A 72,089-nucleotide genomic window follows, 5' to 3' on the forward strand; every position below is an offset into this window, starting at 1 on the left:
TCAATGGCATTGAGGGCGCCTTCAATGTTGAAGGCGCCCTCAATGTATCTTTTGGGACTGCAAAACCATATTTCATTATTAAAAGTATCTGAAAGTCAGTTTTAAAGAATACCTCCATTCGGCATTTCCATGTCGCGAAGTCTCTGTCGAACTTCGGGGGATGAATACGTGCACCGACCATCATCTCGATCTTTGTTGCTTCAGACGCCGGTTAGTCCTTCTGAGACTGTTAAGCTCTGATACCACTTGTTGGCGCAACGGACCGACAAGAGGGGAGGGGTGAATTGCCTGAAAAATAAGAAATACCCTCCTCATTCTTTCAACTCTAAAAAATGCAACTATAATAATGAAATAAACTAACATAAATGAAGAAAAGAATCGGCAGTTGACTTAGTTACAACCTAGATGATTGTTAGTCCAAGGCGGTTGAAAAGGCTCAGAAAAATCTCTTTCTCTAAAGGCGGACAAGTCTTTTACACACTTAGAAAGCTCAAACATTGCTAGGAATTGAATACAAGAGTTGATTGTTGTTCTATTTCCTAGCTCCAAGACCCTTTTTATAGCTCCTGGAAATCCTATCTCTAGTGTTGAGGGTGCCTCCAAAGGGATGGAGGGCGCCTCCAAGATGGATAAGCGGATAAAGCTTTATCCGCTTGCCAACGGTCACAAAGACTGGGTTGAGGGCACCCTCAATGACATTGAGGGCACCCTCAATGACATTGAGGGCACCCTCAATGCTGTTGAGGCCGCCCTCAATGCTGTTGAGGGCGCCCTCAATTCTGTTGAGGGCGCCTTCAACCTGCATGGTATAAATCTCTTTTTCTTCTTCTTCCGAAGCTCCGATCGCTTGGGTGATTTTGGCCAACCGAAATAGGGCTCACCCGAACCCAATTTCCGGCCTTCTCCTCGAGCAGGCTTCCGCCCCGTCTTCTCGTCCCTCGAACATCACGTACGTTCTTCTCGTCCACTGGTGTACTTTTCTGCAGCTCTTTCGTCTTTCAGACGCACCGAGCCCGTCAGCTCCCTTCCCGTGCCGTCCTTCTCGCTAGTTGCGTTTTCGCTTGATTTTCTGCACTCCTAAGCTCCTGTGCATTTAGACACAGGGATCAAAAACAAACAGGACTTAACCTAACTTGGTTGATCACATCAAAACAACCACAGGATCAACACAGGAACGTTTCGTCTGCGATTCTCGAGTGGGGAGCAATGATGACGAAGGTTTCTTCCCAAGGGTAGGAGCTTCCGACGGCAAGGAAGGCAAGTAGATTCTTCTAGTAGGTATGAATGGTTGTTGTTCTAGCATGGTTACGAGATGAATCGGGGGCTATTCCTATTAGGGCACCGAGGTTTATGTTTTCTATCTCGTTTCCTCATATTCCTGTTGCGGATTTGGGTGAGGTCGTTCGGTTTTGGTGATTGAATGGCTTTCTTGTAATAGGAGTTGTTTCCATTGAATCGGATTTGGGTTTTGTAGCCTGTGGTTGTTTGATTCTTGTGTTGCCATTATAAAGTTTCCCTTTCTTTGTTTGCTGATCGGCTTCAGTTGCTGGGTTGAACAAGATTTGATGCGTGGGTTGTGAGATGCTTTATTTTTGTATTGGCTTCAGCTGGCTGGGCAAGTTGGAGTAGTTGCTCTGGTTGAGCTATACTGTGCTCTAAAAATGAGCATTGAAGTCAGGAGGAGATGAATATGTGGCTTAGTGTGTGTTGTTTTGGTTCTGGTTCGTAGTAATGCTCTATGAAAGTTTTGGGTGTAGTTAACAGAAGTAGGTAATAATATGATTTAGTTCGTTTCATGCTTTGCTTGGGTTAATAATACCGTGTGCTATAGATTCCATGCTCAAACTTTTCTTTGATTTAGTTTGGAACAGGTTTAATAGAATCTGAACTAACTTAAGTTATTTGAATTGAATATGCATTGTTTGCAATTCTAACTAGATCACTTCATAAATGTCAGTATATGAACAATGCATAAATTTCTTGTGGGTTAAGATATGTTTAAATCATATTTTCTCTAAATGGTTAACTAGATGAATATCGGTAAGAGTGGTAACAGTACGAGATAAATGTCCTGGAATGAGCTCCGAAGAATGCTTTTCCAACAATAAAAGATAAGAAATGTCAATGGCTACAGATAGATGATTCATGTTCTCGTAGGAGGTACTTCTCAATGGGTCTTGAATAAGAACCAAAAGGATGTGCTCTAAATAAGATTGTCACAACTGGATCATGTTTATTCTTAGTAAGTATGCATCTATGCAAGACCATGATTATAGCTAATTTGTACTTCTAATTAGATATGTAAAACCATGCTTAAAGTTATCTGTACATACCTTCCATTTATATGTTAGGGCCAAGCATATGTTATCTGTTAAGTAACTTCCACTCATATTTGCTAGACAATGGTTAAAGTTAACTGTATGTAACATCTATTTAGCTATGCTTAAGCTTACTTTGGAGAGGGTTGACTCAAATTCAATAATTCCCGGTTGCGACTTCGCTATACTACACTTATTTTGTATTTATTCAAGGAATATACTTGCTGAGTTGTTCATGGACTCACAACATAAATATTGTATTCCTTGTTGAGCTCATGGACTCACAACATAAATATTGTAGGTGCAAATGAGGATACAAGGGAGGTGTTGGGGAACGAGGAGGCGGAGTAGTCGAGGAGATGAGATGAAATGCAAAGCACGTTGTCCGGGGGTCCCAGGAACATGTTAATAAATTTTGTTCCCTGATTCGTTATGTTAAAATGAGTTGGAGACTATGTGCTTGTTTTGTTGGGAGTCTTGTGAATTTCCGTTGAAATGTATATGTTAAGTTTGAGGTTTATATGTGATGCAAACTTTTGAGTCGATAGTGAATGCGGGTTTTATTGCTTTGGAGGTCGGATCAGGGGGTAAGGATCATTTCACCTTTGCCCCCGCTAACTACAGTGCCTAAATATCCTGCAGTTCACCTGAAGTAGCAGTGGACCTGACACACACTGTTGTAGGACAAGAAGTGTCGTCTCCGAAAGTAGCATGGTTCTTTTCGAGAGGACAGCTTTACCTTTCCCTGGTGTATTAAAGGTTAGAAAAAGTCACAGATTGAAAACAAGTGAATACTGATCAACACTTAAACCATGTGACGATCAATATATTCTTGAAACAGCCTGATATTGTTGCACCTGGTGTGAGCATCTTGGGAGCGCATAGGGATAGCTACAACGTATCAGGAGTTGTTGCTTTGCTCAAGGTACCTTTCCCTGTTGACGTTCGTTGCTGACGACAGGTGAGCGATCAAACTCCTTGAGAGATCATCAATTCCTAATTCGATCGGCAGCCACATTGACTTTGCTTTGTTCTTCGCACAGCTATGCCAATACAAGTAGAGTCACTTCCACAGAATATCGCTGACCCTTTTGACTTTGGCGGCGGCCAGATTGATCCCAACTAACGTTAGATGCATCAGATTGTTGGGATGGCTCTATCGAAATCGAAGTACCTTCGCAAATACTCTGAAATACTCTGTGCAAGACGCAAATTACTTGTCCCAAACTTGAGTGTTTAAGCATAGGAAGCAGTTGTAATCTGAAAGAGTTCCATAGCTACACGCCCTCTCTGGTCTCTGTTCATTTTGATCAAATTCGATGCTGCCATACATTAGTTTTGAGGCTATGCAATGTGACAGAGTTGAGCACATCTCTCCAAAGTCTGCCTGATTTCCTGGTATGTTATCATCTCTTTGTATTTTTAATTGTAGGTTATCAATTCTCGTCGATCTATTCCCATAAAATTAGAACAAAAGTAAGCTTGTTACATCTTTTTTGAGTTTCGAATAATTGAAAAATATAACCCTTTTTTAGTTGGAGTTGCAAGGAAAGAAAGGAAAAGTTGTTTGTAAATTGACAATGGTCATGAATCATATGCATTCAAGTAATAGTGGCTAGCAAGATATAACTATGTATTAGTGAATTTGTTTATTTTTTTTTCATGTCGAAAGATGTAACAATTTAACTAAGATATAACTATCTGACTACTTTATTTTTGTTTTATGAGACTATTTATGTGATAGAATGTTTTAGATTGCTTCCTAAATTAAAGAAGTTGAAGATCCATTTGCATCTTTTTTATAATTTTTCCATGCAATTGCTCTTTTACGTGCTTCGAATGATTCCAAATCTCTACTCACTCGAAGACGATCCAGAGGTTTGTTGTTGGACATTTTTATATATAATACCTTAAGCAATGACTCTCTTAATTTGATTTGAATAATCTCTTTTTTTTTATCTAAATTTCAGGTTCCATCTACTCTCCAATTTTTGAATGGGAGAAAGTCCTCAAAAGTTAAAATTATTATCCCTTTCAAGGGTTTTGATAATCCTAAAATAGTTTTAGTCGAAATTAAATCCACAAGGATTCGATCAACCATTTTGAAGATCTTATCAAAGAGAGTTCAGGCGTGGGACGAAGTAGTTGTAAAGTTCCTTATGGGGCTTTGAGTTATATATTTTTATTTGTTGGTTTGTAATTTTTTAGACGTGTTTCTTGTATATTATTGCCACAATATTCTTTATTTTTTTTAATGTTATTTAATGGAGATGCGTTAATTTGAAAACTCACGCCGTCAATTATTTATTATTGTTAATATCATAATTTTAGAGGGTTCTGTGACATTCCGAGGACTACTCATTTAGTTACAAACATGAACAGGTATTTTAACATGAGATAATTGTATAATGCATTATTATTATCTTTTTATACACATTTCCATATGACATTATTTATGTACATATATAACAAGTTATAAATTTTATTTATAAATATTAACTGAGTTAAACATATTGTTTTAATTAATTTATTTTTTTAATTAATTGATGTTGTTTCATCGAACACAAGTTTTTTTTATGAAAAATTTGATTCTCTGCTATGCTTTTGAAAATGAGCCTTTTATCTAATTTTTTATCTGATGCCATAGCCTTTTATGTTGGCTAAATAAGTGTTCAAATTTATTTATTGAAAATTTTATTGAACTTATTTTAAAAAAAAAAAAAATCAAGCGCAACTTATAATTAAAGTATGAACGTTATTATAATCTTCGGCAATTTACCATACGTACGTGATATATTGTATTTACTAAAAAGCGTATCATCGTTGGGTATTTATCAAAAGGCACAGGTAAGTGTTGTGTAATACACAATATAACCCTCCCGCCAATCTCCTCCGTGCAGTCGTCATTTCCCAAGCATCCTAACCATATTTTTGAATAATTTTGATTTTAAAAAAATAAGTTCGATCATTTGTGTACCTCCCTCCTTCGTAACATGCGAGTGCAGCTCCCTCTTTTGAAACCCTAGTTTAGTGACCTCGAGTGTTTCTCAAGCGACATCAAGCATTTCAGTTCAATTAAAAACCAGGACTGTTCGCGAGCCACCAGTGAAGGTTTTTAGGGTTTACGTCAATCATTTAGTATCATAATAGCGCAGAGACGTCGATCGGGTGTATCATCATCCTTTCCACATCAATTAGCTGTAAAGGTTATCATTTTCAAACTCTGTGATTTTGAGAAGTTGAACTAGTATGATTTAATTTTTTTTTTTTTATAAAGTATAGGGTTTAGTTGATGTTAGACAGAAACTGCATTGGAATAATATCTTAGGTCACTTTAAAAGTTTTTTTCAAGCATCCGCGAAAAAAGTAACGCATGAAGACTCTGTTATTTTACATGACCGACACATAGTGCTGATCAAAAAGTCACCCTTTCGTATTTTTTTGGACATAGATGATATGCAGCACATCCGTGAGATTTTGGTAAATATATTTCAAAATTGGGATTCAAGTAGTCAAACCTTTAGATTCTCAGGTACAATTTATAATTTCGTATTTTAATCACTAAGTAGTTATATGGTAAAATATAATCTTTTGGTAAACTTGGGCCTGATATGATGCTGTATCAAGCCCAACATGGGCCTAATAAGATGTCGTATCAGGCCCAACGTGGCCTTGATACGATGTAATAGCAGGCCTAACGTGTGCTTGATATGGCATCGTATCAGGTTCACGGTGTTCCTAATACTTTTGTATTTGTTGGTAGAAGTCTAATCATACTTTAACTTGGTCAGGTGTTCCGGTTGGCTTCACAAGAGGAGACATTTCATTGCTGCTTGGTATTGCAGACCGAGGAGCTTCAATTCCGATGAATTCAGCTAAAGCATCCAGTGACCTCTTTCTAACTTACTTCTCAAACAAAAAAGAAGCTACTAAATCAAGAATTGAGGAGTTGCTTAAATTTTATGGCAATCGCGTTGAAGGGGAAGATGATGTTTTATTATTTTGCAAATTCTATATTTTGTATATATTTGTTTGTGTGTTATTTTCTTCTAGTACATATAAGGTCCCTTTATGTCTTATAGATATAGTAGATGATTTTGAGAATCTTGATAGATTCAACTGGGTTGAAGCAATCCATGAATTTATGGCTCCACAATTACCTAAGATTGGGACATATTTTCATCAACTGAGATAAAACATTCTAACACCAACCCCCCTTACCTAAAGGGATTTGCTGGTCTTTTGACAGTAAGTGTATAATTTATGTTAAATTTATTAATATTTTGCGGATAATTATAAAAAGTTAACCCTTGTGATGGTGAATTAGGCATGGTTTTTGGAGCATGTTCCGATCCAAAAACCATACAAAAAAAGGAGCAAGAATAAATAAGTGGAGGTATATTCCTTCACATATTAGTAAGGTGAGGGAATTGATTGATCAAGTCTCATTTGAAGAGGAAAATTTTGTATACTTTGACTATAGTTTGGTTAAAAAGTCTTGTTTTAACATGCGATTTAATATTCTTACAGGTTGTGATTGACCTAGTCCCTAACCAAGATGAAAAATTATTGGTTGAGAACCTTGTTGGCTTTGATGACAGTCCACATGTAATGGAGGCATCACAAATTGAAGTCACGGAAGGAGGAAGGCAGATTAATAAAGAGTGTTGTAATTGCATTATTCAAGCAAACAGAATTAAAGAGCTAACAATGGAGAACATGCAATTGAAGGAGAGGGTGAAAGAATTACTTAAAATAGTTGAAAATAAAGACATGGAATCTCAATATACCGAGCCTGTAGACGATCCTCAAATTGAACCTGTAGGTGTTACAACAAGAAGTAGGAAAGGACATGACAGAAGTCGCTATGATTACAGGGATACTCCAATTGATAGTCCATTGTGGCTCAAAACTTTACCTAAGAGGCAGCGTAGAAATATACAAATAAGTGAGCCTACGGAGAAAGTTTCAAGTCTAGGAGAAATAAAAAAAAGTAGTCAAAGAATCTGATGTTGTGGGCAAGGGGAAAAGAAAAATTGATATGGATGAAATGGAAGAAGAAATTGATATTGTACAATTGATGGAAGACAAATCTGATGAAGATGCAGAGAAGGATGTAGATATGTTTGCCAAATATGATAAAATGAGGAAACAAGTCATTGCTGTAAGACGATATCTGCAAAATTCATTGTAATTTGTTAGATTTAATTGATTATCTAATTGCCTTTTTTGTTTATGTGCATAGTTTGTGAAGAAGCAATTTAAGTCTTCCAAGAAAAAAAAAACAAGACGAAGAGGTGACGTACTTGTTAAAAGCCTTGGAGCAAATAAAGTATGTAAATTACATAGTTGATTAGTTAAGACAATTATATGCTTCTATAATTACATAGTTGATCTAAGGTTATTAAAATTAAATTTCTAAAAATAATCTCTGATTCGTTTACTTTGTAGGTTTACAAATGATATAGTTTGGGAGGAACCATCCTTTTGTTTAAATTTGTATTCCCTTTTATCTGGTGTGAATGGAGCGATGTTGACAAGAGAGGATGTAATCGACACATATTGTAAAATTCAATTTAGGGGGGCATTTCCGTCTGGAAGCACATACAACAAGTTAATATATTGTTCAACATTCTTCATAGTAAGAAATTTATTTGAGAATAGTAAAAATTAGAATTCATTTTATTATTTGGTTATGTATGTATGACATTGCATATTTGTAGTCATTAATGAAATCGTCAAGTAAGTTTGCCTTCCAACACCTGTTAAAGACAGATAGAGGAGATGAAGAGGTAAGGTATATTTTTATACCTTTGTGCAGTGATAATGCATACTTCCACTTGCTGCTCATGGACACCAAATCAATGACGTTCAATCAGTACAATTCTCTAACAAGTGGAAGTAAATACAAACTCGAATTCGAAGCAGCGGTGAGTATCTAATAATAATGGGTATGGTTGTATTCTAATATAAATGCTAGTTGATGGAAAATGGAAATTCCTCTTCAATCTTCAGGTATCAGATTTTAAATTATACAGTCGTGAGCACGTTGCTGCTATTGATCCAAACTTGGAAAGGCATTATCCGTTTGATAAATGGGTCTCTCGCACAATAGAATGTCAACAACAACATGCAAGGTAAATCTAGCACAGAGTGTGAATAGAACTTATTGATAAAAACAATATTGACCATAAAAATGTTGTTGTTATTTACAGCGTTGACTGTGGCTTCTTTGTGATGCAATACATTCGATGTCGCCTATATGATATGAAGATGGACATCAAACAAGGAGACAGGAAAAAGATTAGAATTGATGTAATGGTATCAATTTTGAGGGATAAGTATTTTAAAACATTGGATTAAATATCCATAGTCTTGTAAGGTAAAAACTTGTATAGAATGTAAATGAACTTATTACGTAGTGTAGGTAGTGTAATATCTTTGTATGTAGTCTTTGTTGTTTAATACAGTGGATTGTAGTATATGAGAAGATTATAAACTGCCACTGGAATATTAATAATATTGCATAGTGATTAGTCAAATAAAAGTCACAATATACAAAATGCGATGCTAGTGCATATAGTGGAAAGAGAAATAATGTAAAGAAGTTATACTCCACACCATTTCTATCTTCTCAATACTAAAAACATGGTAACGGTTGGGATTGTTTAGAAACTCAAATTGGATCGGACCAACACTCGATTTCAAGAGCACAAGGTCGGCTTTGTTCCGTGCACTGTTCCGTGCCAACTGGCACGGAGCAATAACTTCTTGGACATGGTGTCTAAAAACATTTTGACACCAGATATACTTTTTCCCCAGTCAGACCTTCACAGGGGAGGTGATTTCAGGTAAATCCAAGTAAGGGAGGGCCATCAGTGGGTTTGGTCAAAAATCACTGATGGACCTAGGCACCTCTCATTGGACCCATTTTAGTTCTACTGGGAATCTGGAGTTGCAAGGACTCCAACTCTGCTGGAAAATCATTATTTAAAGGTATATTTGTGTTGGGAAAAAACAAAATATAATCAGCCCCCATTGGACCTGATATGCTCTCATATCAGGCCCAACATGGGCCTGATATGATTACATATAAGGCCCAACGTGGGCCTGGTATGGTATCGTTTCATGAAGCTTCATTCTATCTCCCCATAATATAAACTCCAAACATGCTAACAGGGGCCTGATAAAAAAAATAAAATAAGATCAATTTTAAAATGGTGCTTCCATAGGGTTGGAAAGGAAGGTTGTGCACTGTTCCGTGCCAACTGACACGGAGCAATAACTTCTTGGACATGGTGTCTAAAAATGTTCTGACACCAAATATACCTTCTCCCCAGTCAGACCTTCAAAAGGGAGGTGATTTCAGGTAATCTAAGTAGGGGAGGGCCATCAGTGGGTTTTGGTTAAAACCCACTGATGGACCTAGACACCTCTGATTCGTCCCATTTCAGGTCTACTAGGATTCTGGAGTTGCAAGGACTCCAATGCTACTGGCAAATCATTATTGAAAGCTCTTTAGGTGATAGGAAAAAATAAAAGATAATCAGCCCCCGTTGGGCCTGATATGAGAGCATATCAGGCCCAACGGGGGCTTGATATGATTGCATATCAGGCCCAACGTGGGCCTGGTATGGTATCGTTTCATGAAGCTTGATTCTATCTCCCCATAATATAAATTCAGATAATACAAGAGTACTAATGGTTAGATAGGATTGTAGGTTAGTTTTAGTTATGCTTATTTTACTATCTGTTATGCTTGTTTGTTATGCCTGTAGAAGGTGTAGCTTGTAGCGTAGAGTGACACTACGCTATAGGTTCATCTTTGCTGGTTAGTTAGGAGTTCAATTATTGCATTAGGTTTAGAGAACAAAACCCCCCAAACAGACCCTTAGTTTGATCTTGTCTGAAAATAAATGTCCTATCACTAGTTCCACATGAGAGACGACCCGGTCCTCTACTATACTACCTTAGTGTAGGTTAAGGGGTTCAGTAGATTAGAAATAAATTAATTTGATAATGAGCGAGTGACAGTCGTATCCATCACCAAATTTTAGCGTCGTTGTCGGAGAATCTAGTGGTGTTCGTTTGTTTTTAGACTTTACATAGTTTTATCCTTATCTTGTTTTTATTTTTTTGATTTGTTATTTTATTTTTATTTCGATGTCACTATTAGTATCTCTCTTTTTCTCTGGAACTTTACAGATTGAAGGAAAGGGGTAAGGGGAGAATACTAGTAGTTACACCGTGAATAAAGACCACTTTTGGTCAATTTCATCATTTAGACCACCATTTCAGGTTTTCTATATTTTGCATTTCATTTTTTTCAACTATATTCTCTCTTATTTCTATTTCTTTAGTGGTTGCGTAAAAATTCAAAAATATTGTTAGGGCTTCATTATTCATTGCTTGCATGTATGCATGCTATCTTGTATATTTTCTTGTGTCTTTTGATTATATTTGCATGAGTGTTTCAGGTTAGACCAGGGAATCTCTTTTGTGTCATCAGTTTTAGTGTGTTCAGGACTTCAGATCTGTTAAGTAATATGGAGAACAACACTGAAAAGACTCTAAGAGAGCTTTGGGCACCAGATTTGTCAGAGGATTCTTTTTGTATTTATCATTCTGATTTGGATGTAGACTTCGAGTTATGGAAAATTGCACATTTATTACCAAAGTTTCATGGACTATCTGGTGAAGATCCCAACAGACATCTGCACCAAACCGTTGTCTTTTTGCCTTTTAACAATGGTTTTAACAAAAACTGTTGTCTTTTAGTAATTTTTTTGGCCTATGACAACGGTTTTTAAAAACCGTTGTCTATTTATGTTTTTTTGGGGATACGACAACGGTTTTTAAAGGGTACGACAACAGTTTTTTAAAACTGTTGTCTATGTGCGCTTTTTTGGGATTACGACAACGGTTTTTAAAAATCGTTGTCTATTAAGTGTTGTTGAATGCGATTGTTTTTTCTTTCGCCACTTTTTCTCCTTCGTCATTTGTCTGTTTTACGCCTTGTTTTTTTATGTCTCTTTCCCAAAACCCTACTCTTCGCCGTCTCCTCCTCACCACCCTCTTCGCCGCCTCTCTCCTCACCACCCTCTTCACCGCCTTCTTCGCCGCCTCCCTCCTCACCGCCCTCTTCGCCGCCTCCCTCCTCACCGCCCTCTTCGTTGCCTCCTTCCTCGCTGCCCTCTTCGTCGCCTCAACTTTCGGCCTCGCCACCTCCTCCTCGCGGCCTCTACTTTCAGTCATCTTCACCGTCTCCTCCTCGTCGCCTCGACTTTCAGCCATCTTTGTTGCCTCCTTCTCACCAGCGCCTCCTCCTCGCCACCATAGGGCTCATCATTATGGTCATGTGCACGATTCAGCTGTAACTAGCGTCAGTATAGTTTCTGAGGGGACTTTGGATCTCGATGAGGTATCTTCCTATCTCTTGCTGTTCGATATGAAGCTCTAGTTTTTGTGCTAAGCCATTTCTGTTCTTTTGTTTTTGTGGCTTGAAGTTGATTGTAATGATTTCCTGATGACTTAGCAATGTACTCTTGCAATCCAACACCTACTTGTCAAAAATTGATTAGAATTTTGGTGCTGGCATCAGATATCGAGACCATTTCTCCATGATGAAATTACTTCTGGAGTCCCTAACATTTTGTTGCATTATATTCTCGCTAGATTAAAGACCGGCATGAACTACTCTACTAGATTTAGAATTATTTTACTTGGAGAAAATAAATTTGCCTACGGCATGCTATTTCACATCTTCACTTTTAAGTTAAATGCTTCCAAAAATGGGCAGAAGATGGAAAATGATTGTAGAACCGTTCGGCCTTACTATGGATTTAGTTGTAAACGCATTAGCGTTTTCCCTAAATTTACCAAGCTTAGGTGGTTTAAATTATGGACACATCTTGTCCTATTAAGGCCAAGTGTGCTTTTTCTCTTTGGAAACCAAGATAAATGTTATAAGATCTTGGGTGCTTTTACATTTCAAGTTCAATTTATCTGATATTTCTTTCGCAGTTCAATTTTCAGAAATCAATTAAACCGAATCATTCTTGAAACACCAAGATATAGAACCTTCATTTTTGTGATTGACACCTTTGTAGTACTGCCTAAGGATCTGAAATAACTCGCTCCTCTACCGAATGGACCTTATAATTGATCGCTATCCATCTTTTCACCTTGTTCCAAAGAGCACAAGTGTTGGGGCACTCAAAGAACAAGTGGTTGTTTAACTCATCATGTCGCCAACAACATACACAACCCTTGTTCGGTTCATATGACATTATGTCTGTTGTTCGTAGTTTCCCATGTGCAAATAGTCATACAATGCAACGATGTTTTGGCATGATCTCTGGCCTCCAGACCACCGGTGCCCAAGTCACCTCCGACCCTCTTAGTTTGAAGATCTCATAGGCATTTGCAATCCCCTTCTTCTCTACTGAGAACCACTTAATTATCATCATGTTCGCTACACCAATTTCATTTAAACCCCTTTGGATCTTGTTCCAAATGTCCACAAGCCTCTTAATAAGAGGTGAGTCCGAAGAATTGACTTCCTAATGCTAAAAATTAACACTCTTGATGTAGTGTTGGTGCACCCATTTCACCCATAGCGAGTCAATTTTGGATTAAATTTCCCATAGTGTTTTGTTTAGTAGAGCATCATTCCATGTATGAAGGTCCCGAAGTCCATATCCCCCATCAATTTTAGAAAGACAAATGGTGATCCACAATATTGGAGGATGCGCTAACAAGATTTCACATCTCACATGCGTTAACAAGATTGTTTCCATCTTACATGTTAATAACTTAATTTCTATTCTGATCTTTTTTTCTTTGGTTTTGACCCTTTTTGCAGGGTTTTAGTGATGTTCAAATTTCCACACTGAAGTAAAATGAAGCATTGACAAGAGAGAGGGAAAGGGAGATTATACAGGTAACATATTTTGAAACATTTGGATTACCTGGGTCAGTAAATCCATCTTATTCATTTGTGGGTTGGTGTTATGAGGTTCAATGGCTATGCATATTAGTATCATCTAAATGTTTCAGGACTTTATGGATAATTTTTGTTAAAGGTTGTAAAATCAGTGAAGGAACTTGTTCAAATCATAATAGATCTCTCAGTCCTTGTCATAGATCAAGTAAGTTTTTCTTTTGATACTTAGTGACTAGGAGTTTATGTGGATACCATGCATCATGTTATGATACATGTGATATTAACAGGGAACCATGTTTGATGGATTGATTACAATGTACATAATGTTGCAAGTTTAGTGGAAGATGGCTTTAAATAGTTAGAGAAGGTTCTTTCTCTTATTGCTTTTTTTTTTGTCTTATGCTTTGTCCTTTGTCATTCTTTAATTGCCTAGATATCTAAAAGATGTGAGTTGGTTATGTTAGTCATAGAAAATATTTAAAAATGACCTCTTTTTTGCTAGTTATTTGCGATTATGAAGTAAATTTTGGTTGATGCCATAAAAGGAATTTGTTTGATGCCCATGAGCCAAATGGAGAATGAATAGATAGTGACCCTTTCACTTAAAAAGGTTATGGAACATATACCTTGGTTGGTTCATGCTCTATGCTTTTTATCATGAGCAAATATTTGCTCGTGCATCTCTTTTTATTGTTCTACTCATTTTCACATTCTTGAATCTTGACTTTATATTACACGTTTATAAGTTTTATCAGTTGCCTAACTCTTATGAATTGTCATTTTATTAGTGTTCTTTTTCTCCAAACAATGATGTCTTTTTGGAAGTAATGGCATTATTGTGCATCAGTATTATCTTAGACTAGAGAAAACAATTTTTGATGTCACCAGTCAGAACAAAAACAAAGATTTCAGTGTATTGTTTTCTTTACTCACCAGCCTATTAGAAAATCGAGTGCTCTATTAACTGCTGCTATATCATCTGGTAATCTTGTAGCTGGCTCAAACCAGATCCCTAGTAAGGTAATTCCAATATATCCCCCTTGATTTGGCTTTTGCACAAGAACAACACTCTATTTTAGATAACACCCTGACTAACATTTAGATCATTCGATTAAAAGAGAAACTAATGCTGAAACCTGATATTTCTTTCTATATAGGGAGACTGTTGATGCATGGGAAAGCAAAAGGTTATGACCAGCTACATATGGTTCAACAGATGAATTCCCTTTGCTGCAATTGAGGCCAAGGTAAGAAGCCAAGGAGGAAGAGTAGTGATTTGGTGGAAATATTCCCAGATCATGGGCAAGGATGGGTTCAATGTTTGGCTGAATGACAGTGATCCAGTATTTCACTCTATCCCCAAACTCTCTAAAGCACACATCAGCATAAGCAGTGAAGTCCTCTCTGCATCACAATGGACACTATCTTAGACATTATTCGAGGAAATGCAAATGAAAGGGCTGTAGTAGAAATGTACACAATCTTTGGGCTCAAGAGTCCAAAATATTCATCTTCCAAAGATTGGGGGAGGTCAAAGTGAAGAAGAGTGACATGAGGTTCAATTCCTGCCGGCCAAACACAGTTTGGTAAAATTGTGACTGAAAATTGTTAAGGTATGACCACTATTCTAATTGTACCATATTTCTTGAGTTCATTGATCAAGTTATTATAATACTGCACCCCTTCTAGATTAACTGGCCCTCTACCATCTGCAACATGGCACCAATTAGAATCATGTAATGCTTAAACTATTTGGTCAGGAAAATAAATTATTGCAAGGTGAATGCCGACTAGGAATGACTCTGCTCCAGGAGATAGAGAATCTGTAGGCATCCAGGCCCATGTCATGCATCAACTTCACATCTTCCTGCCAACAAGAAAAACCAAAATTTTATATGCCTACAGTTCACACGATTGCATAATTGCCTAAAAAAAAGAGCAGAATTAGATACTTGTTTTCCACCAATGTGCATAGTCATTCATAAAAAAGAGCAGAATGAAATTGTTATCACTTGTCTTTAATGATCAACTAATGCTCTTCACTCTTCAGTCCTTACTAAAATGATTAAGATATTCTAAAGTTAGATTTCAGCCTGATGAAGAATGTTCTTTGTGACTGTACAATAGTGCAAGCCGAGCAATTAAATGTGCTAGTTGTTGTAAGATTTTTACTGAAAATGTGTGATAATACATATAGTTTGTCAGGAGTAGGTTTATTTATTGAAATCACTCATTTTACAATTTAACAACATTTAGGAAGTGCATTTCTCGGTGCTCTAGCATTATGTTTAGGCAAACTTATGGAATTAATTTCTATTTTTTATCTAACAGAAGTGTTAAGTAATTATCTTTACAACCTTTTATTCTTGGACTTTCGTTTACAAAAGTATTTATCCTCTGTTGATGGTAATTTTCTTAGCAGATGAACTATCCAATCTGGCTAACCGGTCATTGTGCGTACCTAGTCTTAGCGTTCATCTTTATTTTTAAATTAATAATAAAAGATTCAGTTTAAGTCTAGTCAATTAGTGTCAGTTCCAGGATTGTGGATACTATTTTTGTGCCATCATCAGACAATCTAATTCAAGTTTATGATTGCTTCCAGGGTCATTTTGATGACGTTGAAAGAGCACCTATCTTGCCATCTAAACCCCCTAAGGAGACCAAAGAGATGGTAATTTTCTTGTTCTGTCTAAATTTGGCAACATTAAGATATATAAATTGAACACTTCTAAGTGGGAACAATGTCATAATGGACTTTTTTACAAGATGAAAATAAGAGTAAGAAGGGTATTGCCGAGATATATGAGGTTCGCTGCTTCATTCATGCAAATCATTTTTATTAATCAGCTAATGCGTGATAGATAGACTATGCTCACTTGATTTTTCATGTCTAATTTAGCTAGATTCTATAACGCTTTTTTGATGCTCGATGATAGAACCAGAATCTGGTTGTTGCTCTAAGCCATTTCTGCAAGTAGATTTTCCTGAATTTGCTATTAATTAAGCAAATGCTATATGTAGATCTGCAAGTCTTCGATTTTTAGATTAATTTAAATAATTATGCTGATTTACTAAAGAAATTTTAGATTGAAAATGCGGACCTGTCTATTAAACTTTCACAAATCTCTCATAATTTTTGCATTACCTAAGTGAGTAGATGAAGAATGTGTGGTCTTGATAACCATTGTTAGCTTCAGCTCTCTAATTCCATAAATCAGAGACATCTGAGTGCGGTGTTTAGTGGGTTGTGTTTGATTCTCAAGATAGAATAACTTGTGGGTTGTGTTTAACAAGACAGGAAAAAGGAAAAGGGGGAAAGAAATTAATATTCTACATTAGAATTCTTATCTTATCTTGATTTTTGAACACTAAGTTGCTGGCGGATTATCTCGCTAACAAAGCAGTTGAACCCATAGTAGATGGAGTTTCGCTAGACTTCAAATTGGATAGAATTTTTTTTGGTATATGTAAAGTTGATAGGTTTGGTTTACCATACTTAAGAGTTACTTGTAAAGCCATATAGCTGGTCTTTTAAGACATACTACTCTTTGAGTTTTTGTAAAACTGTAATAAGGTCAGGTGTGAAATTTCCAAGAGATCCATTTTTTATGCCATTTACTCCTAGGAAATGAATTAACTTGCAATCATATGCTATTTACCTCAGGGAAAAGATAATGACCCGTTTCTGTGAAAGGAGAAGAAAAGAGAAGCTAGGAGGGAGGAGAAACCAGAAAAGGCTGCAGTTTAGAAGATGCACAGGCTGTTTAGAAGATGCACAGGTAGAGAAGACGTGCTCCAACAAAACATGATATTTTGGACTTTATATATATGTGTGATATATATAAACTTTTGGCTGTGTAAACTTTTGTGATGTTTAAATGTTGATGTTTGGTACTTTAATGATGCTTGGTACTTTAATGAAATTTGCATTGTAAATATTGATTATGTAGGTTTTTTATCAATGAAATTTGCACTGGATGAAATTTGCACTGGATGTTTTTTATAAACCGTTGAGTAGGAAAAGATTAATAAGTTTTTTATTTATTGTCAAAATGTTGTATATTGTACCCAAAGACATCAGTTTAAATATGTCAAACTGTTGTCAATGGCGTTAAAAGACAATAGTGACAAACTGATGTTATTTAACATTGTTCGCTAAAAAGACAACGGTTTTTAACCGTTGTCAAACCGATGTCATTGGCAAAAAAGACAACGCTTTTTAGCCGTTGTCGTAGACAGTTCAAAACTATTGTTGAAGAGCCTAGGCATACGCTCAAAGACAACGGTGAAAAACTGTTGTCTTTGAAGGAAAAGACAACAGTTTTTCACCGTTGTAAGAATGTTGTCTTTGCCTTCAAAGACAACGGTTAAAAACTGTTGTCTTTGACCACCCCTTTTAACAACACGGCCTTTAACAACAGTTCAAAATGGGTTACGACAACGGTGAAAAACCGTTGTTGTTTGCCTTTTTTCTTGTAGTGTGTATACTTATCGTTAAAGCGGATGGATGATACGAATGTGTTGGAGAACACACTCAATATGTGGAAAGTCAACAATAAAAACAAGGATTTCAAGTATATGTATATGTGGAGGTTTCTTAAAAAGTATGAGAAATATGCTCCACAATCGGTTCCTCTTTCCTCTAACAAGAAGGCAATGACATCTGAATCAAGGGGGAACACTTCAGTATCAAATCCAAATCCAAATACGAGTGTTGATGTGGATGATTCTGAAGCTCACATTCATCCGATAAGGTAACAAGCAGCACAAGAGGAAGGGCAAATCCAAAGTCAGAGAGTGCGACGTAATGGAACAAATCTTTGATAAAGAATAACAAGATATTAAAGAATATCAAATGGAAAAAATGATTTTGCGAAAAGTTGAGACCTTTTATAAGAATTATGAAATTTTTATGAAGGATATATACTAGTGAGATGACACCAGGACAATTTCGAATACGTGAGAAAATAGTTGAAAAAAATTAAATAAGGACATAACCTAGAGTAGATGTGTTTAAGTTTATTTTTAATATATATTATTATAATTTATGTCTTTTATTTTATGTATGTTAATATTTTTATATATTTTTAATTATTAATGTCATTATGAGGATTAGCAATTTATGGATTTAAATTTTATAAAAAATTAATTATATATAAGGTAAAACATTATATATAAAGAAATTGTTGGGAGATTTTTGTATAGTGAAAAGATATATAAGAGTTTTTATTTTTGATATGGTATTGATGTGGTATTGAAGAAGCTACTTGAGAGTGTCCATGAATATGGAGCTCTCACCGATCTAAGTACAATTATTTAATTGTACTCGGATACATTACGTTCATTAATATTTTTATTTTATTATAATAGTTATGAATGAATGATAAATGAATAGCAGTTATAAAATAATAATTATTATAATGTAAATATTTTTAACAAATTAAATATATATTATATTATATGGCATGATATACCAGTTGTCATTTTATAAAAAGGTAGATCCGCTACTTTAGCAGTCCCCTAGTGTCGGCCCCATGGATATGGAGGGAGGTTTATGCAGGTACACAGGCCATAGGCGCATGGCGGGGTAAACCCTAGGTCGTCAGTTCCTGAGAATCGACCTCTGACTATTACACCAGAGATACCGTGCGCTCACCGTCTGTGTTACGCCCTGGGGACACCAGTTGTCATTTTATAGTTTCTACGAGAAGAGAATTGGATAATTTGTAGATGAGTAGGATGTCTCTTTTAATAAAAAATAATAATAATAAAAATAGCAGTCTTTTGATGATTTAAAAAAATGGAAATATTTTCACTTTTGTCCTTTAAAAATTATATTATCATCAAATAATATATTTCTCTCCTTGTAAAATTCATCTTCACTGGATGGAAAAAAATAGTAAATCCAGTTAATCCTAAAGTGATCAATCTAATCCTATAAAATTTTTTTACTAATCATTAGGATAGATAAAAAAATACTTACGTTGGACGACTTAAAAATTCAACATTTTTTAATTACATATCCCATTTAGAGAAAAAAAATTTTATAAATTCATTATAACTGGGATCGAATCACACGGATATATAGTGTAATTTAATAAACTTGACAATCTCCACTTTTATATAATATACATAGTGTAACGTAAATACTTAATTTAATAAATATAGTTACTTGTTCTTAATTACTTTCTATTAATCACACAGTTATTCTGAATTTTGATATTGCATTTTCATATCAATTAAAACATAAAAATTTAGAAAATGACTTATTATTTTTCAAATAAATCATCCCATATTCACTCCTATATTTTTCTTTCATATTAAATTTTATGAGTACACTTGAAAAAATAATTTTAAATTTATTAGTCCAACATATACATATTTACATAAAAACCAAATTAAAACATTTTTTAATATTCTAATATATATCTAAACTATATTATATTTTTTGAAACTATTTTAGTAATTTTCAATGTTCAATTTATGACACATTGTAGCAACTATATTTAAAATTAATCTATTTTAATTAAAATATAGACATTCAAAATTTCTTAGATCAGTTCAATATTTAAAAACAAATAAAAAATCTAAAATTTAAAGTATATTACTCTGACTTTAATTTAAATTAAAATTAAAAATATTTTTCAAAATTTATGAACTTCATTATAATTTTAATTCAACTTGTTTATTAGAATTTAATCAAACGTGGTTAATGTTGATATTAGTGGCCGGGTTGGGACGGCGGCGGTGGCGGCGCCACAATAAATTGAGGATGGTCGATGTCTGTGGCGGCGGTATGCCTCCGTAATAGGAAAATGAAGCCCCTACGACCGTCGTGCATGTCCGCTCTCCGCCTCTGGAGGCATATTCATGTCCCCTCCGGCAGGTGCCTCCGCCGTCGCCTCTCCGACCTTGCTCACTCCTCGCCTCTCTGCCTGGCCTTCGACGACCGGCTTCAAGCCATGCCTCTATTGCACCTGGAGCAAAGCGTAGACCGCCGAACCAACTACACTATCACCTTGCTCAGTCGCCAGGGAAGGATGTTCGATGCTCGCCAACTGTTCGACAAAACACCCCACAAGGACGTCATCTCCTGGACCTCAATCATCTCCGGCTACATAAGGTGCGGGATGCTCCACGAGGCAAGGGCGCTCTTCGACCGTGCGGACGCACAGAAGAACGTAGTCACCTGGACCGCCATGCTATCCGGCTACGCTCGGTCGAAGCTTATCAGGGAAGCTGAGGAGCTCTTTGAACGCATGCCCGAGAAGAATTGTATTTCTTGGAACACCATGCTCGCCTGCTACGCTGAGAACGGCCAGCTCGATGAGGCCTTCCATCTGTTCACGAGAATGCCGGATCGGAATGTCGTGTCCTGGAACACGATCATGATTGCTATGACTCAATCTGGTCGCTTAGATGAAGCATATCGGCTGTTTGACGAAATGCCCGCGAGGGATGTGATATCGTGGACTTCAATGGTTGCAGCCTTATCGCACAATGGGAGGGTTGATGAAGCTCGAGTTCTGTTTGATAGAATGCCGGAGAGAAATGTGGTTTCCTGGAATGCGATGATATCAGGTTATGTCCAAAATCTAGGACTCGATCAAGCTCTGGAGCTGTTTGTAAAGATGCCTGAGAGGGACATAGTTTCTTGGAATACCATGATTACCGGATTTATAAAGAATAAAGATTTGAGCAGGGCACGAGGTTTATTCGAGGAGATGGAAGAGAAGAATGTGGTCACTTGGACTGCCATGATCACAGGATGCGTCGAAGATCAACAGAATGAGATGGCATTAAAGATGTTCTTAGAGATGCTAACGGCCGGTGTCAAGCCAAACCAAGCAACATTTGTCAATGTTTTGGCTGCAGCAAGCAATTTAGCAGCATTTGCCGAAGGACAGCAAATCCATCAGATTGTTAGCAAAACCATTTCCCAGTTTGATCCTTCTGTTAATTCTGCTCTCATGAGTGTGTACTCCAAGTGCGGTGAGATTGCTATTGCTAGAAAATTGTTTGAGCTGCTGGGTCAAAAGGATTTGGTATGTTGGAACGGAATGATTGCGGCATATGCCCATCATGGGAATGGCCAAGAAGCACTGAACCTTTTCAGAAATATGCACCTGCATGGATTCAAGCCTAACGATGTTACCTATGTGGGATTGCTCTCAGCATGTAGCCACTCTGGTTTGTTTGATGAGGGGCTTAATCTTTTCAAGTGCATGATGAATGATCCATCAATTGAGGTGCGAGAAGATCATTATGCTTCCTTAGTCGACCTATGTGGTCGAGCAGGGCGACTTAAGGAAGCTTCGAGTTTCATCAAAGGGTTAAATATTAGCCCTTCATCACCCTCTGTCTGGGGGGCGCTTCTTGGAGGTTGTAACGTCCATGGGGATGTTAAAATTGGGAATTTAGCAGCTAAGAAGCTCATGGAAGCAGAGCCCAACAATGCCGGATCTTACATGTTGTTGTCGAACATCTATGCTTCGAAGGGCAGATGGAATGAAGCAGCAAAAATTAGGTTAAGGATGAAGGATAAAGGACTTAAGAAGCAACCAGGTTGTAGTTGGATTGAGGTCGGAAACAGAGTTCATGTTTTCATGGTACGCGATAAGTCTCACAGCGAATCTAAGAAGATCAACGCATTGTTGCATGATCTTCATAATAAAATGCGGCAAAAAAAAGGATATGTTAATGCTCTGGATCTTATTTCAGTTGAAGATGAAGTAAGTTATTCTTCCTTTTAGAATAAATAGGTCTGAAGTTAACTGGTGTATGCAAATATGAACTACTTCTAGTTATTTCAGACAAATATATGTAGCAGTAGTCAGAAAGATAAGTGTGATTCAGAATAATGTGAGAACAAGAAAGCAGCGGTATTATCACAATGACAATCAAATCCTAGCAAAGATCGCGAGAGCCCAGAGGAGTAGAGCCAAACCCGAGAACACGTTACTCGCCGTGCATGCTCCACTCTGTACAATCGTATTAATTGTCAAAGTTTTGATTCAAAAATGGTGGCTAGCTGCGCGTCAATGTAGTATAAGCATCTATTGGGATGGGTTGTGGGTGTGAGAAGGTTTATTAATTAAAGGGAAGAGAAAGGAAGAGAAAGTAAAGTATTTGAATTTATCTTATTTGGGATGAAGGGATTGTTAATTAACAAACATGTGTATCTTGTTTGAGAGGAAAGGGAAGAGAACGAAAGTTCAATATATAAAGTTATATAATTATCGTCCATCTTAATCAATATATAAAGTTATATAATTGCCATCGATCGATTTAGGTTTAAGAAAGTTTAATTCAACTATTTATTTTAAGTTAGAATGATTTGAATTAATTCATTATTTAAAAAATTAAAATTATAGGTTTAACTGTATCGATCACTTATTCCTTGATTGACGAAGCTCTTGTTTCCTTACTAGCATACTCACCATTGCTGCTTTGCTATCATCGATTTGTGTGTCCCCTTCACAAGTCGTTAGCATTTGCGTCACCTCTTTTATTGTTTGCTGACCACCCATGATCAATGATGGACATCGTCCGTGGTTCCACTACTTCGTAGTCGTTGTCGCCGCCATTATGGTTCGTGCATCCCCTTTGCAAGCCGTTGGCATCAGTGTCGCCTTAGTCGTCGTCGCAACCATTGTGGGTTCGTGCATCCCCTTGCATCGGTGTCGCCTTAGTCGTCGTCGCAACCATTGCGGGTTCGTGCATCCCCTTTGCAAGCTGTTGGCATCAGCGTCGCCTCCTCCACTATAGTCGGTGTCAACGCCATCACCCTTGCGACCCACTAAAGCAAGGTCGGGGCTGATGTTGTTGAGATAGGGATAGAATTGGAATATTTTTTTTTGGATTTCCATTCCCCTTCCTTACACTCTGATTTGTGGTGTAAGAAATTCGACGTCTTTTCTTAGGTTAACACTGACCCTTCCTTTCCCATCAGCTCCTCAACACACTCCTTCCCAAACGAGGTTAAAAGCTCCCCTTCCCCTACTTTACCCCATTCCTCACCTCCTCCCAAACAAAGGGTAAATATATACATCGACGTACCATTTGATCAGCAGCGACACTCAGCCCAGGAGAGGCAGCCTTGGTCAGTGATGCGGCAAGCGAGGCTGGGGAACTAGGAACGGGAGCAACGACTCTCTTTTCCTCCTTCTTCTTCTTGCTCACCGTGGAGGTAGGTGTGTTTGACGACATTTATGACACTGTGGTTAGGATTGGAGTCGAGGGGATAACAAGGCAGCAACCGATGACACCAAAGTTGTTAGAGTAGGGTGGGGGGGGGGGGGGGGGGGGGGGGGGGGGGCGAATCCGCACGACGAGAGGCTGGATCTCAGTGGATCGTGGCAGAAACCATAGGTGTAGCGTCGATGGTGGCGGCGGAGGGAGCAGTCACCGGAATGGGTGAGGGATGAATGGGCAGATGAGCACGAGGGTGCAGCCATCGGAGATTGGGCATTGGCAGAGACAGCAACACATAGGAGGAGCAAGAGACATGTAGTGGCTCGATGATGATCCATCATCATACATAAGAACAAGTATAGGAGAAGTGGTCGAATGAAAGGGAGCGAGAGCTATGTATATATGCATTAATAGGAGCAACATGGTTGTTGTTGGAGCAATTTATATGACCCTAGGTTTTTCGATATTTGGGTAAAGGTTTAAGTTATGTTTATTGTTGTATTTGATATGCATTGTGAGTATGCAGGATACATGTACAACAAGGAAAATTCAAGTGTGATCTTGGCAAAGGTAAAAGTCCAAGTGGAATCTTAGCAAAAGGAAAAGTCCAAGGGCGAGTCTTGGCGGTGTAAGTCCAAGCATGTAGTCTTGGCAACGTAAGTCCAAGTGTGACTTGGCGAGGTTGAAGTCCCGAAGCATAGCTCTTGACAATGGAAGATCCGACAACAAGGATAAGGACGATAAAAGCTCCTGAATGCAAGACATGAAGGATGGAGAGGCATCTGAGGGACGCAAGGATGATGGAAGAGGCTAGAAGGCAAGGTTGAGAGTTGTGCGGGCGAGGACAAGTGTTGTGAGTGTATTCCGGGAAAAACTCTAGTTTAGGATTTACCAGTCGACTAGTGCATTTACCAGTCGACTGGTGGTTGAGAAATAGTGAGCTGAGAGGCTACTGTTTGCTCAACAGTCGACTAGTATAGTGATTAGTCGACTTGTAGCCAACCATTGGAGTGTAACGGTCATCTTCACTTAAAGGTCAATCGATTAATGCATACACCAATCGACTGATGGCAGAAAACATAGCTTATGTTTTCAGCCCATGACCTATATATCTAAGGCTTTGGAGTTTGGTTAAGGATGAAGAAATAGAGATGATTAACCTCTATTAGAGTTTCCAAAGCTCTCCTTGTAATCCAAGTGCTTGTGGTCAAGAGTTATGGTGAAATTTCTCCACTAACAAGAAGGTTGTGCTAGCCGAAGGTTTTTCGTGGAGTCATCCACCAACAGATCGGGATTGTCCACCTTATGAATACACCGTAGAGTAGGAGAATGTTATCTTCGAACCACGTAAACGAATGTGTCGTTTGATTTGTTGTTTTCTTGTCTTCTTGTTTTAGGGTTAACTTTCTTTTATACTTGTTGTTTTTGTATTCCGCTATGCTAACAAGTATAGGAAGCGATCAATTTGAGTGAGAAACTATTCACCCCTCCTCTAGGGCATTAAGGTCCCAACACGTGGTATCAGAGCAAGGCCGGTCTTCTTTAGACTAATCGACAAAAGAGAAAAACATTAGAGGCGATCAATTTGGGTGAGAAGCTATTCACCTCTCTCCTAGGGCGTCATGGTCCCAACAAGTAGTATTACTAGTCGACTGGTAATAGTGGTTTTCGACATAGAATATTTTTGTGCGTTGATTTCGATGAGGGCAGTCAACTGAGGCCTATGACAGTCAATTGATACAGGCTGAAATTGATTTTCTGCATTAGAAAATGACCAAAAGGATGAGATGCATATATATAATCTCGTGGAGGATTAATACATGCTAATTATGCTCATTAGAGGTTAAAGGGTTCAATAATTAAGATATTGTTAAAGCTCTTTTTGATGATTGGCAAAGGGAGAGACGTTTATGTTGGTGCAATTAACCTCTAGAGTTTTGATGTTTGACAATGCACCTAAGTCTGGTCAGTTTGACCAAGGGTTAATCTAAATAGGACTTGATGTTTGGAAGAAAGTAGTCTAGTTAGGACTAGATGACTAGCAAGGGTAAGTCCTAACTGAATGATAAGCAAATGAGAAGTCCTAACTAGAGGTTAGGCAAGTGGAAGTCCTAGTGAGTGAAGCCGAATAGTTAGGTGGTGGAAGTCCTGATGAGTGGAGCCGGACCCTAGTGAGTGAAGCTAGGTGGTGGAAGTCCTGGTGAGTGGAGTCGGACCCTAGTGAGTGAAGCTAGGTGGTGGAAGTCCTGGTGAGTGAAGTAAGACCTTAGTGAGTGAAGCTAGGCGGTGGAAGTCCTGGTGAGTGAAGCGAGCCCTAGTGAGTGAAGCTAGGTGGAGGAGATCCTGGTGAGTGAAGCCAGACAATAGAAGTTCTAGTGAGTGAAGCTAGGCAACCATAGGAAGGTAATTCTAGGTAATGTGTGACCGACTGTCGACCGAACCAGCGAATTCTGAAATATGTTGACACTGTTTTACTTTACTATTTTATCTATTGTACTAACCCAGTATGCAGGAGTTGACAGGTCTGAGGGAGTTTGGTTAGGTCAACAGGTCGACTGGATAGCTGGCATGAAGTCCAGATAGGTCGACGGGATGATCGGATGTCTAGCAAACTAGTAAGTTAAGGTAAGTCACTAGAGGAGAGTGACCAAGTGAGGGCGCGTCCTGGTTGAAGGAATAGTAGACATCAGTCCAGTTTAGATCCATTTGGAATCCCTAAGTTGAGACTTTGATTATTTCCTGGTCCTAGGAGGACAGAAACTAATTACTATTCTTTAATTATAATTATGCTAACATTTGTCTTACAGATTTATTGGACTAACATTGTTTTGTAGGACAAAAGAAGAAAATTACCTTCGGGTGAACAGTGTCTGAAGGCGCCTTCCATGGCGATGAAAGGTACCTTCTGCAGGATAAATTTTAGCCTCCATGCCTTTTATAAGGCTATCTCGAGAAGGCATTGAACAACAACGACTATACGAGATACTACGCGTTCTTTTGATGTTTTGATTACTCCGGGCTCCTGCTACAACTCTAATGCAAAGCTGTTGCGCCCAACGACTGCTCTAAAGACTTCTAATCATGGCCAGTAGACCAATATCGACACGAGCGCTCCCACTTCAATCTATAATAAGTATCAGTATTTTTTGTGTAATTAAAAACTGCAAAAGGACAAGTTGAGGGTGTTGCATTTATTCTAACTTTCCTTTGTACTTCGATTCCCTCTTCCGGAGGTACCGGAATATGTTTATAGTGAATTACCTATCGATAGGTCCGCGAGACCTCGGTCTTGGAGTAGGAGTCGCCGAAGGCTCCGAATCAAGTAAATTACTTGTGTTCTTCTCGTGCCAGCTTTTCGTATTTTTCTTTTCCGCTACATTCACACTCTAATTTTAAAACGACAAAAAGAGAATTGCGTAATCAATCCAATAGTTTAGGTTTAAGTGGGAAACCTAAATACCTTTACAAGAATCCTAACTCAAGGGGAAGCTTAGATGAAGGGAAAACCTAGGATTATATTCTATGATATAAGTATGAGTAGATTGTTTATTTATTGACAAAGGGGGAGGAGTTTACTTTGCGAAAAATCCTAGCTCAAGAGAGAGCTTAAATAAAGAGGGAGCCAAGAATTAAGTTCCATTATTTATGCATAAGTAGATATACATGTGTTATTTGCATGTTAGTGTTATATATTTTCCTAACTTAAATGGGTTACTAAACATCAAAAAAGGAGATATTGTTGGAGTAATCTATATGACCCTAGATTTTAATATTTGGGCAAAGGTTTAAGTTAAAGTTATTATTATATTTGATATGTATTATAAGTGTGCAGGATGCAGGTACAACAAGAAAAGTTTAAGTTGTAGGATCGTTACACTAGTGGTGGGGGGGGGAGGGGGGGGGGGTGAATAATGTTGGGGTTGCAAGGTTGCAAACATAGTCCCATATTGAAAACACATGGAAAAGATCATGGGTTTATAAGAGAAAGATATCTCCATTGGCATGAGGCCTTTTGGGGAGAGCCCAAGAGCAAAGTCATGAGGGTCTAGGCCCAAAGTGGACAATATCATGCTATTGTGGAGATATCTAAATTCTTTTCGATCCTACAATTGGTATCAGAGCCCGGACTGCCAGAAGGTTTAACCGCCGACTGTGCACAAGAGCTATGGTCTGATTGAACCATGTGAGTACAATATTGACCTCGAACAAAGAAAGTGGGGGCTCCTATGTTCGGATCAAGAGGACCAGACACCGGGCAGGAAGTCCTAGTAGGTCGGGTGGACCGAGGGGCAGGAAGTCCTAGTTGCGGCTAAGCAAGAAAGTCCTAGTAGGTCGGGTAGACCGAGGGGCAGGAAGTCCTAGTAGGTCGGGTTGACCGAGTGGCAGGAAGTCCTAGTAGGTCGGGTAGACCGAGGGGCAGGAAGACCTGGTGGGTCAAGGATCGGACGTGGGAAGCCCATGGTCCTTTGTTTGAGGGGGGGATTGTTGGGGTTGCAAGGTTGCAAACATAGTCCCATATTGAAAACACATGGAAAAGATCATGGGTTTATAACGCTCGTGACTTTCACATTTTTTTACAAAACATAGAATGCACAGTGGAAATAAATAAACATAATCGCAAACACAAATAATTTTACTTGGTTTTGAGCTTATGACGACTTCTACTCCAAAACTCACACTCGTTGAGTGTTTACTTTGGGCAATTCACTATCAATTCGTAGAGTTACAAAGACACGTACAATTACAATGAGGCTAATAATTAAGTGTTATAAATGAAAGTTATACTGACGACTTAGAGAGTTGTAGTTTCGAGCTTTCGGTCGTCGGAGCAACGTTACGGCTTTGTTAACTTATCTTTTGAGTAGCACACAATAGAGAGATCGTGAGAATTCGTTGTCAATTATTATACTCAAAGCTGTTGGCCGAACCCTTTTTATAGCCGAGTTGAACCTAATCCGATCTCTAAACTGATCTTGGGATCATTGTTTAACTCGACTTTGATCGGTCAACTAGTCCTTCTGAATCCTCCTAACTTTCTGTTCAGATACTGCCGCTTCGGATAGAAGTCTTTGTTCGATCGACCGATCCAGTCATTCGGTCGATCAAACCTTTGACGCCCCTAAAATTATCTGGTCTGATCAACCCAATCTGATCGACCTGCAGTCTATCCACTATTCGGTCGACTGAACCCCAGGTTTGATCGACCAATCCCTTGGTTGAAACTTCATCATGAGTTGATCTGGTCTTTGGGGTTTGATCGACTGATCCCAACGTTCGGTCGACCGAACAAGGCAAAATCCTAACCTGCAAAGTATTAGTCTTCTTGCAAAATAGAGTTAGAATAATAGGCAAACAGTATATAAAAAGTAACTTTAACAACCTCCGGACTATCCGATCTTGACTTTGAATTTCGTTGAAACTCTAGGTCGGACTAACGTCTACTATTCCCTCTTCGGGAAACACATCCTCAATTACTCTTCTCAGGAGAAATTACCTTTTATTAGAACAGTCTTTCAGACTATCTGGACTTTTGCTTAATGTCCAAGACATCAGGACTTCATGCTGGACGTCCGATCCCCAACCCATCTAGTGTTCCACCTGGTGTCCGCGATCCCCAGAATTTTCATCTAGTGTCCTCGACTCTAGGATTTTACCCAATATCCCTGATCTTCTAAGACTTTGCTCAGTCTCCCGAACTAGGACTTCGTTGCCTAACCGCAGCTAGGATTTTTCGCCTGTCTAATGTCCACTAGGACTTTTTTGCCTAGTCTCAATTAGGACTTTCACCTTACTTAAGATTACTTAGAACTTTCCTATAAACTTAATCATACTTGTTAGATCATAAGACACCTTAACTTTGAACCCCTTTGTCATTATTAAAACACAGGTTTGATCATCTGGTGCTCCCTGCACCAACACAAGTGTGATCTTGGCTAAGGTGAAAGTCCAAGTGGGACCTTGGCAAAAGGAAAAGTCCAAGCATGTAGTTTTAGCAATGTAAGTCCGATTGTGACTTGACGAGGTTGAAGTCTAGGAGCGTGGCTCTTGGCAATGAAAAACCCGACAACAAAGACAATGCCGATGGAAACTCCTAAAGGTAAAGCGTGAAGGATTGTGAGATATCTGAGGGACACAAGGCTGATGGAGGAGGGTGGAAGGCAAGGTCGAGAGTTGTGTAGATGAGGACGAGTGTTGTGAGTATACTCGGGGTAAAATCCTAATTTAAGATTTATCAGTCGACTGGTGGTTGAGAAATAGTGAGCTGGGAGGCTATTATTTAGTCAACCAGCCGACTGGTCAATATGCCAGTCGACTGGTACCAGTCAATTGGTCAATATGCCAGTCGACTGGTACCAGTTGACTGGTATGGTGATTAGTTGACTGGTAGTCGATCATTGATGTATAACGGTCGTCTTCACTTAAAGACCAGTCAACTGGCGTATACACCAGTCGACTGATGGCGAAAAACACTGCTTGTGTTTTCAGCCCATGATCTATATATCCAAGGCTTTAGAGTTTGGTTAAGGTTGATAAAATAAAGGTGATTAACCCCTATTAGAGTTTCTAAAGCTCTCCTTGTGATCCAAGTGTTTGTGGTCAAGAATTGTGGTGAAGTTTCTCCACTGACAAGGATGTTGTGCTAGCCAGAGATTTTCTGGGGAGTTATCGACCGACGGATTGTGATCGTCCACTTTACGAACATGCCGTGGAGTAGGAGGAAGTTATCTCTGAATCACGTAAACGAACACGTCGTTTGGTTTGTTGTTTTCTTGTCTTCTTGTCTTCTTGTTTTAGGGTTAGCTTTCTTTTATACTTGTTATTTTTGTATTCTGTTGTACTAATAAGTATAGGAAGTGATCGATTTGAGTGAGCATCTATTCACCCCTCCTCTAGTAACGTCAAGGTCCCAACAATTATGGTCTATTGGGATATACCCGATGTAGTGCGTGCTAAAACACATTTCAAAAAACATGTGCATTGAAAAAAAAGTATAATAATTTCTAATTATTACATCACATACATCACACATACAAGGATACAACATGACAAAACATGATCATAAAATAAAATTTCCTAAAATAACTTTTACTCTAGGTATACTTGATGGATGATACAAAGTGGAAAGGATATCAACTAGCAAACCCAACAGAGTTTACCTCTACTCGTATCCACGCCGAGTTATTTTTGAAACGACTTTAAGAAGTCATGAGTTGTCTCCGATGGCTACTAGCCAAGCGTGGAGACAAAGCAATCAGAGAGAACTTCCATGGCACGATTAGGTGGGCGGTGACAATGTGTTGTTAGCGACACCGAAGTCATTGAAATTAAATTCATCGGCATAAAAATCGTTGGCATCGAATTCGGTGGTTGGAGATGGCTGGTGGTAACTATTGGACGACAAGAGCTTGGGCGATGGCTAGAGAGAAAGAAAAGAGGATGAGAAGAAGCCTTAATCAAATTAGAGTTTTCTCTCAGAGAATAAAATCACATATCTTTTCTCCTTATAGAGGGGTATTTATACACCTCTACATAACTTGGGGAATAAGTCATCTCCTAAACCCATTAAACAAAGCCAACCCAATTCATTACCATTAAGATTAAGTTTGGTTCAAAACCAAACTATTTTGATTCATAATTAAACTAAATTTTTTTGGTTTATTATTAAATCATCTTGGTTCAAAACCAGACCAAACTCTTTCGGTTTATTATCAAACCATTACGAATCCACATCTCCTACAATAAGCGTGGCTCATTCGTGATTCTGCTTTGACAAATATCTTTTCATATTTGTCTTTTATGTTTGGTTCAACCAAATTTTCTCTCTCTCTATCTCTCTCTTTGAGAATCAAATTTTAAATTTGTTTTAAGTCTCTAAGATAAACTCGTTGTGCGTATGATCTTATAGGTTCATGTTAGTACCCCAAGGTAGTTTTGATGTGATCAACCAAATCAAGTTAAGTCCTGTTGTGGTTTAACCCTTGTGTTTAAGTGTGCAGGAACTTAGGAGCACAGGAAGTCGAGCGAAAGACACAGCCAGCGAGAAGGATGACACAGGAGAGAGCCGACGGGCTCGGTGCGTCCGAGGGATGAGGTGCTGCAAATTGTTGGTGCAACCTTAGGTCAAGGTTGACCTGGTTGACCAGACTCGAGTTGACTTGACTCGAGTTGTGTTTTGATGTTTGACGAGTTATGTTTGACAATGTTTGTATCTTGATGTTTTACAAGGATACAAGCTTAGGAGATTGTGGGTGCAACCCGTGGTCAAGGTTGACCTGGTTGACCTGGTTGACCCGACGTGAGTTGACCTGACTCGGAAAAGTCCAAGCAGGGAGCTTGGCACGGGAAAAGTCCAAGCAGGGAGCTTGGCATGGGAAAAGTCCAAGTAGGGAGTTTGGCATGGTGAAAAGTCCAAGCAGGGAGCTTGGCACGGGAAAAGTCCAAGTATGGAGCTTGGCACGGGAAAAGTCCAAGTATGGAAGCTTGGCACATGGGAAGTCGGAGAGGGCTCGGTAGCTCGTTCTCCGGACTGCGGTCAGAGAGGGCTCGGGAGCTCGTTCTCTGGACCACATGGGAAGTCGGAGAGGGCTCGGTAGCTCGTTCTCAGGACTGTGGTCAGAGAGGGCTCGGGAGCTCGTTCTCTGGACCGGATGTGAAAACCCTAGTGAGTGAAGCTAGGTGAAAGTCCTGGTGAGTGAAGCCAAGCAGTGTGAAAACCCTAGTGAGTGAAGCTAGGTGAAAGTCCTGGTGAGTGAAGCCAAGCAGTGTGAAAACCCTAGTGAGTGAAGCTAGGTGAAAGTCCTGGTGAGTGAAGCAGGCAGTGGGAAAGTCCTGGTGAGTGAAGCCAGGCAGTTGTGAAAACCCTAGTGAATGAAGCTAGGTGAAAGTCCTGGTGAGTGAAGCCAGGCAATGGGAAAGTCCTGGTGAGTGAAGCCGGGCAAGGGAAAATCTAGATGGATTAAGGGTGATCGAACATCTGGTGTTGAGAAGATCAAGTAGGTCAAGGGAGTGACCGGATACTTGACACGAAGAGAAAAGTCCAAGTGGGTCAAAGGGATTGACCGGACACTTGGTGGGGAGTCTTAGCAGGTCAAGGGAGTGACCGGATGCTAAGTATGATGTACTAAGAGGTCAAGGTTGACCGGATATTGGTTTGGACTTGGTTTGGGCTAAAACCAAGACCTGGATCAGTCTGGAGACCGATCAGAAAGCGATCAGTGTGCCTCTGTAGGAAGCGATCAGTGTGCCGACCCCAAATCTTCGTTTCTTTCTACAAGTTGACGTTAGCGCAGCGGAAAATAAAACAAAAGTCACAATCTTCGTTTGCTCCTAACCGCGACCATCGATCCTAACAATCTTCTTTCTACAATTTGGGGTCGGCACACTGATCGCTTTCTACAAGTGTGCCGACTTGGGGTCGGCAGATTTGACTCCACCGGCACCAAAAGTCAAGGAAGCCGGAGTCCCGATATGCAAGGGCAAGGAGCACGTGGTGTGCTTCCAATGCAAGCGAAGGGGACACTATAGGAGCCAATGTCCGAGGGGGAGGCAACCTCACAAGGACAAGAGATCGAGCACATGTATAGGGGGAGCTAGGGCAAACCCTAAGGTAATCTCTAAGGCACATTCTTGCAATTCTAGTAGGATGCATGCTAGTAGCCTTATTGCTATTGTCAAGAATGATAAGCATGTTAATTATAGGAACCAATATATGTGCTTAGGTGCTAAACATATTAGCCTAGGTAAGGACAACACTAGAAATGTCAATCCTAGGATTAACTCATCTAAGGTTAAGGAAAACCTAGGTAGGAACCCCAAAACAACTAGACACATGCCTAGGAATACCTCAAAGAAAAATGAAAAATTAAAAATTGAGGTATTAGAGAAGGAGAATCAAGTCTTGAGGTCAAGACTTGATACTTTGGAAAAGGCTCTTAAGAACTCTAGGGTTTAAGGGTCAAAAACCAATGTCCAAGGACAAGAAAGGTTTGGGTCACAAACCTAAGTCCCAAGTGGTCAAGCCCACTTATCATAATGTTCCATTTGATTATGGAACAAAATCTAGGGCTAGGAAGACCATCACCAAGGTCACAAGGGGAGTCACCCCTAGAGTTGATCTTGATGAGTCCCAAATGACCAAGGCTTCAAAGCCTAGGAGGGTTATTAGAAGGGTTGCTAGGGAAGTCATCCCTAGTGAATACTTAGTGAACCCAATGAGCTCCAATAGGTATTGGGTTCCTAGGAGCGTGATTTCATCACGCTAGATTAGTTAGGGTGTGACAACCTTACTTGAATAGGTAGTTAACCTAATCATGGCAAAAGGTGGCACTTTAGGATTTTTCAAGGTATAATCAAGCCTTGAAAATAAAATTAAGAATTATTCCTAAGGTGATTAGAATGTGCCAATCAAATTTGAGGAGTTGTCTAGAGTCAATCTAATTGGCACAAAGTGATCTAAAAATCTTTGGTATAAGATTTTAGGTCTATTACACTTAGGAATATTGATTTTATGGCAAAATGATCAAAAATGGCAACTAAGGCTAGAGTTAGGTATTTTCTATACCTTTACATGTTATTTGTCATATATTGTTTGCCATATGCCATGTCATGACATCATATTTAATCTATGATCATTTGAAATGTCATGATAATGCTTAGGTTATTTATATGTCATGCTCTAGTTAAGTTTCATACTTTATGCCATGACATCATGACATTGGCACATGTTATTATGTATGATATCATTTTATGTCATGTCATCATTTCTTGCATTTATAATCAATGAAATTGATTTAAGGTTAAAAACACAATTTGATATGGAGATCAAATTGATGTTTAGAAAATGCATGAGACCTTAGCCTAAGATAACCTAAACCCATATCTCACATCAAAATTGACTTGGATGTGTTTGATACACCTTAGATGTGTGTGAGATATTAGGATTGTGAGTTAGGATCAAGGTGCATAGTTCTTATACCTAGATGAACTTAATTCTAATTGGGGATCATAGGGAAGGCTTGTGTACAAGTCATGTACATTTAGCCCTAAGATTGTGGTCCCAAATTAAAGGGTTTAAAATCATTTTAAAATTGATTTGAAAAACCTTGATGAAGCTTTTCTAGTGATAGCATTCATCATTGAGCAAAGTGATACAAAGATGACTTAACTTTGAGCTATTTCAAAGTCTTTTGAACTTTGTATCAAGATTGAAAAATGGAAGATATTTTCATAGAAAACTATTTTTCCATGATAGTATGTGGTATGAGGAATGTATCCTCAAAATTTCACAATTTTTCAAATTTTATGTGATTTTTGAGAGGTTTCTGAATTTCGGAAGTAGAAAAATCAGAAACTTCTGATATCAGAGTTGGGACCGATCAGAGGGGATTCTGATCGGTCCAGGGCACTCTGGATCGGTCACTGTGACCGATCCAGGGAAGACCTGATCGGTCTGGTGACCGATCCAGTGAAGGCTGATCGGTCTGGTGACCGATCAGGGCGTGCCAACTTGCTGAAATTCGACTGGTTGTCTGAAATTTCAGCTCGGGAAGTGGTGTTTTAGGTTTCTAAAGGTTTGGAACTCTCCAAGACATTGTTGGTGCAATGGTCAAGAGGGAGTTGACCTTTAGGGGGAATTTTACCTATTAGTCAAGGGGGAGTTGACTTTTAGGGGGAGTTTTTACTCCTAAAGACTTGAGTGATATGGGATTATCACTAAGTTAATTGTTGACCTTAGTATCAAGGGGGAAATTAAGGGTTTCAATGAAAGGTATGGGACCTTCATTAGAAAGAAACTCTTGACCTTGATTCACTCTTTTTGATGTGTGTCAAAAAGGGGGAGAGTGTAGGTTTGAGGAGAATGGAGAATGTCTAGAGGATGTTCAGGGAAGAACATTGGAAAACCTAAGTTAGGTTATCGGGTTAACCTAACTTGATTATGAGTTTTGTCAAACATCAAAAAGGGGGAGATTGTTGGTGCAACCTTAGGTCAAGGTTGACCTGGTTGACCAGACTCGAGTTGACTTGACTCGAGTTGTGTTTTGATGTTTGACGAGTTATGTTTGACAATGTTTGTATCTTGATGTTTTACAAGGATACAAGCTTGGGAGATTGTGGGTGCAACCCGTGGTCAAGGTTGACCTGGTTGACCCGAGGTGAGTTGACCTGACTCGGAAAAGTCCAAGCAGGGAACTTGGCACGGGAAAAGTCCAAGCAGGGAGCTTGGCATGGGAAAAGTCCAAGCAGGGAGTTTGGCATGGTGAAAAGTTCAAGCAGGGAGCTTGGCACGGGAAAAGTCCAAGTATGGAGCTCGGCACGGGAAAAGTCCAAGTATGGAAGCTTGGCACATGGGAAGTCGGAGAGGGCTCGGTAGCTCGTTCTCCGGACTGCGGTCAGAGAGGGCTCGGGAGCTCGTTCTCTGGACCACATGGGAAGTCGGAGAGGGCTCGGTAGCTCGTTCTCAGGACTGTGGTCAGAGAGGGCTCGGGAGCTCATTCTCTGGACCGGATGTGAAAACCCTAGTGAGTGAAGCTAGGTGAAAGTCCTGGTGAGTGAAGTCAGGCAGTGTGAAAACCTTAGTGAGTGAAGCTAGGTGAAAGTCCTGGTGAGTGAAGCCAGGCAGTAGGAAAGTCCTGGTGAGTGAAGCCAGGCAGTTGTGAAAACCCTAGTGAATGAAGCTAGGTGAAAGTCCTGGTGAGTGAAGCCGGGCAAGGGAAAATCCAGATGGATCAAGGGTGATCGGACATCTGGTGTTGAGAAGGTCAAGTAGGTCAAGGGAGTGACCGGATACTTGACACGAAGAGAAAAGTCCAAGTGGGTCAAAGGGATTGACCGGACACTTGATGGGGAGTCTTAGCAGGTCAAGGGAGTGACCGGATGCTAAGTATGATGTACTAAGAGGTCAAGGTTGACCGGATATTGGTTTGGACTTGGTTTGGGCTAAAACCAAGACCTGGATCAGTCTGGAGACCGATCAGAAAGCGATCAGTGTGCCTCTGTGAGCTTACTGATCGGTCTGGGGACCGATCAGCAGGAAGCCTGATCGGTCCCCAGGACCGATCAGGGCACGCACAGAGAGTTGGGCAACTCTCTATGAGCATTCTGATCGGTCTGGGGACCGATCAGCATAGAGCCTAATCGGTCCCCACGACCGATCAGATCAGCCCCAGACCGATCAGGGTGATGCCTGATCGGTCTGGCCCTAGCCGTTGAGAGACAACGGCTAGTTTCTTCTGCTGTCTTTGGCCTCTGTTCTTCTCGCAGGTGGATGCAGGTTATAAAAGGGTTGAGGGCTTCTACAGTGGAATCACTCTGAACTTCTTCTTCTTCTTCGCTGCTGTGATTTGAGCTTTGGTGAGCTCGCTTCTGCTTGAAGCTTCGTGTGAGCTTCATCGGCTGGGTTCCTGCTGTCGTAGGCGTCGCTTGAAGCTACTGCTTCATCCAGTCGAAGAGAAGGCAAGTAAGCGAAGGTTTTACAGTTGTATTGTATTTTGCTTCTTGCTGTACCTGTACTCCTTCTTGCTGTTGTAAGTTTTTGTGGCGAGGCTTCTCCACCCATAAGGAGTTTATATTAGCCGGTTTTCCTGGGACTCATCCACTGACGGATTGATAGGCTTCGTCCACCTTACGGACACGCCGAGGAGTAGGAGTATCATCTCCGAACCTCGTTACATCGCTGCGTGTTGAGGTTTGATCTTCTTGTCTTTGTTTCTTTGTTTTATTTTCCGCTGCGCTAACGTCAACTTGTAGAAAGAAACGAAGATTTGGGATCGGCTATTCACACCCCCCTCTCTAGCCGCGACAATCGATCCTAACACAAAAGAGTACGCAGATAGACAAGAAGGAGGCGCACGACATTTCCGAGGGACGAGAAGTCGAAATGGAAGGTAGCTCGAGAAGGTCAGAAAATGGGTTAGGATGAGTCCTATTCCGGATGGCCAAAATCACCCAAGCGAACGGAACCGGAACGGAAGACCTAGAAAAATACGAGCGGAACCGGAGCGGAAGACCGGGACCAAAAAGTCAACATAATGTTGACTATTTGGTCCGGGCGCTCGGACCTCCGGGACAACCCTGGGACGCCTTGTTTCGGCATCATCGCTGATACGGGTTCAGCAGAGTCGGGGCACCCGAAACTGATCTAAGCGCTTGGACCAAAAAATCTATCCAAACGTGATGTGACGCGTCTTGTTACGATGGGGATAAACGTTTATCCCCCTCCAGATGCCTAGAATCCTTCCAGGTGCCACGACCAAAGTTATAAATACAACTCTAGTCTCAGAATGTCAGAACAACATTTGTAATTAATTCCTTTATAGTTTTGTTCTATATGTAAATGCTTTAACTGCTATAAGAGGTTTCTCTGTTTGAAGGAGATTGTTTAGTAAGCTTCAACTTCTTTGGATTTGTAATCCCCTGATTGCAAACCAAGTAACCTTTTGTGCCTCTTCTTTTTCAGTCTCTCATTTTTTTTTGTATGCAACTGTTAGACTAATAAAGATGTAAAGTTCGAGAAGGGGTTTTATTTGTTTTTATTGTGCAGGCTATTTATCTCCCTCTAGTTGGTCGCTAAGGGACCAACAATTCCTGATTATGTTGGCCACTCATAATTAACCATTAATTATAAATCAATCATGAATAGTATCTAGTAGTACATCATAATCTCTAATTGTTTGAAAATTCACAATTGATTTCAAAACTATTTCTAAACCTTCAGCAGCTTCACTCGTTCTTTTACCCACTTGGTTCAGGACATGGTCTATGTGTCAATCCCTACTAGACTGACTATATCACACCTAGCCCAAGTAATACTTCCTCATTCTTTGGATTTGAATTACTCGTACATGTGTCCAAGAGTACAATACTCTTATCATGTGATAATTTGGCTAAAGACTTTGAGTAATAATTTTGACAAGTGGTCATAGGCACTTTGACTTATACCTAATCATCTTGGATCCACACATTCTCGAAGATAATTTGCCTAAGATGTCAAAGTATAAGCCTTCATGATTAAGATGACTTGAATACCTCAAGTCGAAGAAAACTTACACTCGAGTTGCAATGAAATCTTCATTGACATATGTTGGTATTGGAAGTACTAGCTAATTACGTTTGTGTTTTAATATTGACAAAGGTTTAAAGTTAAGCTGTGTTGTTATTCTAACAAGTTGAACTGAGTGTATAAGAAAGTCTTAGTTGTGGTTAGGTAACGAAGTTCTGGTCCTAGGGACTAGGCAAAGTCTTGGTGGGTCGAGGACATTGGATGAAAGCCTAGAGTCAAGGACTTTAGGTGGAAAACCCTTTAGGTGGAAATCCTGGGGGTCGCAGACACCAAGTGGAAGATTGAACGGGTCAGGGATTGGATGTCCAGCATAAAGTCATGATGTCTCGAACGCTGAGCATATGTCTAGACGATTTGGAGGACCGATCTGAAAAAAAAGATAATCTCTCCTGAGAGGAGTAGGTAAGGACGTGTTTTCTAAAGAGGGAACAGTAGGCGTTGTTGGATCGTGAAGAATCGATAGAGGGGGCTGCATATCGAAAAACGCTTGAAGGCGAGTAAGCACAGCGGAAAAGAAAGAATAAGCCAAAGAGAACACAAAGATTTACTTGGTTCGGAGCCTTTGGCGACTCCTACTCTAAGGCCCGCACACGAGGGTACTTTCGATGGGCAATCACTATTAATTCGAAAATAGAATTACAAGATTAAAGTACATGAATTGATAGAAAGAAAATACCGCCAAATATAAAATAATAGAAAGGAACAGAGCTTTGTCGGAGTAGCGTCGCAATGTCGCAGGAGCACAGGAGAGCAGATCGTCAATTCTAAGTTGTGTATTGAGCTCCGCCTTTGACCCTCCTTTTATAGAATGCTCGGGGCGCCTGGATGCCTTCCGGGCGCCTTGGTGTGACGTAGCAGTCTCAACCAGCGAGCTCCACGTGTCGACACCGCGTCTTGGATAAAACTTGCCTCCGAGCGCCCCCTCCGGGCGCCCGGACCCCCTTTCTCCAAAATCTCCTTTTCCTGCAAGACAAGGTTAATCCGAGGGAATGTATATCCTGCAAAACAAAGTGTTAGCACAGTTTATAATTTGACATAAAGAGTATGACTTAGATTTCGTCTTTCCGAGACTGGAATCTAGTCAAGATCTTGACTTAGAGTTCCGAAATGATTCTAAGTCGGATCGGCGCCTAAGTTCCCTTCCCGAGAATGCGTCCTCATAGTCACTCCCTTCCAGTGACTTACTTTTACTCACCTGCCAGACGTCCGGTCAGTCCTTCGACCCGTCTGGACTTCTCGCCAGCTATCCGGTTAGCCCGTCGACCTAGCTGGACTTCGTGCCAAGCGTCTGGTCAGACCGTCAACCCGCTTGGACTTCGTGTCAGCTATCCGGTCGGCCCGTTGACCTAGCTGGGCTTCGTGCCAGACATCCGGTCAGCCCGTTGACTTATCTGGACTACGCCTGCACACTCGATCAGAGTGTTAGACAACGACAAACCTAACTTAACCTAATTTGTCATTCATCAAAACCCAAGTTAGGTTAGACCGTTAGTGCTAACCGCACCAACAATCTCCCCATTTTTGATGGAATGACAACCTGGTTAAGTTAGTGAAAAATATGCAAGTAAAAAAATAAGCACGATATTTAAGGTTTAAGTTAGTTTTTAAGTTTGACTTTTTGTTGCTCTAACTTAACCACCTATTCCTCCCCCTTTGACATTCATCAAATAAGGACATAAGTCAAGCAATCAATAATACAGAATACAGACAAATAAAAAATTATAAGAAATGTTGTCAAGTTAACTTGGGAGAGTTTAAATTTTAAAACATAGTCAATTTAGCTTTTATTTCTTAACTTTTGTAAAATGACTAAGTTTTGAAAGATGGTTAATTTAGCAACATAACTTACTATTAAGTTTGTCGATCAATTTTCAAAAGATAATTTTTGCAATATAAAAGCTAATTTTTCAAGTATAAATTTAAAGTTAACCAAGTTTTAAAATTTCAAACTTTCAAAACATAAGTTTATATGTTCTAAAATTTAATTTTTCAAAATAAACTTGAACTTGAAACTTTCGAATATAAGTTCTATAAAGATAATTTTACACAAGTAGAGTTTTCAAAAATCAGGTAAAATTCAATATTCAAAATTAAGTAAAATCCAATTTAAAATCTTAGTTTTATAAAAGCTAGTTTTAAAAAATATATTTTATTAGATTTCCAAGGATCAGATTTAAAAAAAAAATTAAGAGGAGTTATTACTTTTAAAGCGGAGGAAATAATTTTGGTACTAAGTATGAAAATAAGTTGATTTAATCCTCCCCCTAAACCTGACATTTAAAATAAAGCTTTTGAAAATATTTGTTAAGAATATTTAATATAATATTTTCAAAGTAATTTTTTTAAAAAAAAAAATAAATTAAGGTAGAATTTTCTAAAGAGATTTTAAAGAGAAAAAATAACGATTAAGGAGATTAAAAAAAATAAACCTCCCCCTGAATTTGATACTCCTTTAATTTATTACTCTCCCTTAATTTATTAATATTCCTTATTTTATTATCCCCTTAATATAATGCTAAGGTTTGGGTGTGTTAAATTTTAAAGTCCTAACACATTTTTCTATCTAAGTGTTCTAGGGGATTTAGTAACACATAATTATCTCTGTATGTATAATTATTTATTTGAGTTTGATTAATCAATAATTAATTTTAGATTCAGGTGCTTAACTTTAGTTTAAGGTTAAATAAGATAATATTTTATTAATTCAATAACACTTAACCATTATCAATAATTTATTGATTAGTTTTTACTTGATTTAATAATTTAATATTTAGTGAAATAATTTAAATTTCGTATTAATTGATTGAGTTGGTCAATAAAAGTATTAGTTATAATTATTAATTTTTTTATTTACTTTCTTTTAAGTAGAATTAATTTAATTTGAAGTTTAGCATGAAGTTAAAGTTATTAAACACAGTTAAGTAAGGTTGGAATTTAAGTTTTTAAGATAGGTGTCTAAGTTTTAAATGAATTTAAAAGATTATTATTATTATTATTATTATTATTATTTATTTTTTAAAGGGATTTCTAACGAAATTTCTAAAACAATGTTTAAAAGGAATTTAAAATAATTTTTAAAATATGTTTCATGGCAATTAACGTACGCTTGATTCAGTTTTGATTTTAGATTTAAATTAATATTAGTGGTTAATTTAAGTTTAAGTTTAATTTTAAGTTTAAATTTTTAAATTTAAATTGTAATTTCAATATTAAGTTTTAATTTTCAGTTAAGTTAAATTAAGTTTAAAAGTAAATTTAAGGTTAAAATAACGTTTGAAATTAAAAAAAAAGTTTAAAGTCTAAATAATAATTTTTAAAGTGAAAATAATCTATAAAAATAATTTTTTATTATTATTATTTTTTATGTTAATAAAATTTTATTAAATTGAAAAATAATATTTAAAAGAATTTTTCAAAATGATTTAATGTTTTTTTACATAATTTTTAAAATAATTTTTAAGATGATTTTTAAAATAGTTTTTTTTAAAGAGTTTTTAAGTAATTTTTAAAAGTTTTTTAAAAGAATTTTTAAAAGAATTTTTAAAGTGATTTTAAAAAAAATTAAATGATTTTAAAATGATTTTTAAAGAATTTTTTAGAAGAATTTTTAAATAATTTTTAAAATAATTTTTAAAAGAGTTTTTAAAATAATTTTTTAAAATAATTTTTTAAAATAATTTTTGAAAGAATTTTTAAAATGATTTTTAAAAGAGTTTAAAAATAATTTTTAAATAATTTTTGAAAGAATTTTTAAAATAATTTTTAAAATAATTTTTTTAAAATAATTTTTAAAATGATTTTTTGAAAGAATTTTTAAAATAATTTTTGAAAGAATTTTTAAAATGATTTTAAAAAGAGTTTTTAAATAATTTTTTTTTAAAATGAATTTTTAAAATGAATTTTCGACCAGAGCTCACCACGTCAGCACCGTAGAGGCACCCGGAAGGGGGTCCAGGAGTCTGAATGAGGCTATAAAAGGATATTTCAACCAGCAGCTTCATCGGATCAATGCAAACAACTTTTGCTTCTACGCGCTACTCCGAAAAGACTTCTATGACACCCAAAAGTTGCTCGGACGACTACACTACATATCTGATTCTTCAAGTCGTCGATATCATTTTGTTATTGTTGAAGTTACTTATTCAATTGTAATCATTCTTGTAACTTTCCAAACTGATTAGTGATTGCCCAACGAAAGAACTCTCACATGCGAACTTTGGAGTAAGAGTCATTACATGCTTCGAACCAAATAAAAGTTGGGTGTGCTAACATTTCTTTTGTTTTCCTTTATTTCGTTGCGTTTGTCTCTCAAAATTTTTTAAACGAACATGAAAGTCATGAGTGTTATTCACCCCCTTTAGTACAACGATCGTATAATTGATATTAGAGCGAGGCCACTCTGAATTAGTGAAATCACTGTTTGAGTAAATTTTTTTTGTGTTTTTTCGCTAGTCAATATATTCTTACGCCTTTCTTCTGATTTTTACATCTTGAGATTTTCGAAGACAATCCGAATCAGTGCTATCACCCCTTCTGATAATTTTTCTCAATTGAGTTTATTGTTCTTCAAAGTTGGTGAAATATCACTTGAGCTTTTCATAAGTTCTTTATACTGCACTGCTAATCCAAGACTAAATATTAGGACAAGTCTTCTTATTTTATTGTGTGCATGATTTTTTAAATGGCATACTAAGAATGCTACAACACCGCACGCCCGCCACTATTCTCTGGCGAAGATTTCGACTACTTGAAGAACCGAATAGAGTATCACCTCAAAATTTAGGTGGAAATGTAGATAATCATCTAGATGTGATTCACATATTCCACCGAAGTTGGAGCTCTTGTCCCTTACGACAAATGGAACGCACCAACCGATAAGAAGATCGAACCCGATGCAAAAGCAACCTAGACCCTCCAATGTGGCTTAACCAAAAAAGAGTTGAACCGGATCGACCCCTTCAACAACGCCAATGAGTTATGAAAAAAGCTAATCGAGCTGTATGAGAGTGCCTCTAACACAAAGGTAAGCAAAAGGAATTTAATTTTAAACAAATTATATAATATTAAAATGCAAGATGGTGAATCAGCGAGTTAACTTCACACTTTGATTCAAGACCAACTCAACGGTCTCCACGCAATTGGTCAAAAGGTGAAAAATCGCAACATTATAAGGTATGCCCTTAACGCTTTTCCAAGAAATACTTTGTAGGCTTCCATGATGGATGCTTATAAAGTTTCTGAGAATCTCTCTTTAATTAGGTTAGATAAATTATTTTCTAAATTTGAATTTCATGACCAAACTAATGCACACCCGTTCGAAAAAGATATTGCATTGGTTAAAAATACAAGCAAGACAAAGAAGAGTAGGAAGAAGTACCAAATCGAACACAAGTCTAAAGGCAAATCCGACTTGAAAGAAGACGACAAGATCATCACCGAACTAATCAAACTAGTTTAGAAAAATCATTAAGAAGAAAAAGGTGATCCAAGAGCAAGAGTAAGTAGCAGGTGTGAATTAAACTTCGAAGTCAAAATCTGAAGTAACCTACTACAAGTCAAAGTGTCTGAACATGAAGGAAGGAAGAAGGCATTAAAGACAATGTGATCCGAGTCCTAACTGGTTAGGACACTTTGCAGTTGCTAATTTATTTTCCCTCTTCTGGCTATTTTAGCTTCTATGCTGCAAGCTTTATCCTATGATACCATTTTGTGTTGCTTGGCTAATCAGTTACACTTTGCAGTTGCTAATTTATTTTCCCTCTTCTGGCTATTTTAGCTTCTATGCTGCAAGCTTTATCCTATGATACCATTTTGTGTTGCTTGGCTAATCAGTTTAATTCAGTGTTGCAGTGGATGGATTGCCCCTTCCTGAATGCATACTTGAATTCAATTGGTATGCCAAGCTTTCAGAATGGTTGCAACTTTGCTGCGGCTGGATCCACTATTCTTCCACCTACAAAATATTCAGTCAGTCCATTTTCCTTTGGGGGTCCAGGTTGCTCAATTTCTACGATTGAAAAATGAAGTCCTTCAATTGCTAAGTGAAGGTAAAGCCATACATTTAATTTCTTAATGTGTGATGAATTGGAAATTGCTTGCTTTAACATTCTGGTAAAAATATAAATTATTTTCTCTTTAATCTCTAAAATTTGCAATATGGAGAGTAGAGGTAAAATCCTAAATTTAAACAAACAAGCAGAAACATTTTAATTTCTTTGTAGTTTACCAAGAATTATATCTGAATTGGAACTGTGACGTGATAATTCTTTTAAAATTTCCTTGCAAGAAAACTGAATGTTAAGTACATGCCTCAAGCAGATTACTTTAGTCAGGGACTTTATATGTTTGATATGGCCAAAATGGTCTAGCTAGTGCTTTTTATTCCAAAAATGAGGACCAAGTCATTGCTTCCATTCCAACAATATTGTCAGAGTTTGAAAGAGGCCTGAAGGTGTTGTTTATTTTTTATTTTTTGACAGTAATATCAATTTGATGAATAATAGATAGGTACCCATCTCTTAAGGATGAGTTTAATATGGAACCAAGTGTACTTTGAACTGCCATATAAATTGTGATTCTAATGATGGAAGCTAAGCTTACATTGCTAGTTAACACTACAAGATATTAGCAAAACTGTCCTATCAATTGATTAACACATCATGCTTGCAATCTTGAAATCAATATGCCTCTTCAACTTAAACTTTAATAATTTTAACCTTCTTATAATGCTAACAGAAATTATATGAACAAGGCGTCAAGAGATTCTGGATTCATAATTATGCAAGGAAAGAGTAGAGATCGAGTCGATACCACAAACGCTCGGCTGTTTCCCAGCCTGATCAAGGTTGGAAACGCTTGATTGATCATGCTCGCGGTGACTGTGATGACCCACGGCGTGGTGTTGGCCACGGTTTGTGGCATCGGCATAGAGTTCCCGACCGCGTACACCACCATCACCCCCTTCGCCACTGCATGCAGTGCACCAAATGAGTCCTCGTACAACACAATCAGCGACAACACATCCACCCTGTTGTGGATGGTGTCGTCGATAGCCACCAGGACGGTGACGCTGTTGCCAGCACCAATCCCACAGCCACTGCTCCACACGGCCTTGGACATTGCGAGGCAGGTGTGGGGCGCGCCGGCGGGGCAACCCCTGTGGCCAAGCCGTGGAATTTGGCGACATGCACAATGGAGCCAGTGGCAACAGAGAAGGTGATGGTCTCATGGCCGATGAAGTAACGGGGAGAGAGGAAGTTCTTCTCGAGCTCGGTGGGGTCGATTCCGGCGTTGTAGTAGTGTTCGCAGATGATCTTGCGGGTGCAATAGGCAGGGGCGAAGGCTTTGCCGACCTGGCACACGCCTTTCCACCATGATGGTATTGGTCCATAGCTGTTATCGTTGAAGCTCTTGGATTCTGGCCATATCCCTATAAAAGAATATTATTATTCTATTCCATTTCCTTCATTTTATTATCCATTAAATCTACTTAATCTATATATGTTCATAAATATCCAGAGAATTGGAGTTCAGAAAGAGCTATGTATCAACGATTCCTGTGATGATGTCGTCTCCATAGTTATTCTTCTCGAGAAGTTGAGTTGGATGATCATACTGCAGTCCCAGAAAATCCCAGCTCCATGTTGTTTGCTAGCTCGCAGTTTCTACCCGGCTGTACACTGATCACGTCAAATGACTCTGCAATATTCATTAATTCGCTCAATTAATTCCTCATTCGTTGTGTTTAATCCGATTCAAAAAAGCATTAGGCGAAGTGACCTGCTAATTATTCTGCTTGCTTTTCTATAATCATGACTACAAAGCCTAAGAAGCCATGCATGTAATTGTAAACTATAGAATCCAGGACATCATTTTTAATGTCGAAGAAGATACCAATCAGTTAAAATATAGAACCCAAGATTCTATAGCAATTTGAATTTCTATAGTTGTGTTGGGTACCTTCCAAGGAGACAAGTGAGCATATCTAGGAGTGAGTCGGTGACATGCTTTGGATTCTCATGCTTCCTCTCTCCCAAGTATATAATATATAATTGCACAAACAACCAAGAGGCATAAAAATAAACTTGGAGTCGAAATAATACCTAAGATATGACAATAACAAGAAAGCCACAGAAAGAGCCAACTATAAAAAGTGCTACATGTTATTTGTATACATATTTAGAAATATTTTAGATGATTACTAATAAGAACTTGAGTATATAAATATAATATTTTCAAATAGAAATCTCATACATGCAAAATAAGATTTAAATGAATCAATTGTTTGTGGACAGGCTTAGCACACTTAGTTTGTTAACAGCTTGGTTATTATCGTTTGACAAGATAACTGAACAAGCTTCAATATTGTTGATGAACAATGTTTATTGGCAATTCATGAACAATGCTGGTGAACAAGTTTTTCTTGTTAAAATAGTTAATAAAAGATACATATAACTGTTTAAAAAATTATTGTTTTAACTAAATGACTTCCTGGCCGTATTAGCTTCAATTATTTACATACAAAATAGAAAATGCAAAAATATCTATTCTGTTAATATAAAAGAAATGATGAAGACGGGTTTGAACAACAAGGCCTTGAGAATAAATTTAAAGCTCATACCAATTGAGCCACTAGACATTTTCATAAGCAGATAATTGCTTAAGATCCGTTTGCAATGTAAGAGAAAGAAAGTGCAGATCAAAACCAAATGATAAAGATGAGACTATCCTAAAACCTTGGCAACAACTTCAACTATATACTTTTCAACAAAGAAGCTCACGAATTATTCACACAGCTCAAGATTGATTAAATGAGTCTTATCCATCTATTAAATTTATGTAATGTAAATCACTAGTAATATTTAGATCATTGACATGAGAAGCTCTACCTTCCTCCTTTGAAATGTCCTGTGTCCCCAACACAATCGCAAGAAGCTCTACCAAGTTGAAGTTGTTGCCAAGGTTTTAGGATAGTCTCATCTTTATCATTTGATTTTGATGTGCACTTTCTTTCTCTTACATTACAAATGGATCTTAAGCAATTATCTGCTTATGAAAATGTCTAATGGCTCAATTGGTATGAGCTTTAAATTTATTCTCAAGGCCTTGTTGTTTAAACCCGTCTTCATCATTTCTTTTATGTTAACAGAATAGATATCTTTGCATTTTCTATTTTGTATATAAATAATTGAAACTAATACGGTCATGAAGTTATTTAGTTAGAACAATAATTTTTTAAACATTTATATGTATCTTTTATTAACTATTTAAACAAGAAAAACTTGTTCACCAACATTATTCATGAATTGCCAATAAAGATTGTTCATCAACAATATTAAAGTTTGTTCACTTATCTTGTCAAACGATAATAACCAAGCTGTTAACAAACTAAGTGTGCTAAGCCTGTCCACAAACAATTGATTCATTTAAATCTTATTTTGCATGTATGAGATTTCTATTTGAAAATACTATATATATTTACTCAAGTTCTTATTAGTAATCATCTAAAATCTTTCTAAATATGTATACAAATAACATGTAGCACTTTCTATAGTTGGCTCTTTCTGTGACTTTCTTGTTGTTGACATATCTTAGTTATTATTTTGACTTCAGGTTTATTTTTATGCCTCTTGGTTGTTTGTGCAGTTGTATATTGTATACTTGGGAGAGAGGAAGCATGAGAGTCCAGAGCATGTCACCGACTCACATCTAGATATGCTCACTTGTCTCCTTGGAAGGTACCCAACTCAACTATAAAAATTCAAATTGCTATATAATCTTGGGTTCTATATTTTAATTGATTGGTATCTTCTTCGACAGCAAAAAGGATGCCCTGGATTCTATAGTTTACAGCTACATGCATGGCTTCTCAGACTTTGCAGCCATGCTTACAGAAGAGCAAGCAGAACAATTAGCAAGTCACTTCGCCTTATGTTTTTTTGAATCGAATTAAACACAACAAATGAAGAATTAACTGAGCGAATTAATGAATATTGCAGAGTCACCTGACGTGATCAGTGTACAGCCGAGCAGAAACAGCGAGCTAGCAAACAACACGGAGCTGGGATTTTCTGGGACTGCAGTATGATCATCCGACTCAACTCCTCGAGAAGAGCAACTATGGAGACGACATCATCATAGGAATCGTTGATACATGGCTCTTTCTGAACTCCAATTCTCTGGATATTTATGAACATATATACATTAAGTAGATTTAATGAATAATAAAATGAAGGAAATAGAATAGAATAATAATATTCTTTTATAAGGATATGGCCGGAATCTAAGAGCTTCAACGATGACATCTATGGACCAATATCATCATGGAGAAAAGACATGTGCCAGGTCGGCAACGCCTTCGACCCTGCCCATTGCACCCACAAACAACCAAGATACACCTCATCGGACAACCTGAAGTTAAAATAATAACTTTGAGATATGGAAATAACAAGAAAAGCACAGAAAGAGCCAACTATAGAAAGTGTTACATGTTATTTGTATACATATTTAGAAAGATTCCAGATAATTACTAATAAGAACTTGAGTAAATAGATATAGTATTTCCAAATAGAAATTTCATACATGAGAAATAAGATTTAAATGAATCAATTGTTCGTGGACAGGCTTAGCACACTTAGTTTGTTAACAATTTGGTTATTGTTGTTTGACAAGATAAGTGAACAAGTTTCAATATTGTTGATGAACAATGTTTATTAGAAATTCATGAACAATACTGGTGAACAAGTTTTCTTGTTAAAATAGTTAATAAAAGATACATATAAATATTTAAAAAGTTATTGTTTTAACTAAATATGACTTCATGGTCGTATTAGTTTGAATTATTTACATACAAAATAAAAAATGTAAAGATATCTATTTTGTTAACGTAAAAGAAATGATGAAGATGGGTTTGAACCACAAAGGCCTTGAGAATAAATTTAAAACTCATACCAATTGAGCCACTAGACATTTTCATAAGCAGATAATTGCTTACAATCCGTTTGTAATGTAAGAGAAAGGAAATGCAGATCAAAACCAAATGATAAGGATGAGACTATCCCAAAACCTTGGCAACAACTTCAACTATATACTTTTCAACAAAGAAGCTCACGGATTATTCACACAGCTCAAGATTGATTAAATGAGTCTTATCCATCTATTAAATTTATGTAATGTAAGTCACTAGTAATATTTAGATCGTTGACATGAGAAGCTCTACCTTCCTCCTTTTAAACGCCCTGTGCCCCCAACACAATTGCAAGAAGCTCTGCCTTGGTCCTCCAGGATGCCCCAAGCCCTCGACATGGTTGCAACAAGCTTTCACCTGCTTCCTCTTAGATGGCCTGACCCCTTGACAAGACCACAAGAAGCTCCACCTTCGTTCTCCACATTTCATGTTGTGATAAGATCTGCCTTCCTCCTTAGGGAGCAGCAAATAAGACTAAAGTTCCCATACGTTTCTTTGAGGTATATATTTTTTTTCCTATTTGCCGCCTCCACCTCTTTCTCTACCACCTCATCAATCTCTTCCTCCTCTTGCTCTGTCTCATTTGCCTCATCCTCTGCTCTGCCTCATCCTCTGCTCGTACTCCCCCTCCTCTGAGCAAGTGATGCTTAATTGAAATGGAACAATTCTACTCCGAATCTCTGGCCTATAGTCAGAATTGGGTCAAAACTTTAATCCTTGAACTCTATTCAGTTCCACTTGCTTGACTATTAAAACTATTGTTGTATTTCATCATGTCCATCTCATTTATCCTGTTTTCTTTCTCTTTATCATCTAGTGAAGACACCTAATTGGTCCAACCACTTAGCACCCAAGTGGCTCTTATGGTGGGTCCAATTGTCAAGGAAAACTTTCACTTCACAAAGCGTTAGCTTTTCCAAGGCATGCTTTGCCATGCAATGCTTTTGGTTTGACAAGAGCTTTCCCTTATGTGAGAAGAAATTTAGTTAATCAAATAGTCATATGGTTGTTTACAGCAATTTACAAGTAACCTAGTACTCAATTTTCCTTGTAGAAGTTAAGTCACTGCAATGCAAAAATTGCCCTTGAGAATGTTCACACTAAAGAGTCACATGGATTTTAAGGGATTGACCTATGGCAAGTGGTATTGGAGAAAGTATTCTTAGGTATTATTTTATTTAATAGCCTCAAGTATACATCTTAACATTCTTATCTTTATTATGTTTTCAACATATTTCCTAATTATCAACATTCAATACTGATGTATAAAGAATAGTGTGGGTCATACTAAAATCTTACAAATTTTTCCTTGTCTCAAGGAGCACATAACATAATTCAAAAGCATTTTTATTTCAACTTTTATTGAATAAAAGATCCGAATATATAAAATTCTTGTGTAAATTTCATTTAATGCTTCTTAACTAGTCCTTGCTTGTATTATTTTCAAAGCTAAATTTCATATAACAAATTCTAGTTCCACTTAAAATCTTAGTCTTCAAAGTTCCTCTCCACAGCTCAAATTTTGAGTTTAATCTATTTATACTATCATAAATAAGTACACACAATTGCAGAAGTAGAATTCTACCTAACTGGAGTAGTTTATATTTCTATATAAAATTCCATTAATAAATTGTAGTAGGAAATGGAAGAGGATTACCTTGGCAACTAGTGCTCCTAAACGGTCCCCAGAGCTAAGTTGCACAGTTGTCGCATAAGCTTCTGAATCTTGATCCATATGAACTATCGGCATCGGGAGTGAGTCATCTTGATCAGAGATCTGTCTAAGATTATTCAAGAGATTAAGAAATGTACAGTCTAGCACTATCAAATGTTTGGTGTAATAGAAGAGAAATCCAATATAATTTGTTCTACTAACAAGAACATCAAATTCATGACTCTTACCTTAACATGTTTGTATCTCTTCCATCACTTTCACCAAAATGAGAATTTGAAGGCAAAAATTTACTAGCTTAGCAATCAGTCTTTGAATCATCACATTTTTTTCGGAGATACTAGAAAAAGTAGTTGTTCTATTTTAGGTTGAATGGCCATAAAAAACTATCAAAGTTTAGCAAACATAATGAGAAAGAAATCCACTAAGCTTCCTTGTAGTATGCCTACATAACATTTGACATATTGAAATCCGTTATTAGAAAAACTAGAATAAATAGGTTCTGAAATGATAAGTTCAATGTAACATTGTCCTCTAGATTTACTGAAAGAATATCAGCTAATACAGATCTTACTGCTTCATACTAGGCATATAATCATGATCAAACATCAAAATTAAAAAGAAGATAAGATTTAGACTTACCGGGGAGGAAGATCCTAATATATCAGGTGAATTGAAAGACCGAGGATAGTTCCTGCATAAAATAGTAAGATAACAAAAGATAAATGGTCAGGTTTCAAGGATTTAATTGTTGTTTTAGCTGCAATATAACCAACATAGTTACTTACAAGCTCTATAAGTACAAAATTAGTATACAATGTGGAACATGCTATATCTTACCATAGAAACCGTCAAATGAGAACAAAAAAAAATTATAAACCTAAAAGTGGGCCAACTTGAAGAACAATTAACGGGATTTAACTCAGTGCCTCGAGTTCTAGTACAATAAATAACAAGTCAAAAACGCTAATGGATATTCCATGTTCAATCTCCACAGATACAAGTTGCCGATTCCTATATAAAGTGAATATTTCACAAGATTTGGATTCTTCCAGAAGGAAACAGGAGAAGAATTTGCGTTAAGGAATATTATGTTGATAGTATAATCCTCGAATCATCTAAACCGAAGAAATCAACAACGGAGAAAGATCACAAGCCATCAACTATCAATTATTCAGAAGCTAGTCGAACAAACTACATTAAGAATAACCTAACGAGACAAAGATCAGACAAGCAAGGGCAGAGAAATGAAACTCACAAGCGAATCTTCCGTGGGAATCTGCTGACGGAGCCGAAGGAGCGATGAACGAGCGGCACAATCTGAAGGCGAAGGAAGCGAGGATGGAGATGGAAGAGGGGGACTGTAGACAAGGAAAGGGCCGGAGCGGAGAGTGAGCAAGAGAGGAAGGCGATTGCGAAAGCCATCCGATCGCGACGTCTCGTTTCTTCTGGAAAGTAGGGCAAGGGATTGGAGGAATATTATCTGCTCTCTAATAAACATTTATCTACGATTTAGTATTATCGACACTCTAATAAAATATAAATAAATAAATTATGAAGAATATTTTTTCTAATTTATAATTGTCTTTTTATTATTATCTATTATTTATATTTTTAACTTCTTATCAAAAGGAGTGGTCAGATTTTTTTTTATTTAACAAAATAAACATAGTTTCAAAACTATTAAAAAGAACATCAAAAATAATATCATTCTCTTTTTACCCCTCCCATCAGCCTCCTAAATTTCCTCCCTCCGAACACCGTTTTCCAATGCATTCAAGCCACAATTTAAAATATTTAAATCAAAAATTATTTGTATGGTTCGGAAGTACGTCATCTCATCATAGGTCTCACCTTATCTCTCTTTTTCCTCTTCATGTTTTTATATTAACAACTTCAACACAAACTTCTTCCTGCTTTGCTATATCTCTTCTTGCCTTTATACGGTGGATTCCAATAGAGTAAGTAGAGAACTTAGGTTTGGTCGTAAGGCATTAAAGAGGCATTAAAGAGTGCTACTTCGAAGGATTATTGCTTTGAAGAAAATCGGCATGGAAAGACAAATTTCAAGCAAGACTACATTTGGTAGAAGAAGAGAGATACAGTTTAATTATGTACGTATAGTATTTGCTACAAATTGGTCTGTAATATCAAGACTAGGACGTTATTCTTTAATCAAATCTAAGGTTCGACATCATATCTACCTTCACCTCATTCAACCCTTCCTATTATAAATTGTAATTATGTTGATATCCAAAAACCCTAGGTTCATTCGGTTAGAGAGGTCAGATTGCACCCCAAATAAATTCCTGTAGCTTTCTAATGCATCAAGGACTCCATTGGTGCCATCTATTATTGATTCAGATCTCTCCGGAGCTGATATAATGTTATGATAAATTTCAACCAGAATGTGAGTCTGATATGGTCCAATATTAGACCATTTTTAATCCTGATATGAGAATTGTATAGTTGAATTATCTCTTAAATAACAAATAGGGTTGTAAATTGAGTTAAAACTCGAAAGTGTGTGTTGTTTATTGAATTCCAACAAGTGCACTGTTCCGTGCCAAATGACACAACACAAGAACTTCATTGACAGTGGTTAGAAGCTAGGTTTGATACCATATCTACCTTCTCCTCACTCAACCCTTCCCATTGATCGATATTTTGGTGAAATCTGACTACTCTATGTTCATCAGTGGATTTTGGTCAAAACTCACTACTTATGGATCTAGAGAGGTCAGATTGTACCCAAATCAATTCCTATTGCTTGCTTATGCTTCAAGGACTCCAACGGTGTCGTCTATTGTTGATTTAGATCTCTCCAGAGGCGATCAAATCTTACGATACATTTCAACTGGAACGTAGGCCTGATATGGAAACATATCAGGTCTACCAGTGGGCCTAAAAAATTGGGTTTCGTTGAGCTTATTAATTTAAACTCCACATGGAGCAGGTGATTAAAATCCAATAGCTGCACTCCTCTGTGCCAAATGACATGACACAACACCTTAATTGACAGTGGTTAGAATTATGGTTTGACACTATATCTACCTTCTCCTCACTTAACCCTTCCTATTGATTTCTATTTTGTTCAAATCCAAATACCCTTGATCAATCAGTGTATTTTGGTCAAAATCCACTAATCAATTATGAAAATCTAGTATGTGCACATGCTCTAGTGTTGGTTTCTTTTTGAATGTTAGTGTTGGCACAGCGGGATCGACAAGAGGAGGGTGAATTGCCTGTAGAAATTAAAAAGAATACCTTTCTCTATTTCCAACTCAAATTAGTAGCATACTTAAATAAAGGAAATTAAGCAACTAATAAATCTAAAAGACACAAAGGGATTTCTTGGTTACAACCTATGTGGTTGTTAATCCAAGGCAAAATAAAGCGCTAAAAGATCTTCTTCGTGTAGGCAGAGAAGCCTATTACACTCGTTACAAGCTTAGAAATGTGCTAGGAAATGAACACTAGAGTTGTTACATATTTTCTAGGTCCAGGGGTCTTTTTATAGCTCATAGAAAATCTTATCCGTAGCTTGAAAGCGCCTCCAAAGGGGTTGGAGGGCGCCTCCAGTGAGGTGCAAAGGGATAGAGTTTTATCCCTTGGCAACGGTAAAGTTGTCTGGTCGAAGGTGCCTTCCATAAGCATGGAAGGCGCCTTCCATGTTGGCTGAAGGCGCCTTCAGAGCTTGAAGGCACCTTCCGCCTGAAGGTCGAGGAGGCGCCCCGAGGGCACCTCGAAAGCACCTTTAATCTCTTTTAAAGGCGCCTCCACCAGCAATTCCAACCTCCATACGCTCTTCTGCTACTTCGATTGTCTGGGTGATTGCAACCAACCGAAATAGGGTTCACCTGAACCTAATTTCTGACCTTCTCCTCGAGCAGGCTTCCGCTCCGGCTTCTTGTCCCTCGAACGTCACGTACATTCTTTGTTAGGGTCGAAATATGCCAGAGGAGAGGGGGGTGAATAGCTCGTCGTGCTCTCGTTGCTTGCTTCGTCGATGATGATATGCAGCGGAATATAACTCGAAGCACTCTTACAACGCTAACACAAGGATTTACTTAGTATCCACCTCAAGACGAGGTAAGTAATTCAAGGATCCACACACGACGCACTTCTCTACTAAGAAAATAACTCCTTTTTGGTCGCAGTCAGAAGTGAAGAAGCCTCGTACAAGCTCACATACAAGAAATACAAGAAGATAGAAATAAGAAGCTTATACATAAGAAATCTTACAATATTACACAATGAAACCCTAGCTTCCTCTTCTTCTTGCTTGAGTACACCTCTTGAGATGCTTGGGAATGCAACAATACTCCTCTTTAAGCTTCCAAGGACTGTGTGTGTCACTGAGCTCGGTGGAGAAGAATCGGTGAAAAATTTACAGTGCTGAAGAGAAAGATCTGCGAAGAAAACGCTCGTCAAAGCCTTTATCCTGCTCAACGATCATATCTCAATTGATCGACCAATCAATTGGGGAGGCTGAATCGATCAGCTGATCGATTCAGCCTTCCTCTGTGCTCTCATGTATGTGTTGGTGCAACCATATGTCAAGGTTGACCTGACTCGAGTTGACCTGACTCGAGTTGTATTTTGATGTTTGACGAGAATAGAAAAGTTCTATTCTGATGTTTGACGAGAGTAGAAAAGTTGTATTCTGATGTTTGACAGAATACAAACTTGGAAGATTGTGGGTGCAATCTTTGGTCAAGGTTGACCTGGTTGACCCGAGGTGAGTCGACCTGATTCGGGAAATCCTGGTGAGTGAAGCCAGGTGAAAGTCCTGGTGAGTGAAGCCAGGCAAGGAAAAGTCCTGGTGAGTGAAGCCAGGCAGTTGGAAAGTCCTGTTGAGTGAAGTCAGGCAAGGGAAATCCAGATAGGTCAAGATTGACCAGACATCTGGTGAAAAGTCCAAGCAGGGAGCTTGGCATGAGAAAAGTCCAAGTATAGAGACTTGGCACGGAAAAGTCCAAGCAGGGAGCTTGGCATGGGAAAAGTCCAAGTATGGAGACTTGGCACGGAAAAGTCCAAGTATGGAAACTTGGCATGGGAAGTCGGAGAGGGCTTGGGAGCTCGTTCTCCGAACTGTGGTCAGAGAGGGCTCGGTAGCTCGTTCTCTGGACCGGATGGAGTCGGAGAGGGCTCAGTAGCTCGTTCTCCGGACTAGGTCAGAGAGGGCTCGGTAGCTCGTTCTCTGGACCGGACGAAGTCGGAGAGGGCTCGGTAGCTCGTTCTCTGGACCAGACGAAGTCGGAGAGGGCTCGGTAGCTCGTTCTCCAGACTAGGTCAGAGAGGGCTCGGTAGCTCGTTCTCTAGACCGGATGAAGTCGGAGAGGGCTCGGTAGCTCGTTCTCTGAACCGGACATGGGAAGTTGGAGAGGGTTCGGTAGCTCGTTCTCCGGACTAGGTCTGAGAGGGCTCGGTAGCTCGTTCTCCGGGAGGGTTTAGGGCTGGGAGCTCTAAACTGGATCGGTCAGTGACCGATCCGGTGATCTGTTGGTTGTTGATCGGTGCGGTGACCGATCAGGTAACCAAACAAAGTGTTTCTATGAATTACGATCGATGTCGGTGACCGATCGAATCATGACGAAGAAGATCGGGAGAAGAAAGAGGGGGATCGGTCTGTGGACCGATCCACCTGGGTCCTGATCGGTCCACAGACCGATCAGAGAGTTCGGCAACTCTCTGTGAAGCGTGCTGATCGGTCTGGGGACCGATCAGCATAGGTCTTGATCGGTCCCCAGACCGATCAGAGAAGGTCTGGACCGATCAGGGTGGAGCCTGATCGGTCCAGCTCTAGCCGTTGAGTCACAACGGCTAGCTTTCTGCTGTATCCTCTGCCCTCTTCGCAGGTTCGCAGGTTCAGGGATATAAAGGGGTCGAGTGCCTCTACAGTAAAAAAGCCTCTCTTTTCTTTCTGATCTTACTGCAATCAGAGCTTTGCTGAGCTCTCATTTTCTTGAAGCTTCGTGGAAGCTTCCTTCGGCTGGTTCCTGCTGTTGTAGGTGTTTCGTGAAGTTGCTGCTTCATCCAGTCGACGAGAAGGCAAGCTGTGTTTTTACATTCTTACTGCCTTTGTATTGTGCTGTATCTTTGTACTCCTATCTTGCTGTTGCAAGAAGTTTGTGGCGAGGTTTCTCCACCTAGAAGGAGTTTCTATTAGCCGATTTTCCGGGGTCTCATCCACCGACGGATTGATAGGCTTCGTCCACCTTACGGACACGCCGAGGAGTAGGAGTATCATCTCCGAACCTCGTTACATCATCGTGTTTGAGGTTTGATCTTCTCCACTTTCGTTTCTACATTGTATTTCCGCTGCGCTAACCTAAATTGTAGGAAGAAATGTGAATTTGAGGTCGGCTATTCACACCCCCCTCTCTAGCCGCTATCCGAAGGTCCTAACAAGTGGTATCAGAGCAGGGTTGCTCTTCGACGGATTAACACCCGGGGGAGCACAAGCTAGAGAATGGATCTACTTGGAGAAGACATCACGATTCCACCCTTCTACGATCGCGACGACTTCGCGTATTGGAAGGTAAGAATGAAGTATTTTCTTATGACTAACCTAGTGAATTGGAATTGTGTACGAGTAGGTTTTACTCCTCCGGTGGATAAAAAGGGAGAACCTCTCGAGAAGAAGAAGTGGACGAAGGAACAAATCCACCAATCCACAAACAACGACGAGGTAACGAAAATCCTTGAATTTTCATTACCTAATGATATCTTGTGTAAGATAGGTGGATACAACGATGCCAAGGAGTTGTGGAACAACTTGGCTAAGTTCCATGAGGAGAGCTCCAATTCAAGTCATGAAGAGGAGTCAAGTGAGTCAAGTAGCTCACATCATGGAGATATGGAATTAGAAGTTGAGGGCTACTCAACATCTAAGGAAGAAGAGGAGGAGAGTTCTTCATCAAGATTGGTGCAAGAAGAAGCCTCTACCTCCGGAAGGGATGAAGAAGAGAGCGTATATCCATCCTCAACCCTAGGTAACTCAAGCAACTTAATTTCAAGTAAATTACATATAATGTGCTTTGAGTGTAGGGAATATGGGCATTACAAGAGTAAATGTCCAAAGAGGATTAGGAAGACTCCACCGGCGCCAAAGGTCAAGGAACCCGGAGTCCCGATACACAAGGGCAAGGAGCACGTGGTGTGCTTCCAATGCAAGCAAAGGGGACATTATAGAAGCCAATGTCCGAGGGGGAGGCAACCTCACAAGGACAAGAGACCGAGACCAAGCACATCTATGGGGGGAGCTAAGGCAAACCCTAAGATACCCTTTAAGGCATATCCTTGCAATTCTAATGAGACACATGCTAGTAGCTTTATTGCATTTGTCAATAATGATAAGCATGATAACTATAGAAATCGATACATGTGCTTAGGTGCCAAACATGTTAGTCTAGGTAAGGATAATAATAGAAATGTCAACCCTAGAATTAACTCATCTAAGGTTAAGGAAAACCTAGATAGGAATTCCAAAACAACTAGACATATGCCTAGGAATACCTCAAAGAAAAATGACAAATTAAAACTTGAGGTATTAGAGAAGGAAAATCAAGTCTTAAGGTCAAGACTTGACACTTTAGAAAAGGCCCTTAAGAATTTGGAGAAGTCAACTCTAGGGTCTAAGGGTCAAAAACAAAAACCCAAGGACATGAGAGGTTTGAGTCACAAACCTAAGTCTCAAGTGGTCAAGCCCACTTATCATAATGTTCCATTCGATTATGGAACAAGACCTAGGGCTAGGAAGACCATCACCAAGGTCACAAGGGGAGTCACCCCTAGAGTTGATCTTGATGAGTCCCAAATGACCAAGGCTTTAAAACCTAGGAGGGTCATTAGGAGGGTTGCTAGGGAAGTCATCCCTAGTGAATATTTAGTGAACCCAATGAGCTCAAATAGGTTTTGGGTTCCTAGGAGCGTGATTCCATCACGCTAGATGGGTTAGGGTGTGCCAAACTTATTTGGATAGGTAGTTAACCTAATCATGGCAAAAGGTGGCATTTTAGGAAGTTTCAAGGTGTAATCAAGCCTTGAAAATGAAATTAAAAATTACTCCTAAGGTGATTAGGATGTGCCAACCATATTCGAGGAATTTTCTAGGGTCAATCTAATTGGCACATAGTGATCTAAAAATCTTTAGTATATGATTTTAGGTCTATTATACTTAGGAATATAGAATTTATGGTAAAATGATTAAAATTATCAAAATGGCAACTAAGGCTAGAATTAGGTATTTTCTACACCTTTATATGTTATTTGTCATATATTGTTTGCCATATGACATGTCATGACATCATATTTAGTTTATTGTCATTTGAAATGTGATAATGTATAGGTTAGTTATATGTCATGCCTTATTTAAGTACTTTATGCCATGACATCATGACATTGGCACATATGTTCACTTATGATATTATTTTATGTCATGTCATCATCTCTTGCATTTATGATCAATTAAATTGATTTAAGGATAAAAACTCAATTTGATATGGAAATTAAATTGTTGTCTAGAAAATGCATGAGAACTTAACTTAACATGACCTAAACTCATATCTCACATCAAAATTGACTTGGATGTGTTTGATACACCTTAGATGTGTGTGAGATATTAGGATTATGAGTTAGGATCAAGTTGCATAGCTCTTGTACCTAGATGAGCCTAATTCTAAATTGAGGATCATAGGGAAAGCTTGTGTACAAGTCATGTACATTTAGCCCTAAGATTGTGATCCTAAATTGAATGGTTTAAAATCATTTCAAAATTGATTTGAAAAACCTTGATGAAGATTTTCTAATGATAGCATTCATCATTGAGCAAGTTGATACAAAGATGGATTAACCTTGAACTATTTCAAAGTCTTTCGAACTTTGTATCAAGATTTAAAAATGGAAGTTATTTTCATAGAAAACTATTTTTCCATGATAATATATGTTATGAGGAATGTATCCTCAAAATTTTATAATTTTTGGAATTTTCTGTGATTTTCTAGGGGTTTCTGAATTTCGGGAGAAAAATCAGAAATTTCTATCAGAGCTTTGTGGACCGATCAGAGGGGATGCTGATCGGTCCAGGGAGGTCTGGATCGGTCACTGGACCGATCCAGGGAAGTGTGGATCGGTCTGGTGACCGATCCAGTAAAGGGCTGAGCATGCCAAAATGCTGATTTTCGACTGATTGTCTGAAATTTCAGCTGGAAGTTGGTATTTTAGATTTCTAAAGGATTGAAACTCTCCAAGACATTGTTGGTGCAATGGTCAAGGGGGAGTTGACCTTTAGGGGGAGTTTTACCTAATTGTCAAGGGGGAGTTGACTTTTAGGGGGAGTTTTTACTCGTCAAGATTTCTGAGGATGAGTGATATGGGATTATCACTAAGTTGATTGTTGACTTTAGTATCAAGGGGGAAATTAAGGGTTTCAATGAAAGGTATGGGACTTTCATTAGGAAGAAACTCTTGACCTTGATTCACTCTTTTTGATGTGTGTCAAAAAGGGGGAGAATGGGAGAATGTCCAAAGGATATTCAAGGAATAACATTAGAGTTTGGGGAGAATGTTCAAGGAAGAACATTGGAAAACCTAAGTTAGGTTATCGGGTTAACCTAACTTGATTATGGTTTTTGTCAAACATCAAAACGGGGGAGATTGTTGGTGCAACCTTAGGTCAAGGTTGACCTGGTTGACCTGACTCGAGTTGACCTGACTCGAGTTGTATTTTGATGTTTGACGAGAATAGAAAAGTTCTATTCTGATGTTTGACGAGAGTAGAAAAGTTGTATTCTGATGTTTGACAGAATACAAACTTGGAAGATTGTGGGTGCAATCTTTGATCAAGGTTGACCTGGTTGACCCGAGGTGAGTTGACCTGATTCGGGAAATCCTGGTGAGTGAAGCCAGGTGAAAGTCCTGGTGAGTGAAGCCAGGCAAGGGAAAGTCCTGGTGAGTGAAGCCAGGCAGTTGGAAAGTCCTGGTGAGTGAAGCCAGGCAAGGGAAATCCAGATAGGTCAAGATTGACCAGACATCTGGTGAAAAGTCCAAGCAGGGAGCTTGGCATGAGAAAAGTCCAAGTATGGAGACTTGGCATGGAAAAGTCCAAGCAGGGAGCTTGGCACGGGAAAAGTCCAAGTATGGAGACTTGGCACAGAAAAGTCCAAGTATGGAAACTTGGCATGGGAAGTCGGAGAGGGCTTGGGAGCTCGTTCTCCGAACTGTGGTCAGAGAGGGCTCGGTAGCTTGTTCTCTGGACCGGATGGAGTCGGAGAGGGCTCGGTAGCTCGTTCTCCGGACTAGGTCAGAGAGGGCTCGATAGCTCGTTCTCTGGACCGGACGAAGTCGGAGAGGGCTCGGTAGCTCGTTCTCCGGACTAGGTCAGAGAGGGCTCGGTAGCTCGTTCTCTGGACCAGACGAAGTCGGATAGGGCTCGGTAGCTCGTTCTCCGGACTAGGTCAGAGAGGGCTCGGTAGCTCGTTCTCTGGACCGGATGAAGTCGGAGAGGGCTCGGTAGCTCGTTCTCCAGACTAGGTCAGAGAGGGCTCGGTAGCTCGTTCTCCAGACTAGGTCAGAGAGGGCTCGGTAGCTCGTTCTCTGGACCGGACATGGGAAGTCGGAGAGGGCTCGGTAGCTCGTTCTCCGGACTAGGTCTGAGAGGGCTCGGTAGCTCGTTCTCAGGACCAGGTAGGGTTTAGGGCTGGGATCTCAAGATCAGATCACGATCGATCAAATTAAGTTTTGGGGATCCAGGATTGCCGAGAAAGTATTTATGTTTATTTTGATATGAAAACAATCGTTTAATCATCTGAAGAAGAAGATCGGGAGAAGAAGATGCACAACAAAACCCTGAACATTCAGGAGAAAGCTCACTCGACAAGGATCGACATCCGACGACGGTGCCCATCGGTGGCAGAGAGGGAGGGGCCTCATAGCAAGGAAAAAACCTTCGCTTCACGGTGATGAATGAGTCACAACGGCTAGCTTTCTGCTGTATCCTCTGCCCTCTTCGCAGGTTCGCAGGTTCAGGGATATAAAGGGGTCGAGTGCCTCTACAGTAAAAAAGCCTCTCTTTTCTTTCTGATCTTACTGCAATCAGAGCTTTGTTGAGCTCTCATTTTCCTGAAGCTTCGTGGAAGCTTCCTTCGGCTGGTTCCTGCTGTTGTAGGTGTTTCGTGAAGTTGCTGCTTCATCCAGTCAACGAGAAGGCAAGCTGTGTTTTTACATTCTTACTGCCTTTGTATTGTGTTGTATCTTTGTACTCCTATCTTGCTATTGCAAGAAGTTTGTGGCGAGGTTTCTCCACCCAGAAGGAGTTTCTATTAGCCGGTTTTCCGGGGTCTCATCCACTGACGGATTGATAGGCTTCGTCCACCTTACGGACACGCCGAGGAGTAGGAGTATCATCTCCGAACCTCGTTACATCATCGTGTTTGAGGTTTGATCTTCTCCACTTTCGTTTCTACATTGTATTTCCGCTGCGCTAACCTAAATTGTAGGAATAAACGTAAATTTGAGGTCGGCTATTCACACCCCCCCCTCTCTAGCCGCTATCCGAAGGTCCTAACAGTATGTGCTAGAAAGCAGGCCCCAATCGATTGGCCAATCGATTGGGGAGCCAATCGATCGGATGATCGATTGGGGAGCCAATCGATCGGATGATCGATTGGGGAGCCAATCGATCGGATGATCGATTGGGGAGCCAATCGATCGGATGATCGATTGGGACTTCCTTTGTGTTTGCGATTTTGCTCCCTAATCGATCGGTTGATCGATTAAGCCAGCTTCCATTCGCAGCACACTCCCAATCGATCGGCCGATCGATTGGGCACTGGTTCAATTGATCAGTCGATCGATTAACCTCCCTTTGACTTATTTAAATCAAGTTCAAGGTCCCCAAACCCAACATTCGATCAATCATGATCTGTTGGGACACCTCATGCCCAGCATCCGATCAACCTTAGCCTGTCGGGACTTCTCCACCAAGTGTCCAGTCAATCCTTTGACTCACTTGGACTTTTCTCCTTGCGCCAAGTATTCGGTTAAACCTTGGACCTACTTGGACTTTCCGTCTCTTGCCAAGTGTCCGGTCAACCTTGACCCACTTGGACTTTTATTCATCAGATGTCCGGTCATTCTTGACCCACCTGGATTTCCACTGCTTGGCTTCACCCACTAGGACTTTCTCCTACCTAGCTTCACTCACTAGGATTTTCACCTGGCTTCACTCACCAGAGTTTTCTAACTATCCGACTTCACTCACCGGGATTCCCAACTGCCTGACTTCACTCATCAAGACTTTCACCTAGCTTCACTCACTAAGACTTTCCTTCTACCTAGCTTCACTCACCAAGGCTTTCAACTGTTTGGCTTCACTCACCAGGTCTTCCACACCAAGTGTCCGGTCAACCTTAACTCATTTGAATTTTTCTCTTCTGCCAACCTTCCCGTTGGATTTTCCTTTTCCTAACCTCTAGTTAGGACTTTCTCAGTCAAGTACGTTGGTGCAATCGACCTAGATTTGATCGGTACGATCATGGTTTTGATGTGTGTATCAAAGAGTTTAAGTTAGGCTTTCATATGCATTTGATATGTGTTTAAGTCATACAGGATTTGGTGAAAGACATCAAAGGGAAGCAGACTTCAAGGCATTAGAGGGACTAAGGTTGGGAAGATCATCCTAGGGCTCGGATCCTTGAGTCGGTGAAGGATGGTGGAAGACATCAGAGGGACTGCCGGACGAGGAGCAATGGAGTGAAGCCAAGGGAAGCATACTTCAAGGCAACACAAAGAGTGCATGGAGACGAGTCACGGGCTTGGATGCATCTAAGGGACGAAGGCCGAGGAAGAGGAATTTAAAGGTGACTCCGGAAAGGATGAGTGTGTGAATGTAATGGACCAGTTGACCGGTACTTTGACCAGTCGAATGATCCAATTTCACAGAAAGCACAGAGAGCTTTCTGTGCTCGTCAGCTATGGGGACCAGTCGACTGATATATGGTCGTTGGCAGAAAATGGGTTTGGGTTGAGTTGATGTGATGATCAACTCTCTCCTCTTATTTAAAGGAAGCTTTGGGGCATAAAGGAGGTTACTGATTGTTGTTGAATCACTCCTTTGTCATTGTCCAAAGCTTCCAAGTCATACTCTTCTTCCTACTCTTAATCTCCATCTTGTAAAAGAAGAAGAGTGCTTTGTGAGAGGTTGTATTCTACCGAGAAGGAGTAAGATCTAGCTGGAGATTGTCAGGGACTGATCCATCGAAGGATCAAGGACTCGTCCACCTCAAAGACACGCTATGGAGTAGGAGCAAGCAATCTCCAAACCATGTAAAGGAATCGTGTTAGCGTTTGTGTTCTCACTTATTGCTTTTGTTGTTTTAGTTTTATTCCTCTTGCGCCAACTAACCTTGTAGAGAAGTAATCGACGTGGAGGTGTCCAAGCTATCTAACCCCCCTTCTAGTCGACCACCGATCTTCCAACAATTGGTATCAGAGCGAGGACACCCTTCAACGGACTAATCGCCAAGAAGAGCAATTCATCAAAATGGCTGGTTCAAGCATCCATCCTCCCAAATTTGAAGGAGAATTCTCTTGGTGGAAAAAAAGAATGGAGGTATCTTTCGATACCAATTTTGATATTATATTAATTATGAAAAATGGTTTCGAGATACCTAGGGATGGGAACAACATGATAATCAACAAAATAAGATGGAGCAAGAAGCAAAAGGAAGAGCACTTAGCAAATTCAAAGGCTTTACATCATCTACTAAACGCTCTTCCTCAATAAGAAATAACAAGGATTGGAAACTACAAAGGTGTCAAGGATTTATGGGAAAATCTAGTAGAGCTTCATGAAGGCACATCGGAAGCAAAATTGGCAAGAAGTGATCTCTTTCGAGCACAACTCAACAACATTAAACTCGAAAAAGGAGAAAAGATATCTACACCGTTAGTCCCTTTGGAGGCCGGCAAGAGAGGAGAGTGTTGGTGCGGTTAGCACTAACGGTCTAACTCAGATTTTGATGAATGACAAATTAGGTTAAGTTAGGTTTGTCGTTGTCTAACACTCTGATCGAGTGTGCAGGCGAAGTCCAGATAGGTCGACGGGCTGACCGGATGTCTGGCACGAAGCCCAGCTAGGTCAACGGACAGACCGGATAGTTAGCACGAAGTCCAAGCGGGTCGACGGGCTGACCAGACGCTTGGCACGAAGTCCAGCTAGGTCGACGGGCTGATCGGATAGCTGGCGAGAAGTCCAGACGGGTCGAAGGGCTGACCGGACGTCTGGCAGGTGAGTAAAGGTAAGTCACTGAAAGGGAGTGACTGTGAGGACGCATTCCCGGGAAGGGAACTTAGGCGCCGATCCGACTTAGAACCATTTCGGAACTCTAAGTCGAGATCTTGACTAGATTCTGGTCTCGAAAAGACGGAATCTAAGTCATACTCTTTATGTCAAATTATAAATTGTGCTAACACTTTATTTTGCAGGATATACATTGCCTCGGACTAAACCCAGAGGGGATCCGGGTGCTTGGAAGGGATCCAGGCGCCCCGAGCATCCTATAAAAGGAGGGTCAAAAGCGGAGCTCAAAATAGAACTCAGAATTGACGATCTGCTCTCCTGTGCTCTTGCGACGTTGCGACGCTACTCCGACAAAGCTCTGTTCCTTTCTATTGTTTTATATTTGTCGGTATTTTCTTTCTATCAATTCCTGTACTTTAATATTGTAATTTTATTTTCGAATTGATAGTGATTTCCCATCGAAAGCACCCTCGTGTGCGGGCCTTGGAGTAGGAGTCGTCAAAGGCTCCGAACCAAGTAAATCCTTGTGTTCTCTTTAGTTTATTCTTTCTTTTCCGCTGTGCTTACTCGCCTTCAAATGTTTTTCAATATTCACCCCCCCCTCTATCGATTATTCACGATCCAACAGAGCGGTGAATTGCCCTGAAAAATAAAACACCCTTTCTTGGATTTTTAACTAGATAACAAAACTTGTAATTAAAATAGAAGAGACTAAATAAACAAAATCTAAAACAGACACAGAGGGTTTACTTGGTTTGCAATCAGAGGATTGCTAATCCAAGGAAAAGATGGCGCATTATCTGATGATCTCCTCTGGGCGGAGTAGCCTCTTACAGCGTTGACAGCATAAAAGAATAGTAAAGCACAGAGAGAATGGATTACAAGTTGATTGAAAAGACTGCGCAGATCAGTGCTATATTTATAGCACTGTTCGGGGCGCCCTGAAGGGTGCGAGCGTCTTGGGGGGATAAAATTTTATCCCCCAACGTTTAAATCGAATCAAAACTCGATCTGGTCAAATAGTCGGGTCTGGGGGCCCGGAAGCATCCTGGGCGCCTCAGACTGGTCCGGGCGCCCGGACCAGGAAAGTCAACAGAATTGGCTTTTCTTGGTCCGGGACCTCTACTCCGGTTCGGCTTGTCTCGGTCTGAGTCTTTCGCTCCGGCTCTGGTAACTTGGGTGATCTCGGCCATCCAGAATAGGGCTCACCCGAACCCAGGTTCCGACCTTTTTCTCGAGCAGCCTTCTTCCCCGGTTTCTCATCCCTCGAACGTCGCGTACATTTTTCTCGTCCACCGGTGTACTCTTTCGCGGTCACCTCGTCCCTCGGATGCACCGAGCCCATCGGCTCTCTCCCCGTGCCATCCTTCTAGAAAGCCGCATCTTCCGCTCGACTTTCTGTGTTCCTAAGCTCCTGTACACTTAGACACAAGGGTTAGACAAAACCGAACCTAACTTAACTTATTTGATCACATCAAAACACCTTGGGATTCCAACAATCTCTCCCTTTTTGATGTGAGCAACCCAAGTTAAGCTAGAGTAAACATATGCAATAAAAATAATTAATTTGCAAATAAGTCTAAAGATTTTTCAATTTAATTTTATACGTCCCCCTAGACTTAACATTCTTCTCCCCCTTTGATCACATAAAAAATGAGATTCTTTTTAACAAGTCTAAGGTAAATCCTAACTTAAAAAAAATAAATGATAAAAAAAATCTAAGTTAGAAAATGTGACAATTTTTTTTTCAATAGAGGTTAAGTGTTTGCAAAAATTTCTAAGTAAAACAATAATTTTCTAAAAAAAATTGTGCAATGGAGTAGAATCTTTTAAGTTTGAAGAGAAAAAAAATTCATAAGTAATAAAAGAAATTTCTTTAGAAGAAATTGTCATAAGTAATAAAAAAAAATTTAAGGCTATTTTTTTTTAATTTGCAACAGGAAAATTTTTTAACTAAAATTTTTCTAAGTTAGAAAATGTGTCAAATTTTTTTTAAATATGAATATTTTTTAATATATTTTCTAAAACTAATTAAATAACTCTTTTAAAGCATTAAGTAATTTAAATTAATGCTTTTTCAGTTAGTCAATTAAACTTTTCATTTTGATACTTAGCTTCCAGGCAGTGGCGAGGCACTAGGCCTTCTTGATTATTAGAGCAACAACCACTTTCTAAACAAAGCAGCATAAAGAAATTACATGTTTAATTTTCTTGCTGAAAATGGTAAGTCTAATTTTGATTTTTAAATTAAGCATGTTTTTGGAACCCAATAGAGGTTCCTTCCTACAGGGTTAATCAAGTATTTTCTAGGTACATAGGTTTTTGCTATTTTTCTTATTTGACTTTGGTGAAACCTACAGTACCAGTTTAGTCCTCTATAATTTTTAAAACCAGAAATATTTGAACAGGTAGAGTTTTTCAATCTTTCTATTTATTCTTTTAATTTTTCATTTTCAAGTTTAATCTTATCAAAATCCTCTAATAGACATGATTTTGCTAAAGTTCTTTTTATTTCCAAGTTTTCATTTTTTTTAATTCAATATTTTTACCTTTTAATTTGTAAATAGACTTAGCCATAATACCGAAATAAAGCTGATCAGGAGGTAAGAGATATACCTCACTTACCATATTAGACTTGAAGTCTGACTCTCCCCCTGCTTCGCTGTATTCATCTGAAGTCGCTCCCCCTTCATCGATGCTGGGTTCTGATGTACTTTGCCCTTCATAGCTTGCCATCAGTGCTATCCCGACATATTCTTGAATCTTGGACTCAGATGATGAACTATCGTCTCAAGTTGCTTTTAGATTCTTGTGCTTCTTAAGTATCTTGACTTTGTCCTTCTTTAGTTCTGGGCAGTCTTCTCTTAAATGTCCTTCCTTTTGACACTGGTAGCAACGCATCCTTCTTCTATTTCTTAGATTCTTTTTTATTCTGCATTTCTTTAAATTTATTAGATCTAAAAAACTTTTTAAAATTTCTTACCATATACGCTTCCTGATCCTCTTCTGAATCTGACTCGGATCCATCCTTCTTGATTACGTTTAGTGCGATCATCTGGCTTGATTCCTTTGTTGTCCCTACACATCTGGTTTCATGTAATTCAAGAGTAGAGAACAATTCTTCTAAAGTACTTACCTCTAGGTCTTTTGAAATATACTAGGCGTCGACGATTGGTGCCCATTCTGGAGTTTTGGGAAACGCATTGAGTGCGTAGCGTATGGTGTCCCGGTTTGTTACCGTTTCACCGAGGTTCTTGAGACCAGTAATCAATTCCTTTACCTTCGTGTGTAGATCGGCTACCTTCTCACCTTTTTCCAGACGGATGTTCGTCAGTCTGTTCCGAAGGATGTCTCTTCTTGCTAGCTTGGCTTCGGATGTTCCTTCGTGGAGCTTCAGGAACTTCTCCCAGAGTTCTTTGGCCGACGAGTAGCTTCCGATGCGGTTGACTTCTTGAGGCGGCAACATGCTCAGCAGGTGATATTCTGCACGGTTGTTCACTACGGAATCATTCTGCTCATTCTTTGTCCAAAGACTCTCTTCTTTTTCTTCTCCATTCTGATTCGTCGGAGCTTCAAAACCATATTTTATAATTAACCAAATTTTGAAATCAATTTTTAGAAATACATCCATACGACGCTTCCAGTGTGCGAAGTCCCCCTCGAATTTTGGTGGAACAAAGCTTGGTCCGGCCATCTTGTTGCTTTGATTGGTGGTTAGTCCTCCTGAAGCATCCTCGCTCTGATACCACTTGTTGGTCCCTTTGGAGGCTAGCAAAAGGAGAGGGGTGAATTGCCCTGAAAAATAAAACACCATTTCTCGGATTTTTAACTAGATAACAAAACTTGTAATTAAAATAGAAGAGACTAAATAAACAGAATCTAAAATAGACGCAGAGAGTTTAGTTGGTTTGCAATCAGAGGATTGCTAATCCAAGGAAAAGATTGTTGGGACCGAAAAGTAGCTAGAGGGGGGGTGAATAGCTCGTCGTTCGCTCGTTGCTCGGCGTTGCTTGTTTCTTCAAAGATGCGCAGCGGAAAATACAGAAACAAACCACACAACGCTAACAAGGTTGGTTTACTTGGTATCCACCTCACAAGAGGTGACTAGTCCAAGGATCCACACCTACACACACACCCTCCACTAATAAAACTCTCCTTTATGGTAACTACCAAGGGCGGAGAAGCCCTACAAGACTCAATACAAGAAGAAAGGGAAAGGTAATGAAATACAAGCTTACAAGCTTACAATGAGAGCAAAAACCCTAACCCTAGTTTCTTCTTCTTGCTTTGATCCGCCTCTTGACTTGGAAGAACCTCCAAGAGCCTTCAAGAACTGGCGATCTCGAGCTTGAGAAGAGCTGTGGAGAAGCTGGTGAAGATCTGAAATGAATCGGTGAAGAGATGCCGAAGACAACGCTCACCTACGGCTCAAATACGACGCAACGGTCGGATCCCGATCGATTCGATTATTCCCAATCGATCGGGGAGGCTTTGGATCGATCCACGGATCGATCCAGGGCTTCGCGCGAGAAGCGCTGGATCGATCCACGGATCGATCCGGCCATTCCGAACCAGCAGTGTCCCAATCGATTGGGCGATCGATTGGGACCTCGGATCGATCCACCGATCGATCCGCATCAGTTGAATGGACAGTGGATCGATCCGATAGACAGGCTCCGGATCGATCCACGATCGATCCAGCTCCTGGATCGATCCACTGATCGATCCAGCTCTTGGTTTTTGCCCAAAACCAAATCCCAAGCCTCTCAAACCAACATTCGGTCAACCTTGACCTGTTGGTATATCATGCCTAGCATCTGGTCACTCCCTTGACCTGCCAAGACTCCCCACCAAGTATCCGGTCAATCCCTTTGACCCACTTGGACTTTTCTCTTTGTGCCAAGTATCCGGTCACTCCCTTGACCTACTTGGACTTCCACCAGATGTCTGGTCAGTCTTGACCCATCTGGATTTCCCCGTGCCTGGCTTCACTCACCAGGTCTTTCACCTAGCTTCACTCACTAGGATTTTCACCTGGCTTCACTCACCAGGAACTTTCTTCTGCCTGGCTTCACTCACCAGGACTTGCAATCTGCCTAGCTTCACTCACTAGGACTTCTCAGTCAAGTATCCGGTCATCCTTGACCTACTTGACTCTTCTTCAATCAACCTTGCATTGTCAAACATCGAAACCCAAACCAAGACTCAAGCTTGGTCAACCAGGTCAACCTTGACCTGAGGGATGTTGCACCAACAAAGATGACGCACTATCTGATGATCTCCTCTGGGTGGAGTAGCCTCTTATAACGTTGACAACACAAAAGAATAGTAGAGCACAGAGAGAATGGATTACAAGTTGATTGAAAATACTGTGCAGATCAGTGCTATATTTATAGCACTGTTCGGGGCGGCCTAAAGGGTCGGAGCGCCTTGGGGGGATAAAATTTTATCCCCCAACGTTCAAATCGAATCAAAACTCGATCTGGTCAAATAGTCGGGTCCGGACACTCGGAAGCATCCCAGGTGCCCCGGACTGGTTCGAGCGCCCGGAGTGGTTCCGGGCGCCCGAACCAAGAAAGTCAACATAATTGACTTTTCTTGGTCCGGGACCTCTGCTCCGGTTCGGCTCGTCTCGGTCTGAGTCTTTCGCTCCGGCTATGCTAACTTGGGTGATCTCGGCCATCCGGAATTGGCATCACCCGAACCCAGGTTCCGACCTTCTTCTCAAGCAGCCTTCCTCCCCGGTTTCTCATCCCTCGAACGTCGCGTACGTTCTTCTTGTCCACCGGTGTACTCTTCCGCGGTCACCTCGCCCCTTGGACGCACCGAGTCCGTCGACTCTCTCCCCGTGCCGTCCTTCTCGCTAGCCGCGTCTTCCGCTCGACTTCTTGTGTTCCTAAACTCCTGTACACTTAGACACAAGGATTAGACAAAACATAACCTAACTTAACTTATTTGATCACATCAAAACACCTTGGGGTTCCAACATACACTTCATGCTAGAATTAAAGAGATTTTTAATGGACTAACAAGTGTAGGGGAAACACTTACAAACCGAGATATGATGATGAAAGCTATCAATGCATTCCCAAGAATCTCGACTTGGTGCTCAATCGTAGATTCATTCTACATTTCAAAAGATCTAAAGAAATCTTCTCTAGATGAATTTTTCTCAACCATGGAGCTTCATGAGACAAGAATTGAAGGATTAGATGGAGAAGCTCATAGATCAAGAGGAGTAGCCCTTGTGGCAAACAAGGGAAAGGGTAAGAAGAAGAAGAAGTCGTCATCCCCACCATCCTCCGACTCCAAAGAATCAAGCACCTCAATGGATAGCGATCAAGAGACATATATGGTAAGAAAAATGAGAAGAGCTTTTAAGAATTTTTCTACTAACAAATCTCATGCTAGGAAAAATTCAAGAGGTAAGAGTAGAATAAGGAAGGTAAAGTGCTACAATTGCCAAGGAGAAGGACATATGAGGGATACATGCCCTCTTTTGATTAAGAAAGAGGAGAAGAAGAATGAAGAGAAGAAGAAAAAGGAAAAGAAGAGAGTCAAAAACCTAAAAGCAACATGGGATGATTCATCGTCATCGGAAGAAGAAGAACATCATGTGTCTAATTTT

General features: G+C 39.3%; 3 protein-coding genes across 6 annotated transcripts; 1 reads left to right on the plus strand and 2 right to left on the minus strand.

Moving 5' to 3' along the window:
• Positions 1-14,366: 14,366 nt before the first annotated feature.
• LOC122053443 (beta-glucosidase 32-like) lies at positions 14,367-15,133 on the minus strand. The gene is made up of 4 exons (XM_042615497.1): positions 15,055-15,133; positions 14,901-14,972; positions 14,741-14,828; positions 14,367-14,667 (listed from the first exon to the last, which is right to left on the minus strand). The coding sequence occupies exons 1-4, from the start codon at positions 15,113-15,115 to the stop codon at positions 14,367-14,369; spliced, it is 522 nt and encodes a 173-aa protein (XP_042471431.1). The 5' UTR covers positions 15,116-15,133.
• Positions 15,134-19,963: 4,830 nt separating this feature from the next.
• LOC122050943 (pentatricopeptide repeat-containing protein At2g35030, mitochondrial-like) lies at positions 19,964-22,365 on the plus strand. The gene is made up of 2 exons (XM_042611820.1): positions 19,964-21,998; positions 22,080-22,365. Exons 1-2 carry the CDS (start codon positions 20,046-20,048, stop codon positions 22,125-22,127), a joined length of 2,001 nt encoding a protein of 666 aa, XP_042467754.1. The 5' UTR covers positions 19,964-20,045; the 3' UTR covers positions 22,128-22,365.
• Positions 22,366-43,999: 21,634 nt separating this feature from the next.
• LOC122050949 (ACT domain-containing protein ACR12-like) lies at positions 44,000-52,639 on the minus strand. Of its 4 annotated transcripts, none has more exons than XR_006131277.1 (5): positions 52,415-52,639; positions 51,799-51,850; positions 51,142-51,261; positions 45,329-48,928; positions 44,000-44,471 (listed from the first exon to the last, which is right to left on the minus strand). XR_006131277.1 is itself a non-coding variant. In XM_042611824.1 (5 exons), the coding sequence occupies exons 1-4, from the start codon at positions 52,579-52,581 to the stop codon at positions 46,202-46,204; spliced, it is 354 nt and encodes a 117-aa protein (XP_042467758.1). In that variant the 5' UTR covers positions 52,582-52,639; the 3' UTR covers positions 44,000-44,471; positions 45,329-46,201. The 4 variants fall into 4 exon arrangements, 2 of the variants coding, with proteins under 2 accessions (XP_042467758.1, XP_042467759.1); XR_006131278.1 differs by having other exon boundaries at positions 51,142-51,265; XM_042611824.1 differs by having other exon boundaries at positions 45,329-46,216.
• Positions 52,640-72,089: the final 19,450 nt, after the last annotated feature.

Source organism: Zingiber officinale, chromosome 3A, assembly GCF_018446385.1.
Source record: "Zingiber officinale cultivar Zhangliang chromosome 3A, Zo_v1.1, whole genome shotgun sequence".
In the NCBI taxonomy this organism is placed as follows: Eukaryota; Viridiplantae; Streptophyta; class Magnoliopsida; order Zingiberales; family Zingiberaceae; genus Zingiber; species Zingiber officinale.

What these genes read in the sequence shown, in the direction of transcription:
- LOC122053443 (XM_042615497.1), bottom strand. Translation starts at nt 15,115, where the DNA reads ATGCATGACATGGGCCTGGATGCCTACAGATTCTCTATCTCCTGGAGC. An exon ending in CAATGAACTCAAGAAATATG is followed by an intron (nt 14,829 to 14,900) that starts GTACAATTAGAA and finishes TTTGGCCGGCAG; the next exon opens with GAATTGAACCTCATGTCACT. An exon ending in CTCTTGAGCCCAAAGATTGT is followed by an intron (nt 14,668 to 14,740) that starts GTACATTTCTAC and finishes ATTGTGATGCAG; the next exon opens with AGAGGACTTCACTGCTTATG.
- LOC122050943 (XM_042611820.1), top strand. Translation starts at nt 20,046, where the DNA reads ATGTCTGTGGCGGCGGTATGCCTCCGTAATAGGAAAATGAAGCCCCTA. An exon ending in TTATTTCAGTTGAAGATGAA is followed by an intron (nt 21,999 to 22,079) that starts GTAAGTTATTCT and finishes TAGTTATTTCAG; the next exon opens with ACAAATATATGTAGCAGTAG.
- LOC122050949 (XM_042611824.1), bottom strand. Translation starts at nt 52,581, where the DNA reads ATGGCTTTCGCAATCGCCTTCCTCTCTTGCTCACTCTCCGCTCCGGCC. An exon ending in TTCCCACGGAAGATTCGCTT is followed by an intron (nt 51,851 to 52,414) that starts GTGAGTTTCATT and finishes TATTTTATGCAG; the next exon opens with GAACTATCCTCGGTCTTTCA. An exon ending in TATTAGGATCTTCCTCCCCG is followed by an intron (nt 51,262 to 51,798) that starts GTAAGTCTAAAT and finishes AATCTTAGACAG; the next exon opens with ATCTCTGATCAAGATGACTC.